At 60.9% G+C, this 52,169-nt stretch overlaps 3 protein-coding genes and 1 long non-coding RNA gene across 4 annotated transcripts; 2 read left to right on the top strand and 2 right to left on the bottom strand.

Annotated features, from left to right (window-relative positions):
• The first annotated feature begins 716 nt into the window (after window positions 1-716).
• On the top strand, window positions 717-1,814 carry SSTR5 (somatostatin receptor 5). The gene has a single exon (XM_033840619.2). The coding sequence runs from the start codon at window positions 717-719 to the stop codon at window positions 1,812-1,814; it is 1,098 nt and encodes a 365-aa protein (XP_033696510.1).
• Window positions 1,815-3,506: 1,692 nt separating this feature from the next.
• Window positions 3,507-11,341, bottom strand: C1QTNF8 (C1q and TNF related 8). Its single transcript, XM_033840231.1, is given in 6 exon segments — window positions 3,507-3,524; window positions 7,548-7,732; window positions 9,245-9,637; window positions 10,351-10,447; window positions 10,450-10,556; window positions 11,233-11,341. Coding segments are annotated over 6 exon segments (909 nt in total).
• Window positions 11,342-15,123: 3,782 nt separating this feature from the next.
• TEKT4 (tektin 4) lies at window positions 15,124-21,133 on the bottom strand. Its single transcript, XM_033840280.2, has 6 exons — window positions 20,600-21,133; window positions 18,490-18,560; window positions 18,021-18,164; window positions 17,175-17,397; window positions 16,257-16,411; window positions 15,124-15,385 (listed from the first exon to the last, which is right to left on the bottom strand). The coding sequence occupies exons 1-6, from the start codon at window positions 21,131-21,133 to the stop codon at window positions 15,169-15,171; spliced, it is 1,344 nt and encodes a 447-aa protein (XP_033696171.1). The 3' UTR covers window positions 15,124-15,168.
• LOC117308202 (uncharacterized) lies at window positions 17,393-31,346 on the top strand. The gene is made up of 6 exons (XR_004522132.2): window positions 17,393-17,963; window positions 18,108-18,199; window positions 18,528-18,585; window positions 19,988-20,083; window positions 20,625-26,131; window positions 27,279-31,346. It is a non-coding gene; the product is annotated as an uncharacterized lncRNA (long non-coding RNA).
• Window positions 31,347-52,169: the final 20,823 nt, after the last annotated feature.

Here is a 52,169-nt window from a genome sequence, read left to right as displayed (position 1 = left end):
GACACTGGCAGAGCCTCTGCAGCCTGAGTTCTGGTTTTTCAGCCACACGGAAGGCCCGGCACCCTCCGATGGTTCCAGGAGGCAACCCAGAGTCCAGCTTTGGGGTCACCCAGGAGAGTGGGCTTGGCCGGTGTCACTGCACTTCTGGCTGGCCTGGGCTTGCGGTGCCCAGCCGATGTTTCAGCCTCCTTATCCCTCCCCCCACCCCTCTCCACCTGTCCTGCGAGTCCCTGGGAGGTGACTCCCACCATCCTTAGTCCCTTATCTGCAAGTTGGGTGTATCAGTGCCACCCCCAGGACTCCACAAGGCCTCAGAGAGACGGTGCCAGCCACAGACTCGAGAGTGGCCATGGGTGAGCCAGGAAGGGGGGCATTGGGGTGGAGAGGGACGGTCAGGTCTCTGGAAGCCATCGTGGTATCGACAGACGGCGTCTGGGCTCACAGGGCCGTCTGCCCGTTGCCCCCACGGCAGCTGTCCTGCTGCTCCTTCCTCTCTGGGCTTGTTTTCCAAACAATTTGCTTAATGTGATTCCCAGCCCAGTTGAACATGAGTAATCATGTTTACCTGGCGCCACGGGGTAATCCTGCGCCTCCTGGGCCAGTGGGGCCGGGCGCAGGGGAGACACCCTCCTGGTCAGTCGCTCCGTGTGCTTCATTCTCTTGCAGTGGATGCGCCCGGCGCTCCCGCTCACCCTGCCCTGCCCGCGGCGGCCACGATGGAGCCTCTGTTCCCGGCCTCCCCACTGACCAGCTGGAATGCCTCCTCGGCAGCCACAGGCAGCGGCGGCGAGAATGGGACGCTGGCGGGGCTGGTGCCCTCACCGGGCGCCCGGGCGGTGGTGGTGCCTGTGCTCTACCTGCTGGTGTGCACAGTGGGGCTAGGCGGCAATGCGCTGGTCATCTACGTGGTACTGCGTCACGCCAAGATGAAGACGGTCACCAACATCTACATCCTCAACCTGGCCGTGGCCGACGTGCTCCTCATGCTGGGGCTGCCCTTCGTGGCCACGCAGAACGCCATCTCCTACTGGCCCTTCGGCCCCGTGCTCTGCCGCCTGGTCATGACGCTGGACGGCATCAACCAGTTCACCAGCATCTTCTGCCTGACCGTCATGAGCGTGGACCGCTACCTGGCCGTGGTCCACCCCATCCGCTCCGCCCGCTGGCGCCGCCCTCGGGTGGCCAAGCTGGCCAGCGCCACGGTCTGGGCCTTTTCTCTGGTCATGTCACTGCCGCTGGTGGTGTTTGCAGACATCCAGGAGGGGTGGAACACCTGCAACCTCAGCTGGCCAGAGCCTGTGGGCCTGTGGGGTGCTATCTTCATCATCTACACGTCCGTGCTAGGCTTCTTTGGGCCGCTGCTGGTCATCTGCCTGTGCTACCTGCTCATCGTGGTGAAGCTGAAGGCCTCGGGCATGCGCGTGGGCTCCACGCGGCGGCGCTCAGAGCGCAAGGTGACCCGCATGGTGGTGGTGGTGGTGCTGGTGTTCGTGGGCTGCTGGCTGCCCTTCTTCATCGTCAACATCGTCAACCTGGCCTTTGTGCTGCCCGAGGAGCCCGCCTCCGCCGGCGCCTACTTCTTTGTGGTCGTGCTGTCCTATGCCAACAGCTGTGCCAACCCCTTGCTCTACGGCTTCCTCTCCGACAACTTCCGCCAGAGCTTCCGGAAGGTTCTGTGCCTCCGCAAGAGCTACGGCACTGAGGACGCGGATGCCACGGAGCCACGGCCGGGCCAGAGCAGCCGGCTGCAGGAGGCCATGCTGCCCGCACGCAGCTGCGAGGCCAACGGGCTCATGCAGACCAGCAAGCTGTGAGCGTGGAGACCGCGGGAGGGGACCCCGGGAGAGGCCGTCCTGGGTGTGTGGAGCGGGGGCAGGTGAGGGTACAGGAACCCACTGCCACCTCTTCTGCTTTCCTTCCCGGAGAAGGAGGGGGACTGGAGCAGAAGAGGAGAAATAGCCAGACAGCAGTGGGGGGAGCAGCCTCCCAAGGCAAACAGCAGACTGGAGAGGCCAGGCCGAGTGAGGCGTACGCAGATGCCAGACCCTGGAGGAATTCGGCTTCCTGTCCTCTCCACCCCCGAGAAATGCGCTCCTCCCACCCCCCAGGCCCGAAAACGGGTCCCAGAGAAGATGCCCTGGCAGCCTCGCTGGGAAAGGCCTTGGGGTCCCTGGTGCTTGGGCCTCTTTGCGAGGCTGGAAGGAGAAGAGCCAGAATGTGGGGGTCACTCACCCGCAAGCCCCCATCTGAGACAGCCGTGCCCAGTGCCGCCCCCAACTCAGTTGTCCTCAGTTGTCCCAGAGCAGGATGCCGACACCAGGAGGGTGTGGGGAGCAGGCAGAGCCGTGCTGAGCAGGGGAAAGCCTGGGTCAGCGCTACCTGGGCCTCGGCACGGACCCCAGACAGAGGCCAAGCCCTGGAAACGAGATCACATAATAAGGGCGCTTGTGTTTGACAACCGCTCCCTGAATAAATTAGAGAATAAATGTTTGACTCTTTCCCAGAGCAAATATTGTCCCTGGAGCCGATTGAAGCCAGTGCAAATCAGAGCAAGTGGATCATACTCGGCTGGATGGGGGTAGGCAAACACCCAGCTGGAAGTGGGCAGCAGGACACTTAGATGATAAGGCAGGGGAAAGAGTACACAAGCCAGCTGAAAGGAACGACAGGGCTGGGGCTGTCCCGGCTCGCCTCCTGGGGGTGGCAGGGTTAGGATTTGGCCCCGGAGGATGCAGGGGATGCATCTGATTCTTCCATGGCTGGTGGGTGCGGGGAGTGGGTGGCTCATTTGGGGCCCCTGCCCCCATCCCTGATCAAGTGGGAACACGGCTGCCTCCTGAGCCCCAGGCTGTCTCTGCCACTCCTGGGCTCCGTCTTGGGGGTGGGGGTGACTAAAGCCACCCCCGCCCGGCCCTAGGGGGACCAGCATCCCAGGGAGGGATGGGTGCCTGGGAGAAACATGTTCGTTCAACCAACCACTTCCCACCACCCCTGGGTTCGGATGCAAAGTGCATCCACTCAGAATAATTTGGGGGAGCAAGCAGATGGCTCAGAAATATCTGCCCAGGTCAATTTCTCCCAATTGATTTGGCATCTTGATCTCCCTCCCCAGGGTAGCGCCAGCCAAGAGTGCCCGTGTGGGGACTGCAGACACCAGCAGCAACCTGACCAGTCCTGCCTGTGATGGGTGTGAGGGGCGTGAGTGTGTGTGCATGTGTGCCTGTGTGTGAGTGTGTGTGTGTATGTGCCTCTGTGCGTGCATGTGCCTGTGTGTATATATGTGTGAATGTGTGGGTGTGTATGCGTGTGCATGTGTCTGCTTGTGAGTGTGTGTGCCTGTGTGTGAGTGCATGTGTAGACATGTGTGTGCCTGTGTGTGTGCCCAGAGCCTGATGGACCCAGCGAGTGGAGGAGCTGATTCCAGGCAGCCCATGGACCCTGGGTCCGGGTGGGAGCTGGTGACCAGGACTGGCCATGGTGGGACACCGAATGGGAGGAAGTGAGGACTAGGCACTGCTGAGAGCCTGTAGGGAAGCGGGGACAGGAGTGTTCCAGGAGAAACGTAAGCCCAGGGAACCGTGGACATGGCACGGTGGGCCTGGGGATGCAGCCTGGACTGGCCACTGCCCTCCGCACCCAGCACAGGCTGGGCACAGCTGCGGGGACCACAGAGCCGCCACCACACTGCTTGCAGGTCCCGGGTCCACAGGCCCTGAGTGGGGCAGGGGGCGGGGAGAGCAAGTGCCCTCGGGGGGTGACCTGCTTTACTGTCTCTCTCTCCGCATCGATGGGTTTTATTGGCCACTGGGCTCCAGTGGCTCCCAGAGTGACCTTACTCAGGAAATCCGGCCCGCGGGGCAGGGTGAGGCTTCCTCTGGGATCGGGATGGGGGGGGCTGTTTGCCAGGCAGTGGGGGTGCAGGGTGGGAGGGGTGGGTGACGGAGGCGCAGCCCCCACAGGCAGAGCCGGTGTTGTAGCCCCACAGTGAGGGAGACCAAGGCTGGCCCACCCTGAGGGCTGAGTGAGGGGTGCCCTGGGTAGGGCCCCAAGGAAGGGTCAGGAAGGGCCCACCCTCTTGGGCATTTTGGGACAGGAGGAAGGCAGACCATGGGTAGACACCAGGAAGAACTTCCCACAGGAATCTGGGGGCTGAGAGCTGGGACACCCTTTGGGGGTGTCAGGGAGGTGATCGACGTTGAGAATAGGGTCTTGGCTGGTCACCTGTCAGGGCCCCAGCAGAACCCTGGACTTCAAGGACTGGGTGGGCTGAGGACCTGGAGAGACTACTGGGTCCATGACCCCGCTCCATCCTGGCTGATGGGGGATCCCAGCCCTAAAGTGCTGCCTCCCCTCCGCTGCTGTCCTGTGCAGACTGGCCCATGCTATCCTGGCTCCTGAGGGCTGGTCTGGCCACCATGAACCTGAAGTGTGTTTGCTGAATGAATAACTGAGTGATTGATGTGATGATTGATAATTGAGTGATGGCGGCTCTGTCCAGTTGGGGTCCTTACCTTGAAGGTCCAGTGACTGTCCAGGAGCCTGACTGGGGTCCCCGTCTCCGTCCTTCCCTCCCCGAGCTCTCACCCCTCTCCAGGGCCCTTGCTCCTCCCTGTCCCAGGCCCACCCCCTCCCCACTCCCTCAGGCTGCATATCTGGACATGGTGGTGACAGCTATGCATTTGTTGTATCTGCACTGATGGGGGTCTGGGGGCTCCACCTGCGTGGGTCCCCACACTGGGGGCAGCAGGGTCTCTGCCCGAGCAAACCTCCCTCCCCTGGCCCCTGCCTCTGGGGAGGGGGGGTGAGGCCCTTTCTCAGCCACTCTCTTCCGTGGCATCTGCACAGACAGCTGACCGTGGCTGCAGGGTATAGGGCGCTGGGCCTGTGGGTGTGGGCACCGGGGCACCCCAGGAGGGGGAGGGCATGGTCCTCCTGGTGCCATCCACAGGGGCCGGCGCTGGGCAGTGGGGACTGGCCATGATTCCCTTCTGCTCCCACCCCGAGTGGCTCCCCGTGCCCCCCACTTGTCCCACCCACCCCCCCCGCCCCCCAGGAAACAGGTATCCCCTCCGTTTGGGCAGTTTGAGGAGGGTTTAATTAAAGGATGTTTTGCAGAGTGGTGGGTGGGTAGTTTTACCACCTGGCGGGTGGGGGATGGGGCTCTCAGGACAAGGAGACCCACGGCCCTCCTGCAGCCGAAGGCAGCAGCCGTTCTGGGGACGGAGTGCCCACCCTCTCCCCTCCCCCTTCCCACACGCTGCCAGGCTCCCATTGCTGGGCACCTGAAAGGTGGCCTGGTCCGTAGGGGTCCGTGCCCTTGTGGTCATCAGGCCTGAGAGGGCGGCCCTAGGATGAGGGTCAGCTTCCAGGGTCCCCCGACCTCTCCCCACACTGGAGCCCGGCTCCCACCCTCCCTCCTAGCTGAGCCCCCAGGGGCCATGCTGAGGGGTGCCTGGGACCAGGCAGGATCTGGAAGCTGTTGATGCAAAGGGGAGGGGACCCAGGCTCCCCTGAGCTGTGCTGCTGGGTTTCCTTCTCCTGACCCATGGCTGCGGCCTTCTCGGCCCTCTGGACTGTGGACCTGTCTGCCCATGTGTCCTCTGGAGCCACCCTGCTGGGGCCCACGAGGCCTGGCCCACGGGTTCCCTGAGGGACACAGATGATGGTGGTGATCAGGCAGCTTGGAAACAATATCTGGACGCGATGCCCTTGGTGGTCGGTATAGAAGGAGCACTCCTTCCCTCACGGATGAATCTCCTGTCCTCTCAAGATTTCTCCGTCCATCTGGGGGCTCATTAGAAGGCAGGAACCCCACCCTTGCTCTCCCCAAGGCAGGAGCACTTCCTAGCGTCATGAGTTTTGGCTTCAGGACTGATGTAGAACAACATTTTCTATTTTTACAAAATCAAACCTATCCCTCTTCTGCTTGGGAAATTCCTCCTTTTTTTAAAAAAATATGTCTTTCCCATCCAGAAATTAGCTAAATATTCCCACGTATTTTTTAGTTGTGGTACAATACACACTCCATAAAATGTGTATGGAGGGACCAACAACACTTTATTGGTTCATCATCGATAGATAACCTGGATGTTCCCACTTTTTGGCTGTTGTGCGTTGTGTGTGTCCCACATATTTTTAATGGTTATATTGCTGACAACTCTTTACTTCACTGATACCTGCTTTAGTCCATGAGGTGACCCTTGAACGCAAATGCCCCCTCATCCCAACCCCGCTTGTACCTCGGGCTCTTGTCCCCCTGGGCGACTGGCCTCTGGGGGTTCCTGTTGTCTGCCTGGTGGTCACTGCACTCGTCACCATATCTTCCAAATCTGTTTCCATGTCCAAGAGAGCACACAGAACTGAGCTGGCTCCTGCCTACCCATTCCTCCAAGCGCCCTTCAACACTATTTTACAAAGTTAGAAAATGGGTGTTATACGCAGGTGTTCATCGTAGCACAAACAATAGCCAAACGGTGGGAACAGCCTGAATGTTTCTCAACAAGTGAACAGGCAAACCGTGGTCCGTCCGCACAGTGGGGCGCCCCTCAGCCGTGGCAAGGGGTGAGGGGCCAGCACACACTACAACACGGACGGACACGAGAGGCCACAGAGTTTGTGATTCCACTTACACAAAATGTCCAGAAGCAGCAAATCCATAGACAGAAAGCAGGGGCTGGGGGCGGGGGCGGGGGGGGGGGGAGTGCCAGCTCGCGGGTTCGGGATTTCTGTGGGGTGATGAAAACGTTCTGGAACCAGATAGAGATGTGGGTTGCACAACGTTGTGAATGTACTAAATGCCACTGTATTGTTCACTTTAAAATGGTAGATTTTATAGTATATGAATTTCACCCAAGTTTTAAAAATGGGTGTTTTGTTGGAATTCCACCAAATGGATAAACTGATATGGGAAACTGGCTCCCGCAGGATCCATCTCTCAGGCTGCCCTGTATTCTAGTCTTTTCCAGCTTTCTTCTCCTGCAGCAGGCCAGTCCTGATTGCACCGAGGCCCCGCAGAGGGTGCCTAGAGGCTGCTGCTCTGACTGGGGCCATTTCCCTTCTCGTCTCCTAAGCGGTCAGGGCGGCAGCCTGGGCCTGTGGATTTCTGAGTCTCGGGTCGCCCATCACTTTGCAGAGATAACAACTTCACCTCATCCTACCCTGTTCTCAGTCGCTGTTTTTAAATAAACCTGGGCTGGGGGGATGCAGGCACCGCCGCCTTGCCCTGGACCCACCCACAGTGTCCCCTGGCACATCCCTGTGCTCTGAGGCTCTGGCCGGCTGCCTCTGAGGGGTTCTCGGCCACACTAAGGGGAGCCCCCACCCTGCCCCTGGTTCTCTGAGCATGGGGGGTGGCCTTGGATTTGGAGTTGGTCAGACACCCTCTGGCCTGGCCTGCTCTGCTCTCTTGGGTCGCCAGCTGGGAGCAGGTCTGTCCCGGGAGGCTCAGCCGAGCTGCCCCAGCACCGCCCTTCCAGGCACCGTGGACAGAGTGAGTGGGAGGGAGGCCGAGCAGCCATGGGGTCTGAAGCCTTCACGGGACTGCCCACCCCGGCCTGCACCCTCAGGGCCCAGCGCAGCGTGGAGGGCTCTGTACCCTGATACCGGACAGGGGAGCTGAGGCCACACAAGGAGCCAGAAAGAGCCCAGGCTTTGTCTGAAGCTGCTGGACAGGGGCTGCTCTCCTGGCCCTGCCCGGCCAGGTTGGCCTGCAGCATGCAGTGGGTCTGGGTCCCTGTCAGGGTGGCAGGGGAGTCCAGGACCCGGGAGGAGAGAGGGACACTGGGGTCCTTCCAACCCCCCGCACTCCTGTTCGGGCACCTTTATCTCTACAGTGGAACCTTCCCAGCCACCACGGCCCCCATTAGCGCTCTGAAGTGGCTCCTGATGCCCTGATGGTTGCCAAGCACCTTGGGCGTGTCCAGCTATTCCAGCCATAAAAGGACACAGGCCAAAGGGCCAAAGTGCAGCCTGAGGCTTCTCAGCCCAACTCAGCATCCCGGGAGGGGCCAGGTCCCAGGATGTGGATGGGGGAGAGGGGTCCCGACCTTTCCTCTGGCTTCCCGAGGTCCCACCCAGCACCCTCTAGTCTCTAGTAGGGCCAGGGCCTCACCAGTCAGAATGTCCTACTCCAACCCCCGACCCCTTGGCTGTAACAAGCCCCCCAGAGTCTTGCTGCCATCTGCCATGTGCCACGGCTGGGCCTAGTCGGGCCTTGGGGCTCCTGGGGGCAGGAATCCCTTTGAGACCCTGATGCTATGCATCTTGTGGTACAGACCCCTGCCTGTGCTTGGGGTCTGGAGTCAAAGGCCTGCTCTGCCCAGGCCTGAGCTCAGGGACCCACGCCTCTGAGTCTCAGCTTCCTCATGGGGCTGTAGGGCCTGCACGGGGGATGCGAGGGTCTCATACATGGGACGCCAGGAGCCCCTATCCTGGTCCAGAGCTGGCCGAGATCCAGCCTCGGTGGGACTGTCACAGCCCTCAAGGGAGGCTGCAGGCCCAGGCCCTGGGGTGGGCGGCTGACAGAAAGCCCCCTCCCAACTTACCTCAACATAATAAAGGCTATATATGACAAACCCACAGCCAACATCGTTCTCAATGGTGAAAAACTGAAACCATTTCCTCTAAGATCAAGAACAAGACAAGGGTATCCACTCTCACCACTATTATTCAACATAGTTTCGGAAGTTTTAACCACAGCAATCTGAGAAGAAAAAGAAATAAAAGGAATCCAAGTCAGAAAAGAAGAAGTAAAGCTGTCACTGTTTGCAGATGACATGATACTATACATAGAGAATCCTAAAGATGCTACCAGAAAACTACTAGAGCTAATCAGTGAATTTGGTAAAGTAGCAGGATACAAAATTAATGCCCAGAAATCTCTTGCATTCCTATACACTAGTGATGAAAAATCTGAAAGAGAAATTAAGGAAACACTCCCATTTACCATTGCAACAAAAAGAATAAAATATCTAGGAATAAACCTACCTAAGGAGACAAAAGACCTGTATGCAGAAAACTATAAGACACTGATGAAAGAAACTAAAGATGACACAAATAGATGGAGAGATATACCATGTTCTTGGATTGGAAGAATCAACATTGTGAAAGTGACTCTACTACCCAAAGCAATCTACAGATTCAATGCAATCCCTATCAAACTACCAATGGCATTTTTCACAGAACCAGAACAAAAAATTTCACAATTTGTGTGGAAACCCAAAAGACCCCAAACAGCCAAAGCAACCTTGAGAAAGAAAGGGATGGGCATACAGCACGGCTGCGGCCCACCAGTTGCACGTGATGCGCAGGTACGTCTCCTTGTAATTCCAGGTGTGCACATTGAGGCTCAGGACGTAGACGCCGGGCACGGCAAAGAGGAAGGGGCCGGAGGCCAGGTCGAAGGCACCGTCCAGGTCCACCAGCTCCGTGTCGAAGGGCACGGCCTGGAGGGCATCGGTGCTGTGCAGCCCCTCTCGCCAGCCCACCGAGAAGGTCACGTAGGCACGCTGGCACAGGGTGCCCGGCGGCCCCACCTGCCCCTTCTGGCCCTTGTGGCCACGGAGGCTCCAGGAGCCAGGCGGGCCCTCCTTCCTGCTCCTGCTGGAGCGGCCTCTGACCCCCACTTTACCCTTCTCACCTGTGAGGGGGTGCGGGTAAGGGGAAGCCCCTGGTCAAGGTTTCAAGGGTCAGATTCTCTGGCCACACGGCCTTGCAAGTGACCTCACCTCTGTAAGCCTCAGTCTCATCTGTCAGGTGGGCGCTAACCCGCCCTCCACGGGGCAATGAGAAAGAAGCCACACCCTGAGGTCCTGGCAGTTCTGAGGCCTGTGCAGATGGTCACATGGGGATGGCTGGGACGGCGGGGACGATGGGGGGTCCAGTAGCTGCCAGAGGAAGTGTCTGAACTGGGTTTTGAAGGAGGAGAGGCCTGGGAAGTTGGTAACCAAATCCAACCTCAGTGTGGCCTCCGTCCAGCCTTCAGGGTGCCTTCCTCTTAGAGCTCAGCCTGTCTTGCCTCTCAAAGGGGGCGCTGCTCCCAGACCCCCTTCCCACCTCCCCTTGGGGTGAGGGAGCAGAATTGAAGGGAAACTCAGCCCCGCCTGCCACCCCCCCCACCCCCCCACCATCTCCCCCAATCCACAGCCCCTTCCCCAGGGCACCCTGTTCCCACAGGAGGAGGCGGCTATGGGGAGCAGGGAGCAGGCCCTTGTGTGCCCCCCTGGGGCCCAGCCTTCCCAGAGCTAGCCTTGGGCCGTCGCCCTGCTCTCCTGCCTCTCTTCCCATGCCCCTCATTGCGGAGTGTCCCTGCGGGGCTGGGGGCAGTGGGGCCACCTCTCCAGGAACACTCACCTTTGAGGATCGAGATGTCGATGGTGGGCCGCACGTGGGGCAGTCCCACCCACTCATCCCTGTTGCTCATGCGGGTGTGTGGGCATGCGGGCTGGGGGCAGCCGGGGGCCAGGGTGGGCAGCTGCAGTGCATACACAGCCAGCAGGGCGGCCCCAGGCCAGGCCAGGCCCCTGCGGGCAGCATCAGCAGGAGCAGGAGAGCAGAGGCTGGGTCGGGAGGGCAGGACGGGAGGAAGAGGATGGGGGAGGAAAACGGGGAGTGGAGAGGGGACACCCCTGCTGAGCCCCCACCCCCGCAGCAGCCCAACTGTGCCCCTTGTGTGGGGGAGACTGTGCTGGTGGGACCAGGGAGCTGCCTGGGTGAGGATGGACAGTTGGGACCCCTGGAGGGGCTGCAGTGGGCGTGGCCAGAGCCTCATCCTGCACCAGACAGGGCACCTGGCAGAGCCCTCCTGGACACTCAGACCCCTGCCCCAACAGACATCACTAATGGATCCCCACACACTTTCCCCTGGACCTGGATGTGGCCCCAGCATCCCCCCTAACACAGCACCTGGGGACCACCATCGATCGGAGGGGCCAGCACGGGGGACCATTCACACCTGCCCTTCCAGAGCCCCAGTGAGTGACCAAGGCAGCCCCACCCCATGGGAGCTGGTGCTTCCAGATTCCTTCTCCGGGGCTGCTCCCTCCTCCCCATAGCTGCCTCCCTCCTGGGGCCTTAGGGCCTTAGCTCTGGGCAGTGGCAGGCACCCTAACTGCCTATAGTTGGGGAGTCCCGGTTCCCAAACCCCCCATGGCTGGAGACCCCGCACCTGGTAGATGCAGGGAGAACTGTATGGAGGTGGGGGCTCTGAATCAGCCCTCTAAGTCCCCCACCGACCTGGGCTGGCCAGAGCCCTCCGGGAGGGACAGCTAGGCTGCTTCAGGGAACGGCAGCACCCCACCCACTGGTGGCTGGGCCCGGGGCCCAGGTGGTTGGGGTCAGACATGAGGCAGTTTCTGCCCGGCTGCCTAGCTTGGCAGAGGGCAGCAGCCTCATCCTGACCTCCCGTGGGCCAGGCCAGGCCCCTGCGGGTAACTTGGGGGGCTACCCCATGTGCCCCCCACCCGTCTGTGGGTAAGATGGTCTTTAAGCCCTATCAGTCCTAGGCCTCTCGCCTCCACCTCCTCTCCTTCGGGAGACCCTGCCTGACACCTGGTTCATCCACGCCAGGTGGAGGCTCCACTTTCCAGCTCAACCAGCAGCTGCTGGGGGGCCCTGGGTGAGCCCCACATCATTTGGGCCTCAGTTTCCCTGGCAAGTGGGTCCTGCCTGCCCTGGTTTCCCCATGTACATATGAGAGGCTCAGCCAGTGTTGGTCTCCTGCAAGGGCAGGCGTGTGAGGTCGGGATCCTCACTCTTCCCTGTACCCTAGCCATGCTGAGCAAAGACTCAGGCTCCCTCTTCCAGGAAGCCCTCGGGGACTGCAGCCCAGGGTGAGGTCCTTCTTCTTACATAGTAGGTCTGAGACCCACTCCCAGGCTGAGCTTCCCTGGCAGGTGGGAGCCCTCCTCTCCACCACCTCCCCCTCAGAGCCTAGCAGACCCTCACCCACCCCCCTAACCCCATTGGACTCTGCAAGACCCTCCTGAATTCCTTCTGTGGAGGAACCTTACAGGAGTGGGTATCTCCTGGGGAGCCCACTCCACAGACAGGCCTGTGTTGCTGGGGCCCTTACCTTGTTCCCCCAGAGGTCTGGGGTCCCAGGCATCCTGGCCACCTGGCCCTGCTCAGGATGGCTGTGAAGACCCCCACCCACCCCCACCCTCCCTGTTACCATTTCATGATCAGGTGCTGCTGCCTGCCTGGCGTCTCCGGCATCTCTACCCAGTGGCCCATGAAAGAGCTCTTTCATGCCCGCCCCAGGTGCCCATGGCTTCCCTCTGGGCCATCCAAGACCAACAGGCCTCAGGTCAGCTTCAGAGCTCCCGGGCAGGAGGCTCACGTGGCCCTGTCACCCACCGCCCAGTCTGCCACCTGCCGCAACGTCAGTGCAGCCCTGCCACAGGGGATCCAGTATCCTCCTGACAGCCCATGGGCCACAGCATGGCTCTGAGGGCCTGGGGTGTCTGGGACTGGGGAGTTGAGGGTGAAACCATGAGCTGGCAGCCATCCTCTGTCTGGGGTGCAGTGACTTAGAGAGGACTCAGGGAGGCTGGTGAGGAGGCTGGAGGCCAAAGTCAGGGGAGACAGACCACCATGTCTGTGCTGAGCCCACCTGGTGACGGTGACGCCCTCCTGTCTCTGGCTGGGACAGGAGGGCTGAGACTTTTGGGTGAAGCATGGGAGAGAAACGTCGGGCCAGGTCCACTGTGTCTGCCGCCACCTCCCGCTGCACCCTCCCAGGGTCACGGTGCCCAGCGGGGCAAGAGGCCTGCCGTGACACTGTGTTGGGGGCCCTCGGCATTAGCCCAGCCTTTCAGTGGATAAGGGTTGTGTCCCTGTGATGCCAACCCCCTGGCAGCAATGACTCACAGGGCCCCCCGGGCAGTGGCAGGCGTGGGCTACGCCCACACCAGGGCCTGGCCGCATGCTTGCTCTGGGCCTGAGCAGCTGGATGCTAGGTCCAGGGGCAGGGCCTGGCGCCTCAGCCTCTGAGCACGGGGACATGTGACTCCCTGGGAAGCGCCCCACCACCACCACCAAGCCAGGCTGCCTGGCAGAGGGAGGCACAGATGTGGCTTGGGGAGCTGTGGCCGCTGTGCCGGAAGACAGGCCGTGGGCAGCTGGGGCTGGCTCTCTCGCCTCTGCACATGCAGGCACAGCCCCGGGTCCGGCTCTCCCCTCAGGCTCCCCATGTTGGCACTCCTCACTGATGACCAGGGAGGGGGCAAGGATGAGGGTAGAGGGCAAAACTGAGGGGCTTCTCGTGCCAGGCTGAAGGGGAGCAGAGCTGGTGAGGGCTGTGGTCGGGAGATCATGCCAGCTGGAGCCGGTTCCCAGATATCCCCCGGCCTCCCTGAGATGCCAGTTCACACTCCAGTGGGGCTCGGTGGCCTCCCACGCCTTGTCAGCAACCACTGCTGGAATCTGGATGTGGGTGGCCTGGACGGAGGGCTTTCTGTAGGCATCACCCAGGGCTGGATTAGTCCAGGCTCCGGCGGGAGCTGCTGACTGGCCTCAGTCAACCTGCGGAAGCTCCTCTCTGCCTGCCCCACTCTTGTCTCTGGGGTTTCTGGGGCTCCCAGAGAAGGGCAGACGCCCAAGCTCTGCTGCTCCCTGCATCTGACCTCGGTTTCCCAACCTGTTAAATGGGCACCAGTGGACTCAGAGTGGCCAGAGTGTCCTCTGTGGTGGATGGAAATGCCGCAGGCTTCAGCCACCCTCAGGGCCCTGATGTCCCCCCGTGACTCCCCGCTCCCCACTCCTGCAGGGGCCGAATCCCTGTGGGTGGGTGTAGCCATCTGGCCACCCTCCAGACTCCCCAGGGAGGCTAATTCTCCAGTGAGACGCAGCCGCAGCCTCGGGAATTCGCCGTGTGGCCCAGAGCTACCCATCAGCTCCAGGGCCTGGTCATTCGTCTCTACAAGGGGACACAAGTGCCAGCTCACAGGTGGTCATGAGACAATTGCAGGCAACGACTGCCCGGCCCCCTGGGGCTGTACCCGAGCCCTCCCAGCTTTGGAGATAATGACCTTCGCACAGCACCTCCACTTAGCTCCCCATTAGCAGCCACCCGGCAGGGGTGGGGCGCAGGGACAAGGAGGCCCTCGTAGCTGCTGATGGGGACGCTGTGCTACACAGCCAGCCCGCCTCGGCCTCAGGCGGTAATGGGGCTCTGAGTGGCTGGCGTGCATGCGGCCGAGTTATTATCTCCCAGCCTCTTAATGGACACTTCCCGAGTCCTGTTGATGAGCTGCCATGGGCAAGGGGCCAGTGGCCTGGAGCTCGTCCCCAGGGGGCATAGTGAGAGGGCCTCATGGCCACCGTGAGAGCACCTGGCCCTGCTTGTGGGTAGTCCCTGATGCTGTGCCCAGTTCTGCCCAGAGCCATGGACACAGAGTGTGGGGCCAGGTGGGCAGCAGGGCTCTGTGGCCCTCACCCACCCGCCCACAGCCCGGCCTGACTCACTTGCTGGCTAAGGAGGGGGCTGGATGAGGAGCCTGGCCACAGAGGTGACCAAGGTGCTGGGGGTGGAGGCCCCTCCAGCCCTGACCCTCCACCCCCCAGCTCAGGGTCTGGTGCACACCCTGTGCCGGGTGGGGGTGGCAGGGAGAGGTCCCACAGTTCCCCCGGCGGTCACTGCCCCAGGCCCCGCCCCGCGTGGCCCCTCACAGCCTGGGGGCCAAGTCCCTCAGGGGAGAGCTGGGCCAGCAGCGTGTTCTGACACCACTGCTCCAGGCTCACCCCCCACTAATGAGGGGAGTGCCGGCTGGCCTCCGGTGACAGTGTCCAGGGCACATGGAGGAAAAGGAGCAGGGCTTCAGTTATCACTGCGGCCACCAGAGCCTGTGACAAGTGGTGACAGGAGGTGACACTCCCTCTGAAGCATCCAGCAGGTGGCCCAGGTGGGCAGAGAAACTGTCAATGCTTTGGCTGTGCCCCGTGTGGTCAGCAGTGAGCAATGAGGGGGGGCCTCGACAGTTCTTGGCTGACCCCTCTCCCCAGGTGGTGACTGGGGGCACCCCAAGCAGGAGACCCCTGGCCCACCATGGCTGAAACATGGGGTCAACAGGCAAAGCCCACCTGTCCAGGTACACTCTCTGAGTAGAAAGCTAACATGCTCTTTATTTGAGGGGGAGATGGGTCTCTGCGCCCGCCAGGGTGCCCGCCCGGTCACTGGTAGCCGGCCAGCTGGAGGACGGTGGGGTAGCGGGTGCGGTGGGCCATGCACTTCTGGCGGTCGATGAAGAGGCTGTTCGTCTTGACAGCGATGTCCTTCTCCAGGCTCATGCGTGTGTCCTCCAAGTTGTGCAGGCACTGCTCCGCTTCCAGAAGCTTCTCCCTCAGAGCCGCCAGGGACAGGTTCAGCTCCTCTACCTCGCTCACCAGCCTGCGGGGGTGGGAGGAAGGGGTGAGTTGGGGCTGCCCTGGGACGCCTGGTCTTCTGGGTGGGGAGAGCGAGGCCCAAGGTCAAAGCCTGGGGGCCCCTGTTGGGGGTCTTGGTCAAGACATTTGGCCATAGAAGCGCCCCCAAAAGGCCCAGAGGGAAACCCAGCAGCCACACTGGGAGAGCGCCGGGCCAGGACACCACATGAACTTCTATTCCTCTATTCCTGGCATCTGGAAGTGAGATGGGCGCCCCTGGACCCGAGTGAGGACCCAGTTTTCTGAAGGAGTTGAGGGACAGGGAAAGAGGGATGCCCAAGGCAGGGGTACTTCTGCTTAAAAGGCGACTGTGAGCTCAATAAGTTAGAAAACAGAAGACGTGACCCCACCTACGCCTCAAGCCGGGGATGTGTGTCCACCGTGACATTGGAGGTGTGGACGGCCACGAGCAGGATGGTCAGGGCGGCCGTGTGGCCTGGGGAGCTCTGCCTCCCAGACCCTGAGATTCCTCACCAGGGTGAAGCAGGGAGTGTGGCCGCCCCTGGCACTAGGAGCCTGGCACAGTGTCCCCCAAGGGACGCATAGTATCCAGTCGTGCTGGGGCAGGTTTGGGGACGTGGGAACCGTGTGTGTGGGGGTGTGTGTGTGTGTGTGTGTGTGTGTGTGTGTGTGTGTGTGTGTGTGTGTGTGTGTGTGTTGTGCTTGTGTAGGGCCCAATGTCTTTCCTCTTCACATCTGCAGAGCTGTGTGTGGGGGTGGGGGGAGGAGTTCAAGGGGGCCCCAGAGGCTGAGGAAAGCCCGGAGGTGGGTGGACGGCACCCTATGGTGGTTGGTGACCAGGCCCAGCCCCGGACGGCCCCAGCAGCGACAGGCACCTGAACTGGACAGCGTCTCGGCACAGCTCCATGTTGGGCCGGTGGGAACGCTGGTACAGGCGGGTCTGGGCCACTTTCAGAGGCACCTCCTTGTCCCTGATGGCCTGCTTCAGCGCTGCGACATTGTGCTCCTGGTCCACGATCTCCCGCAGTGTCTGCACACAGGACAGTCCCTGTGGGTCTCCCCCACCACACCCCAAGCCCTGTGCCACGTCGAGCAGGCAGCTCTGTCCGCTGGCTCTGGGGGAGGAGTGGAGGCAGGGAGGATGTGCACGGCCACCTCGTCCCTCCCATGGGCACCCAGAGGCCTGGGGGCGGTGAGGACAGCAAAGCCTGTGGCACAGCAGCTCTGGCCTGAGAGCCCCCAGTCCTGTGGTCACCAGCCCCCGACCCTGGTCGGGAGCTGGAGAGACAAAGGCAGCAAAAGTCACCCTGAGAGCTTAGGGTCAGAGCCCTGCCAGGCCAGGGGCCAGCACCAGGGACACCCCACTAGGCAGCCAGGCCCTACCTCCTTCCACCCTCCTTGCTCCTGCTTGCATCACCCGCTGGTCAGTCACTCCAGTGACAATGCCACCCCCCCCAAATGTCACTTGGTTTCTCATCAGCTTAATGAGGGCCCAGGGAGGAGTGGGGGCCCTGCTTCAGGGGTCCCTCAGGATGGGCAGGGCCAAGGAGGGGCAGGAGCCAGGCCAGGTCGTGACAAAGGCATAGTGGCCAGTGGGGGAGGAGTGGTCTGGGTTACCCAGTCTGGGCCTGGTCTTTCTCTGTGGTTACGTTACCAGGGGGTGTCCAGCCCTAGAGGCTGCCCTGGGCGAGGTCAGGTCGTGGGCTGGGCGTGGCCTGGCGGCGGGATGGGCGTGGCCTGGCAGCGGGATGGGCGTGGTCTGACGTGGGGTGGGCGTGGCCGGGCGGCCCCACCTTGCGCAGGTAGTGCTCCAGCTTGTGGCGCGCGTCCTCCAGCTCCTCACAGCGCCGCCCGAAGGCTAGGTTCACGGCGTCGCACTGCAGCCGCAAGTCCTCGGATGCGTCCTGCAGGATGCAGTCGACAAGCTTCCGCAGGTTGACTGAGGCCAGGCGTTCGCGCTCGGCGCGGTACAGGTTTTCCTGGGTGAACTTGGCCCAGGTCTCGGGCGTGGAGGCACTGCGGGCAGGGAGTGCGCGGGCACCGCGGTCGGTGGGGGCACCTGCCAATGGCTCCGGTTTGCACCAGGGCCTCCCCGCGCCCGCCGCGCCCAGTGTACCCTGCGTCGCAGCATAAACTACCACCCCCAGTCCTAGCGCCACTCCCCGTCCCGCCCCCCGCGCCACCCGGAGCGCCTCCCCGCGCGCTCCCCGGGCCTCCTGCTCCCCCAGCTCCGCCCCGCTAGCCCCGCGACCCCAGTTCCCCACTCCGTGTCTTCCGTGCCTCCTGCGCCCCCAAGTGGTTCCCGCGCCCCAGTGCCTCCTACGTCCCTGGGCCCTGCGCCACCCCGGGGCTGTGTTGCGATGGGTGGTGGCCCTGCGGCCCCTGCCGGCCTTATGCGGAGCTGCAGTCAGCCGCCCTGCCTCAGGCGGCCCCCCACCCTGGGTCCTGCCTCCCTCGCAAACCCCAGCCCCTGTGGTGAACCGTGTGTGCTGGGCACTTGGGCGGAGGTCCCGCTCGCCTGCCCATCCCCAGGAGCAGAAGAGCTGCACAAAGGACCCCCAGCGGAGGAACTAGGAGCCCAGGTGGGATCTCGCAGGTGGGGGCGGGGCGTTTGTGCACAGCCCCTGCGAAGATCCCACCTCTCCTCGAACTTGGTGGAGTGCGGGTAGAACTGCAAGTCGGAGCTCTGGTTGTGGTAGTGGCAGCAGGCTTCGTCGATGTTGCAGGCCTCCACTTTGTCGGACCAGTCCATCTCGCACGTTTCCTTGTGCTCGCGATTCATCCTGGGGAGAGCGGGCAGGGCCTGCTGTCTGTGCGGGTAGGGAGCTGGGCCCACCTGGGCGCAGGGCAGGGTAAGCCCCCCAAGTGGCAGGGTAGGCCCTGGGATGCTGGCCTGGGTTCTGGATGCCCAGGCCCGTTGGCCATGCAGCAATCTGCCACCCCTACCTGCCCAGTGCCTCCACCCAGCCCCTTGCTTCTGGCTATGACTGGGGACAATCCCTCACTTCTCTGAGCCTCAGGGCCGGGTCACCCCAACTTCCTGCCCATAGCTAGCCTGAGGGGTAGGGGGACATCCCGAGGGCAGCCCTAGAGGCCACTCAGACCCACCGAATCTGGTTCACGACCTGCATCATGGTCCTTTTCAGGAGCTCCTGAATGTTCCGGATGAGGTCTGCCTCCTGGGGAAGAATACCCCCGTCCCTGGTGAGAGTCTGAGGACAGCCAGGCTGGTGGGGCCCACAGGCAGCCTCTCAAACCTCTAGGAGGAGCTGAGATTTGGGGTGACCCCCAGTGGAACTGGGGGCTCTGCCAGCACCTGACCTCTGCTGGTGGCCTTGGGCCCCAGCTTCTTTCCTGGAAATGGGACATGAGCCTGGCTTTCTCGCCGGATTTATTCTGGGCTGTTTGGGGTGGTGCAGTGGGTCTTTTCTTCTGGGGGCTTCTATGGGCTGTGGGGAGGATCACCCAGAAGTGGTTCCCACTTGCTGGGCACTTAGCACCCCCTGGGCTCTGGGGCCACCCCTGCAGCCTGCCCAAGACACTGAGGGCACCAGCCTGCCCACTGGCCCCTGGACAGCCTGGTGACAGCCTTTGAGGACCCCGGCCACTGGGGACCAGGAGCCCCCCTGGGGCTGCCCCTTGGGGCCTTGGGCTCAGAGAGGCCTTACCCAGACAAAGGACACAAGGGGAAACCCTGTGTTTCCTCCTGCTACCCTGACAGTTTCACTTTCTGGGCAGGAAAAACTCTTACCCCCTGATTTGAATTTCTCCTCTGTTGGGCTCTAAACCCTGCGTGCCCAGTTCTGACCCGTGGGTCCATCTCCCTGTCCTGGCCCCTTTGTTGTCCATGTACTGCTGGGCAGGGGATCTGGCTCAGGGCAGAGGGTTCACTCCCAGAGCCTTGGGAGGTTCTTGAGTGAATGAGTGTGCGGGTGGGGTGTTGGGGGGACAGAGGAAGGGCCTGGGGCCAGGAGGAGGTAGGTACTCAAGGTTCTGTCCTGAGCTTGGGGTTTGCAGGGGGTCCCTGGGCACCTGGGCTGGCTGTCTGTCTCCCCCATATCTCATGAGTGCCTGTGGCCTACAGCCTGTTCGCAGGTGAGGCTCTTCCCTGCCAGCATCAGGGGCCTGGCCTGGGTGACTCCCTGATCCTTTGGGGGCTTCCCCAAGGACAGGTCCTGCCAGGTTCGGAGGGGAAAGGGCTCTTTGTGGGATGCATGTGGCCCCCACCCCCCTTTATCCCGTCCACGCTTGCACACTGGTCTGAGGCTGGATTTCCAACACGGGCATGGGGGGCAGGGCATGGGGGGCTCTGCCTCTGGGAACTCAGGGTCAGGCTTAATTTGCATGACCCAGGGTGACCAAAGGGGCTGTTCAGCAGGTGCCAGGACCCAGGGGTGACTGAGGGACCACACAGTGGGTGCAGGCACCACCATGACCCAACCACATCCCAACCTCAGCCACTCCTGGGGCTCAGCTCAGGCCCTTCCTGGTTTTCGGGGGTGTGTGGAGGGGCATCAGGGCTTATGGGGTACTGGCCAGGTCCCGCCCTGCCTCAGTGGCCTCTGACTGTCTCAGCCTCAGACAATCGTCCCAATATACATTCCAGGTATGAATGCTGCCACGGCCTGGGCCCTGCCTCACCCCCACGTGGGAGCCATAATGGGGCAGGGGGCAGAGCAGGAACCCTGGACCCGGAGCTAAGGTGAGTGGATAAGCACCAAAGCCCAGCCCCTGCCCCCAACCATGCTCAACCCCCATGCTGGGACCTGCCCCCAGGCCACAGTGCACCCAACCCAGCATGTCCTGGCTGGGCCCACCTTGCAGGGAGCAAGGCCTTGCCCAGCACCCACTATAAGGACCAGACTGTGGGAAGGCCAGACCCAGCACCCTCCTGGGGCCAGGGATGGCACCTCCCCCTGGGCAGTCTGAGCCCTGCCCCTGCCCCCAGCCGGGACGGCCCCAGTCGGTTCTGGTCCCCCACCTACAAGCAGAGCCACTTTCTCTGCACCTGGGCATGTGCTTGTGTGTCCCTGCATGTGCTGAGGGGAGCAGGCTCCCTGTGCCTGTGTGCAGCCACGTGGTACATGGGCACCAAGGCATCTGCCAGCCGTGTCGTGGGGGCACACGGGTGCCCACTCTCAGCCCAGGGAAGGTCATGCTCCCTGGGGAGAGGTGGGGCGGCCCGGTCTGCAATTCTGGGGGCTGGGAGGGGCCGAACCTTCAGCAGCTCCATCTCCACGCAGTCACGCACAAGGTCGGGGTGCTGGCGGCGCTCCCGGCACTGCAGGTTGTCGGTGGCTATGGAGAAGGGCACGGCCGTGGCATCCAGGGTGCGCTCCAGCCGCTGCTTCTGGGCCAGCAGCAGGTCAGTCTCTGCGACCAGCTCTTCCACCTGGCGCTGCAGCTCCGACTTCCAGCAGTGCATGTCCTTCAGGCGCTGGCCCACCTTCTTCGTGGAGTCCTGCTGCGTGCGCTGCGCCAGCGCCTCAGTCTCGGCCACCAGCTGCTGGCTCTCGTGGTGCTGCCGCTCCGACTGGTCGAGGTCGGCAAAGGCCTGGTGGTAGCGGGCATAGCAGTTCTGGAACCACTCATCCACCAGGTATTTGGCCGTGCGGAAGCCAGCGGTGGCCAGGCCCGAGGACATGTGGGCGCCTGTGTTTCGGGCCACATCGTACAGCTTGCGGGGCAGCTGGCATGCTGGCACCGTTTGCGGGGCGGGCTCCTTGGTCAGAAGTATATCTGTCTGCGCCATGGTGTGCCCGGGCACGGGGTGGGGGTGGGGGGAGAGGGAGGAGGGCCACTCAGCACGGTCAGCAGGGCAGCTCCAGCCACTCTGTCCCCAAGCAGGACATGGCTTCTGGTTTCGTAGACAGGTACCCACCAAGCCCTCCTGTTGCTAGGCAACAGGGATCGGGCCCCCCCCCCCCCCGCCCCCGCGGCCCTCTTAAAGGGCCAGGCAGGCCCCAGCCCCACCTGTCCTGGCCACGTCTGGCACCTGCCTGGAGGAACTGCATCTGGACCACACCCGAGGCCAGGCTCTTGTCTCCTATGTCTTACTGGTTCCAGTGGGGCTGTACCCCTGGGCACACAGGTGTCTCTGACGGGGAGTTGAATTCAGCCTCCAGTGGGTACCTTGAATCAGATGCCCAAATCTTCCCCACAATGTAGGTAGGTCCTGTCCTGGGAACAGTGTCCCCAAGGCCACCCAGAGCCTGGTGTGTGTCTCCTGTTCCGCGGGGAGGGGTGAACATCTCTAAGTTCCCCATCCTGGGCTGGGAGCCTAAGTGTCAGGGCGATGCCCAATATGGCCAGCAGAGGGAGCCATTGGCTGTGAAATACTGTGCAGCTGGCAGGGCAGCGGCTCCTGGGGTTCTCCTGAGTCAACCCAGCCGGCAACGCTGTGGCCTGGATGACCTCTGGCACCTCGCACTCTGACCCATCCCATGGACCCACCAGTCCTCGTAACAGGACATACACACCCCACCCCCAGCACAGTCCCGTGGTCCCTGCCCCTCCACCTCTCCCACTGCTGCCCCATCCCCCACTTGGGCCACACAAGCCCCCAGAGCACCTCAGATGCACCAGCCTGGGCTTGCCCTTGGCCTGGGCACCCATGCCCTCCTCCCAGGGCCCTGAGCCTTGGCACTGGCACCCCTTACTTTACAGATGACATTTGTACCACCTGGCACACAGTAGGTGTTTCAAAAATGTAGGCTTTGGAGACAGCAGCCCAAGACCTCCTCCAACTCAGCCCATCATCGGGGCTGATGGCCTGAGGAACCACCTTGAACTTCTCTGTGCTTAGTTTCCCAAGTGGCAGTGGATACACAGGGCCTGCTGGTGGGGGAGAACCACAGGAGGGACCACTGTCCACCTTAGACTTTGAACCTGCTCTTCACACACCATCTTTCCCCTGTGGCCAGAACAGGATGGACCTGCCCGGGGTCCAACCCAGGGAACCAGCCAGAACACATGGGACTGGAACCGAACTCCCTGACATTGCACGACCCTGGGGTGTGGCGGGTGGGCCAGCAGGGGGCCCTCTTCGCATGTGGGGGTCCCAGTCTAACTCTCCCTGTGATAGGACATGGTCCCCAAGGCGGGGCTCTGGGCCAACCTGGCCCTGACCCTGGACAGCAGTAGATCCCACGGCCTCCGGCCTTTAGTCCAGAGGCGAGTGGCGCTCATGGGATGAAGACTTCTGGGACGACTCAGGCCCTGCGCTTTACCACGTGGCTGGACAGGAGGCCCACCCCCCCTGCACCCTGAGCCTCAGTTTCCCCATTCGGGGAGTGAAGTTACACCGGCCTCTGCATGGAGCTGCTGTGGGCATGGCCTGAGTGGAGGCCAGGAAATGGCTGGCCTGGTACCCGGTGCTGGGAGTGACAAGCGCCCCCCTTGGCCCCTTCCCACCCCCACACAGCACCCCTCCCCGACCCAGCCTTGCAGAGTCTCTTGGGGTGAATCCCCCATTGCAGGAGCTGAGGTGAGCAAGGTCTGTGCAGGCAGGTGGGTACAGCCACGTGTCAAGACGCAGAGGCGGGTGCATTGATTTATTAAATTTATGTTTCCAAATTGCATTAGCGTCGGGAAAATTGAGTCTCAGGACATGCCGGGACTGCCCATCACCCTTCTGCCCAGCAGCATTCAGGCAGTGGCTCAGAGGCTGCGGTAGGGTCAACAAAGCCCTGAGGCCCCAACACTCCCCTCCTCCCAGGGCAGCTCTGGAGGGCACCCCCTAGCATGCTCCTCCCTTGGGGTCGGCCCCTTTAACAAACCCTTCCCAGGCCTGGGCCTGATCATTCTGGAAAAACTGAGATAGGAGGAGGCAGATGAGGAGGGAGAGGATGGCGGGGTAATGACACCCCTTCCTGAGAGCTCGCCGGCAGGCCTGCACCAGCATCCTCGGGGGCCCGGCAGCTACTCTCCCTCTGTGCAGAGGGGACACTGAGCCGTGGCCCCAGCAGCACAGCTGGGAGGCAGCAGGCCGACTTGGCACACAGGCCGCCAGCATTTGCCCCAGGACCCAGCAGGGGGAGCAGCTCAGAAAGGACGGGACTCGGCATCTTGGCGGAAGCCCCTCGCAGGGCGGGGGCATGCCCAGGGTCCCCGATTTGGGCCCTCTGCGCCCCGTGGCTGGACCTTCTGACCCCAGTGCCCCCTTCTATGGACTCAGAGTTGGATGGGTCAGCTGAGTCCCTAGCAGCTGGGGGTGGGTCTTCAGTCAGCTGGGGGCCATGGAGGGCACTCTGCCTCAACTGAGCCCCCGGGGTTGGGACCCGAACACGGGGAGGGCGGGGCCAAGTTCACCTGGGCCACAGATGGGCCTTCTGGCAGGGGATGGGGGACAGGGTTACAGCTCCATCAGGGCGTCCCTGTGACAAGGATGATTAGGAGGGAGAGGGCCCACCTGGAGGACGGTCCAGAGGCTGCCCTGGCCCGCACCCCGAGCTCCTAGCAGGCATCCTGCAGCACAGCCTGGAGGTGGCTGCAGAGCACCGACCCCAGCTGTGCAGGATAACCAGGACGCAGGGCAGCCCAGGAGACACACACCCCTGCCCCAGGCCTGGGGTCCTGTCCCCACACAGGGCCTACAGCAGGGTCACTCTGGAACGGCTCTGACCCATTCCATGTCACCGTCCCTGGGGACCCCTGTGGGCACCAGTAGTGGATGAGCCTGGTGAGAAGGGCTCCTCCTGCTGGGTCCAGCCCAGCTTGCCCCTGGCCCAAGGCCCCTGCTCACTCGCGGTCCAGCCTGGAATTTGCCAGATGGGGAGACAGGAGCCTGTCACTTCTGCTCAGCTTCACAGCCTGCAGCTCACCCTGAGAGGCCCAGGTAGCCATGATGGGCCCAAGGTCACTCAGATGCCAGGGGCAGAGATTCAGCCATCTGACCTCCTCAGACCACACACCCCCACCACGCCCTCCCCACTCTCCCACCTGAAATGACAGCTCAAGGAGCCTCTGGCCACCAGCAGACCACCTGCCAGGCACAGGCAGGAGGTGCATCCTCACCTGTCTCTCCTGGGGCCAGTGGAACATTTTAATAATGGGAGGATTTGCAACGGTTCAGACAGCCCTGAGCCCGGCCTTGGCCACGGTCACAGTGGATGCCGGGGAAGCCACGGAGCAGGGAGGGGCCCCACATGTAGGAGGGGAGGATGAGCAGGCCCACTCCTCCAGGTCCAGCAGCCCAGAGTGTGGACAGGAGGCCGAGGGGGAGGGGGAGGGGGCTCAGGAGGGCTTCCTGGAGGAAGAGTCCCCTTGGCTGAGGCTCGAAGGGCACACAGTCCAGATGGGGGCAGGCACCCCCAAGGCTGTGGGGGGGGCATGAGGGTGGTCTGACCCCCAAGGCGGCCATGGAGCCCCTTCCCTGGGGGCTGTGAGGCCCGGCAGAGGCACTGGTGCTGCAAGATCGGACAAGTAGACAGGACTTGAGTGTGGGCAGACAGGCAGGCGGGAGCGAGGCTGCAGCCAGAGGCCTGGCCCCCGGCCGAGGTGGGCTCCATGCCACATCCCTCAACCAGGCAGCCGGGTGGACAAGAGAGAGTCTGACAAGCTGAGGACTCACTTGGCTCGGCTCCCCGGCCTGGCCCTGGGTGGTGGGGGGAGGGGGGGCTGAGGGCCACGAGCACTGTCCTGCCCACGCCTCACCAGGGAGGACATCACACGCGGGACGCAGTTCATCCACCCGGAGGTGGGCGCTACATGTGGCAGCTGCAGGTGGCCGGGGCCTGGTCACCCAGAGGCTGTGTGGCTGGGAACCATCGTGGGATCATGCCTCTGTTTCCCCATCTGTGAAACGGGGATTCGGGTATTCTCTCCCTTGTGGTATGTGAGGATGGAGGGAGGCGTGTGTGCAGCTCCTGGCACGGCTGTCCCCTCGTTTGGGTGGCCTCACCCCCCTGGCCTTGTTCCCACCCTCAGGTCCTTCCTGTGTGAGGTCTGTGGCGTGGAGAGGTGGCCACAGGTGGAAGAGAAGGCTGAGAGGGTCCAGAAACAGGTGGTCCTGGGTACCCACCCGGGGCGGGGGGCGGCAAGGAGCTGATGGTTGTCGAGCAACAGGGGGCTGGGAGGTGGACACCATGCCCTCAACCTTCACCGCCGCTCAGGAACCCTGCTCTCCAGAACTAACTGCACACATGTCCAAGCTAAATGGGTTTTATTTTTATGTATGTGGAAGGTTAGTTATGCCTCTCGACCTTGGAGAACTGGCCCTCCGTAGGGGACGTCCTGTGTGCCCCCGCAGTGCATGCCCCCTCTCATCACCCAGGGGCCAGCGGGTCCCAGGGTAGGTTCTGGGCTGTGTTTGTGGATTTGCTCTGCAAGCTGCCGGATTCTAGCTTTCTGGCTTCTGGCTTCTGCCCCCAGGTGGGTGAGGCTGGTGTAGAGGCTTAGGCCGGCTTCCTGGGGGGTGGGCCCAGTGCCTGCCCACTGGTGGGAGGAGCTGGTGGGTAGGGCAGGTCAAGGGGCGTGTCTAGAGGTGGCTCTGGGCTCAGGAAGTCTTAGGCAGCCAGTCTGCTGATAGGTGGGGTTGTGTTCTCGACCTGTTGGTGTTTGGCCTGCGGTGTCGCAGCTCCGGAGCCGACAGGCTGTTGGGTGGGGCCAGGTCTTGGTGCTAATGACCCAAGCAAGAGATCTGCCTCCAGCGAGAGTTTAACGCTCCGGACATTTCCGTCACCAGTTTTTGTGACCCCAGAGAGAGCCACAGCTGCCCCCACCTCCCCAGGAGACCCTCCAAGACCAGCAGGTAGGTCCCTCCCAGGCTCCTGCGGAGTCACTGCCTGGGTCCTGGTGCAGGAGACCTTGTGTGTGCCCTCCAAGGGTGTGTGCGCCCTCCAGTCCTGTGGAGCTCCTGCGATCAAGCCCCGCTGGCCTTCAGAGTCAAATGCTCTGGGGGCTCCTTCTCCGGATGCCAGACCCCCAGGCTGGGGAGCCTGGGGGAGCTTAGAACTCTCACTCCTGTGGGAGAATTTCTGCTATATAATTATTCTCCAGTTTGTGGGTCACCCACCTGGCAGGTATGGGACTTGATTATATGGTGAGTGCCCTCTCCTACTGAAACCATACAACTCACGTGGGATTTGAACCCAGCCAAAACCCAGATTGGGACTTGAACCCACAGGCTGGGACTCAAACCACTGTCTTTTAATTGACACACACCTGGTCTCAGGACTTAATGAAGCTCAGGTTCTTTATGTCTCAGCACAGAAGGAATTCAGCGAGAGGCAAAGTGATAGGTAAGAAGTGGATTTATTTATAGAGATACACATTCCATAGACAGAATGCGGTCTGTCTGAAAAGGCGAGAGCAGCCCCAGAGCATGGGGTCCTCTTGGAAAGTGAGAGCAGCCGGCCCTGAGAGAAACACACTCTGCAGACAGAGTGTGGACCATCTCATAAGGCGAGAGGCCCAGAAGTACAATGCGGTTGGTTTTTACGGGCTGGGTAGTTTCATAGGCTAATGACTGGGAGGATTATTCCAACTGGGAAGGGGTGGGGATTTCCAGGAATTGGGCCACCACCCACTTTTTGGCCTTTGATGGTCAGCCTCAGAATTGTCCTGGCACCTGTGGGGCTGTCATTTAGCTAATGTATTACGATGAGCATATAATGAGGCTCAAGGTCTACTGGAGGTCGAATCTTCTGCCAACTTGGGCCTAATTGGTTCTAACCAGTTTATAGTCATAACCACAATGGCTACGTCATTCATAAAGGGTTGTGCCATCTCATCTCGTTGTGGTTTCTTCTTTGTCTTTGGATGTACAATATCTTTTTTTGTAGGTTCCAGCCTTTTTGATCGATGGTTGTTCAGCAGTTAGTTGTGATTTTGGTGTGATCATGAGAGGAGCTCAGGTCCTTCTACTCTGCCATCTTGTCTCCTGTTCTCCTAAACAGGTTTTAGAAGAAGCTTTAAAACTCCAGAACAGACGAGATAGCGTGTAGAACCCAACTGCAGGAGGCATGTGGATGTCTGGCTCTTGACGGAAGAGGAGGAATCACTGGGCGCAGGACAGACAGGTGAATACTTATTGAAATGGCTTTACAGAGAAACTTCTGCCCAAGGAAGAGGAGCGGGACGGAGCTGCAGGGACCTAAGGAACGAGGCGCGGATGGGTGCCCGCCAGTGAGGTGACCCGGGAGAGCCTGTCCGCATCTGTAAATCGCAGTAACGAGCCACCGCTGGAGGTAAGAACTGTGCCTGGCACAGAGCAAGCCCTGAAAGAGTGTTTGTTACTACTGTCACTGCTTCTTTATTGTGTATAACACACATAACAGAAAATTTACCATGTTTACCATTTTAAAGTGTACAAGTTGGCAGCATTGAACACATTCACAAGGCTGTGCAAGTACCACCTTCATCCAGTTCCAGAACTTTTTTGTCACCCCAGATGGAAGCCCTGTCCCCATGAGCACTCACTCCCCGCCCCCTTCCCCCAGCCCCCAGCAGCCCCCAGTCTCCGTCTGTCTCTGTGGAGTTCCCTGTTCTGGATGTTTCCGGTAAGTGGAATCATAGGTATTTGTCCTTTGGCATCTGGCTCCTTTTGCTGCACAAGCTGTTTTCGGAGTGCATCCAGGTTGTAGCCTGTGTCAGTGCTTCACTTCTTTTCACGGCTGAGTAATACTCCACCACCTGGCTCTAGCTCATTGTGTTTATCATCTTCAGCTGGTGGACCTTTGGGCTGTTTCCACCTTTCAGCTTTTGTTAACAGTGCTGCTGTGAACATGGGCATCAGGTTTTTATTTGAACACTGCTTTCCATCCTTTGGAGTGTGTTATTGTTTTTATTACCCAGACACCACTTGAAAATAATAGAAACCTGAAGGACTTCCCGCCACCAGCACACCCCCATCGAACCAGGGGAAACGACAGCAGTTTGAAACCCAGTGCGGGCCGGGCTGCGGAAACCCACCTTTGTCTGTCCTGTGGGCCCGGCCAGCTGGGCCAGCTTTTCTGGGAGCAGTTCGGCAGGTGATGTCGAGAGCCATTCCTGCACCCGACATGGCAATTCCAGCCCTTGAAATCCAGTCCTAGGAAAGAATTGCAAATAAGGGGGAATCTTTAAAAAAAGGAAAAAAGTCACTTGTACCAAGCTGCACAGCACTGAAATTTATAATCAGAACAAAGTGGAAAGAAGCAGTGTATCCAACAATTGGGCCGGTGGAGCCACAAGGAAGATTCAGTTCCAAGGACACGAGTGTCTGGGATCTGGACACAGATGAGCAATGCCTGAGATGTGTTCATGAAACAGAGGGCCCTGAGACGTGGGGTGACTTAATCATAGCATGGTGCTACAAGGTTGTGCTTCCCACAGAGCGTGAACTCCCCATCCGTGGAGGAGTTCAAGCAGCCATGTGTCAGGTTGCGAGGGAGAAGCCTGGAACCGGAATGGGTAGGCTGTCCGTGAGGCCTGGGAGAGTTCACACCGCCCACTGCAAGGATGCCAGCACACAGCAGGCAAGGGAGTGGGACCTGGAGTCAGCCCACAGGAGCTGGACAGAGGCCAGGCAGCTGGGAAAAGCCCTGGCCATCCCGAGGAGGAGGCGGCACAAAGGGAGGACTTGCCCTGGTCTCCATGGGCTCCCACGAGAGATGAGTTCCTGGGGTCCTCCATCCACTGTCTAGTGGGCCTGGACTCCATCCGCCCACCCCGCAGAATGACAGAGGGATCGGGGACAGCTGGGGGACGCCAAGCAGCTCACAGAGTCACCATCCCCACCAGGTGTCTCCTTCCAACGCCCCCGGCATGTGACACTCAGGCAGCTTGCACCCTGTCCTGTGCACATGTGCCTTGCCCCTGGGGAGAAGGGGACCAGCCTCGGATGCAGCACCTCGCTCCGTTGAGGGAGGCCTTCGGGCAGACGCTGCAGGAAGGACCTGCGCCGGGCCCACCGGCTCTGTGTCTCTCCTGGGGGCTCTGGATTGCCGGTGTCCCCAGTCCTTGGGCTCTGTCCCTGTCTGTCCACTCCACCTCGTCCTCTGCAGGAGTGTGTGGCCCACCGAGACCCGGGACTCCCACCCTCGGGCTCTGAGGAACGTCCCTCGAGCATGCCGGCTGGTGGAATTTTGGGGGAGCCATGGGGTCCAGAGCCGCACACCCCACTCTCACTTATGCCAGCCTGTTCCTGCTGACCCCCACTCCTGTGGCCTCCGGTGGCCCCGCCCCAGCATCTGCTGGACAGTCACCCTGAGTGCCGCTGGGTCCCGTTTACAGATGAGGAGACCAAGGCCCAGAGAGGAGCAGTCGCTCTGGCAAGGCCGCACAGCTGGCATCCATCTGGACTGGACAACTCTAGAACCTTCTCCCAGGGCAGCTGCTGGGGCATCTCTGGACAGCCGGCCCCTGCCCTTCTTTTAATTCCTCAGCCTTCTGGGAATGGGGGTCTGCAGCTGCTCAGGAGCAGAGGGTCCAGGGACAGCCCCTGGGCAGCAGACTTGCCGCTGTCCAGGCTCGGCTGCCATGGGTCACTTCACTTCCATCTCCAGAGGCAATGTTAGGAGAAAGGTCACGGCAGGAATTTCAAGGAAGATTTTAAATCATGACTCTTTCCAGAAAGGTTTCCTCCTGGGGCCGCCAGGCTTCTTGCACTCTCTGACTTCAGGGGCCAAAGGCTGTGTTCCACCCCAGATGTCTGTTCCTCCAGGGCATGCCCCCCCGGCACTGCTTCTCAGTGGGGGAACCTGCAGGCTCTGAGGTTAGGGGTGGGCCCAGTGCACCCACCTGGACAGCAGGGGTTTTCTTCTCCTGGCTGGAGCCAGACCCCGAGTGCCTGGCATCCTCTGTTCAGCAGCAGCCTGTGGCCCCACATCTGTGCACAGGGGCCCCCCAGCAGCCCCCTGAAGCTAGGTGAAGCCCTGGGCCCCACTCTGGTCAATGACAGGGGAGCAGAAGGGACCCGAGTCACTCATGGGCAGAGCATTAAAGAGCTGGCGCCGCTTCTCCACCTGCCCTGCCCCTGCTAGGTGGCTGGTGGTGTGTCCCTGAGTGAGGATGGCATGGGGCAGGCACCAGGGACCTGAAATACCTTTGCTGTGGGAAGCCACCAAGATGACCAGACCTCTGTCACTACTGCAAAACCTGGCCCAGCCAGGACCTGGGTCATCCCAGGCTTCAGCACACCCACCCTCCCCACATCCACACCCATCCTGGAATGCTCTCCAACACCCTTCCTTCTAATTCACCCCTCCCCCAGGAAGTCTGCCCTGATTGCCTCCTGCAGTCTCAGAACTGGCTTGGGCCTCCTCCTTCCTCTGCCTTCAGTAGTCCAGAGACAGGGACACATCCCAGCATTCACAAACCTTTGTTGGAGTAAAAGGAACTCAGACCCAGCTAAGGAAATGCAAGAAACCAGCTAGAGGTGTATGCAAGGGAGAGGTGAGAGGCAAAGGGAGGACAAGGGGGCCAAGTGGGCAGCTCACAACACAGAGCACACTCTTGGGTTCGAGCCATCACCTGCCCGCTTGCTGAACACCACTCCCATTAAAAAGACAAATCCAATAATAATGAGCAAACCAGACAAGAACTGCCCTACCCACCAGGATTTCTGAGGCCCCTGGTGGACATCAGCCAATAGGTTTCAAGGCTGACAAACCAAATGTCATTCAGGGTCACATTAAAAGAGGTATATATTCCCAAATGAGGGAGGTTATCATCCTACTACTCCACTCTGGCCACAACTTGTGTGGGAGGTTGGAAGAGACTATTCAGGGGTGGCAGTGTTGGCTAAGTGGGGCATGCCCAGGGCAGAGCAGCCAGCGAGGGCAGGGACTGACACCACACCCCCCAGGGAAAGGGTCTTTGGAAGCACAACTTTGAGAAGAGGGTTCAAGGGATGGCTGGGCATCAGCAACCCCCCTCCCCCACGTAATTCAGCCCCTCAAGCTCTTGAAGTGCGTGGACCCACCTTCTAACAGCGCCTTGGGGGTGCTCCTTGGGGTCTGACCCCCATGTGTGTCCTGCTCACCCTGGTGTCCTTCATGCCCATCACCCTGGGGAGACTGCTGACCCAGCTGTAGACTCTCTTCAGTCCTGTTGAGGGGGGCCCTGTGGGTGCTCCGAGGGGGGACTCCTAAGCCAGACCCGGCCGACTTAGGCATCCTGGGCCTGCCTCCCACCTCCCAGTCCAAGAGTTTTTGCAAGAACAGCCAAATCCCTGATTTATCAGCTCAGCTTTATCTCCAAAACCTCCTACAATTTCCCAGAGAACAAAATTAAATACAGGATTTAGGAGAGATTTTGCAGGGCCAGGAACAGGCTGACGTCTCGAGGCCGCTTACGCCTGGGCTGAGTGTGGGAGGGTGGGCAGAGGGTGCCCAGCCCAGCCCCCACCCAGCCCTGGAGCTCAGTGGCCACAAGGCACATGCAGGGGTCACAGGCCCCTTGCACCCGCGTTCCCCTTCACCACCCCTGCCCCATCATTACTGGTGAGCTTTTCAGAACTCGTAGAAGCTCCATCACCTGGGCCCCAACGCCCAGCTGGAGTGGACACACGTGTGGTCCTGCCATGGGCAGGGCAGGATTTAACCTACCTCCCAACCAGCCCTTTTAAGGGCGAGGAAACTGAGGCTTAGTGAGGTCAGGGCATCTCCTGACTCTCAGACCCCAGGCAGTATTGGGGTGCTGGGACGTGGCCTCAGATGCAGCACTCAAGCTGCACAGTCCTGGAGAGGCTCCCGCAGGGCTCTCCTGCCTGCCCACCCATGGGGCTCCCCCACCTCGCCACATCCCCAGTAAAATCCCTGGACACGGCTCGGGGAGCACCCCCAGCTGGCACTGCCTGTGTGCCCTCAGTCTGTGCCAGGGGGGAAGGTGTGCTGGCTCCGTGGGGGGGGGGCAACAAGGGCTATGGTGACTCTGCCCCGGGGACCCTTGGCAACGTCTAGAAGCATTTTTGGTTGTCACAACGCCAGGCGAAGGGGTGCTGCTGGCATCCAGTGGGTAGAAGCCAGCCCTGGGCCCCAGTGCACAGAGGCGGGGAGACCCTACCCTGGAAGGGGCATTGCTTTTCCTGTGGGAGATCCTGAGAGAAAGGGTTCTCTTCTCTCCAAGACAACACCTTTCCAGCAAGAAAGAGGAGACGGCGCCCACACACCCCCAGCCCCGTGTCCTTGGCCAAGGGCATCCCAAGTGCATCTGAAGGGATGTCAGGCCCGAGGCGGCACCAGGAGACCAGTGGCCCCAGAAAGGATGTAAACAGCCCCATTGTAGCCCCTCCAGGGCTGCGGCGGGAGGCTGGAGGCCCGGCTCCACCCAGCACTTAGCCCAAAGAGGACCTGAAAATAGACAGAGGACGTCGGCTGGACGGCACACCAAGCCCCAAAGGCCCTCGCGGGAGTGGTGGACGTGGCGTGGAGCCACTTAGCTGAGAACCAGGGCCACTCAGAGTCTCCAAGAAGGAGCAAGCGACCAGTTAAGTGCTTGGAGGAGAAGGGCAAGATCACCACAGGGCCTGGCCAAGGGGTCAGCTGTAACCCTTCCCATCCTGCCGACCTCTCACTCCCTGGCCTCCCCGCACCAGCACACCCATCCTTCCCACAAAGCCCCCCAGCCCTGCACCCGCTGCCCTGCTCCGGGCTCATGTGCACCCTCCACTGACGGCCCCCAGCCCTGCCTGGTTTTCCAAGCTCGGGGGCCAGGGTGGAAGGCACGGTCCCCAGGTAATGTGCGCCTCCCTGCTTCAGCTCCTCGATTCTTGATCTCTGTGGCTGTGGGAAGCAGCCTCAGGTGGAAATTTAGCTCCTGGGTGTTGTTCCTTCCCAGGCAGGCAAGCCGAGGCAAGCTGGGACACGGATCTCCGGCCTGGGCTGGCCAGCTGGGGCTCCAGAGGTCAGTGCAGACACAGTGTCCCAACAATGACAGGGACCCCAGGAGGCAGGGGCTCAGTTGCTGCCCTCTGAACTCTAGGTGCTCCCAGAGACGGGGGGGACCACCGTTCAGGCCTCCATCCTGGAGACCATCCTGGAGGGCCACAGCGCAGGGGCCATGGGGGTCACAGGGAGGCCCCCGTCCCAGGCCCTGAGCCTGTCGGAGGCCAAGGGGAGACCCTTAAGTGGGCCTGGCCAAGGCCGGAGCCCTCCGTCTCTCTCCCCACAGGCCCAAGTCTGCTCAGCCCGGGAACCTCTGGGAGGTAGGTGGGCAATGGAATCCAGGTGGGGCTCCCCCCTGCACTTGGTGACGCTCGCCCGCCAATGGCAGTGAGTCATGCTGGTTTTCTAAGACCCTGTGAGCACCCAGGGTGTGCCCGGAGCTCTGGGAGTTAGCGAGGGATTGGACGGGCCTGACCCCACCAGCCCATCAGAGACCCAGTCTCTGCCTGCCTTGCACCTGGGCGGCTCATGACCACGAACCCAGCTAACGTCCACCCTCTGGGTCCCCCAAGAAGGGCAAGGAGGTTCCTGGGACTTGGGGTGTTCTTTGTGGGTAAGGTAAGGTCAAATGTGGCCTCCGAGGAGGGGGGAAGACCTCTCCCCCAACCAGGCAGGCCCATGGAGGGAGGGCGCACTGGCACGGGGTGTGGGGGGCAGCCTCTGCCCGCTCCCAGCCCCCCGTTAGCGCCGCCCCTCCGTCACAACCCTGGGCAGCTCTAAATAGCCGTCAGCCAAGGCATCGACCGACCGCAGCCCCGCTGCCAGCACAAAGGCCAGTCAGGAAGCCCAGCCGCCAGTGGGTGGGACCAGACCCCCTCCCGCCCCCGCCGCACTAATGCACTTTGCATTATTGTAAATCTTGCTTTCCTGAGAAGAGCGGGAAGGGTGCTCTGGGGACCCTGCCTCTGTAAGGGAGCTGGCGCCTCGTCCTCACAAACACCATTTACTCCTGATTTACAGAAAGTTCCTTCCTGGTGGGTTTTGTGTGCCCTATCCCGCACCCCCGCCACAATGGCGCCTGCCAGCCCCCAGCCCCAGCCCCTCTGCTGGTCAGGCCGACCTCGTGGCTCCTCAGAGCTCAGGTCATTCTTTCCCCAGGCCTCCCCCAGGCTGCTCTTCGTCCCATCTCTCTCCATCCTCAGGACCGGCCTTGGGACCCCTCCTCCAGTAAGCTCTCAGGCAGCCCCAGCTCCTCCTGGGCATCCAGCTGGGCCTCCGCGTCTGCCCACACCTCTGCCTCCAGCAGCGAGTGGCCCCATGAGTATACAGGCTGACTAAGTGGAGGGACCCCACCAGGCTGAGCCAGTGTCCCTCCTCCAGGTGACATCGTGACCACCGCCAGAGGGGCCACCGCTGGCTGGACGGACAATGGCCAGCAAGAGCTCCGCCCCGGAGTGGGTTGGGCGAGCCACCAGCCCAGCCTGGCCCAGCTGGCCAAGCCCCGGCCACCCCGTGGCCAGCTGACGGGCCCGCACGACGTCACAGATAGAGGGAGACCCTGGCCGGAGGCACCCAAGCATCACTGCTTCCCGGAGAGCTGGCATTGCATTCCTGGGGGAACCGGGGGGGGCTGTCTTGAGTATACGGTTTCCTTTGTATATTACAAACCAAGAAGAGCACCAAAAGATGTAAAGATGCATTGTTCATATTCTACATGAGACAGTAACTGTCCATGTTGGAGAGTACCATGATAACCATTATTTAAGGTAGAATGTTAGCTTCCAAGGGCTCTCCTAAAAAAGGACCACAGCCTGGGGACTTAACCCAGAAATTCATTCTCTCGCAGTCTGGAGGCCAAAAGTTGTAAGGCAAGGTGTCTCGGAGACGTTCTCCCTCCGCAGGCTCCAGGGGAGGATCCTTCCCACTTCTCCCAGCTTCTGGGGGCTCCTGGTGTTCCTTGGCGTGTGGCTAATTTGGGTTCTGAGCCCAGGATGGGCTTGGGCTCAGCGTGTTGCTGGCCAGCTGGGGGCTGGCGCCAGCATGGCACATCAGGGGGACGGGGGAGTTGGGGTCGGGGGAGGATTGATTCCTGCATAATGGGAAGCTGGCACAGGGGGGCCGTGCGAGCGGAGACCTGACCCTATTTGTCTCATTAACAAATCCAGTGGGGAGAGGCCACCTGTCCCCACCCACTCCCAACCCTGGCCAGAGAGGGACGCAGATGGCGGTGGTTTACTCTGGGAACGTGGTCCGTTTCTATGGCGACGGGGCCTCCTGGTCTTGGTGGAGAATTGCTCACCAGGCCTTGGGAATGGGGTGAGGGGGTGGGGGCTGAGCCAGGGCCCCCATCTTTGAGCAGGGAGCACACCCTGCTTACTGGGCATCCAGGGCTCCCGGGACCCATGAGGTGGGGGTTGGGATTGGCTAGAGCAAAGCTTCTCGGGCCCTGAGTGGACTTGAGCTCCCAAGCAGAAGGTATGCCCCTCCCAACTACCCGGGGAGACAAGTTTCCCCCCCAGACGGGGGTGACCAGATTCACAACATCCCCTCCCCCACGTCCAGAGCGGCACCCTCACCGTTAGCCGCAGAGCATCCTGCCCTGAACTTTGGCCTCGGCATCAGTGATAAAGTGTTATTTTTAAATTGTTTAATGGTGCGTGAGGACCTAATGGGGTTTGCCATCCGGAAACTGTCCTGGATCAATAGGGAGAGTCAGGGTTTTGTGGCCCCACCTCAGCCCCGAGCTGTCTCCCGAGCTCAGCCTGGAACACTCCAGAAGGTTCCAGAGACTTGGTGGCTGAGAAATCGTTTCTGGAAGGACAGAGTTGTGGAGTTGGGAGTAGGGAGAGCTTGGCTGTGTCCCACGACCACCATGGCCTGCAGCCCCACCCACCTGTCTGCAAGCCACTCCCATTCTCCTGGAGGCATCAAAGGCCTCAGAGCCCCCACGAAAGGCGCCCTCCTCATGAGGTGCCAGTGACAGGCAGAGACTCCGGGGTCTGCGTGGAGCTGAGGAGAGGGGTTCCATGGCCTCTGCCTCGAGATTCTGCACTGCCAGGTCAATGAAACACTAAAACAAACTGCTTCAGAGTATGGCGTGCAAACACACACAGGCAGGTGGGTACCAGGAAGGCACTGATGGGGCAGAGTGACCATCTGAGAGAGGAAACAGGTTCCCAGGCTTGTGGGCAGCTCTTGCTGGACCAACAGGTGCGTGAAGTGGCCTGATGCTGGGGCTGGTTTACCCCGAACGTGGGGGTGTGCATCAGGTTAACCTCCTCCATCAGGTTAGAGGCTTGGGCTGCCCCATGTTTTCCAGGGTGGGCTCAGTGGAGTGTCTCAGCCTGGACGGAAACCCTGAATCCTCCGCCCCAGGGGCAAGGGCTGGCCCAGCTCTCAGGTGCAGGGGGTTCTGCAGGGGCTTCACAGAGGCCTGTGTGAGCAGAGCCACCAAATGGGGAGCAGACCTGGATGCAAGAGGGATGGGGACATGCAGCTTGGCCCTGTCGCCCTCCCAATGCCCCTCGGAGAGGCCCGGCTATCGGGGTGTCAGTCCCAGGGTTCCCCCCACCAGCTTTTCCAGGGCCCCACAGTGTCTGGTCTCTGGTGTACCCAGTCTGCTCCCAGGGCCTTGGACAAGCCCAGCGTTTGCCCAAGGAATAATAAACCCATGGCAGCCGGGCCTTACACAGAGGGACAGTAGGAGCTGTGAGCCTCCCCAATCCAGAGGCTGGAGGGAGGGCTGCACTTAGAAATCTCATGTATGCGTTTTATGCTCAACAAACAGAAGGTGTGTCTGACTCACGTGTGTAAATCTGCATGTTTGTGGCGGCCCCACCTCCTGAGCCCACATCCATCTGCCGGTTTGGACTGCGACTTCACGGGCTGGGGAGGGACCTTCCTCCCAGGAGATGCGAGTCCTTGGGCCTCGGGAAACCCAGGACCCCTCAGGGAGGCTCAGGTGAGGCTGCCAGCCTCTAGACAGACCAAGGCCTGGGGTGTCCAGGTGCCCTAATACCCGGCCGCCCTGAGCCAGTGTGAGGAGGGCTGTGCCTCCAGGACCCTTGGAGGGAGAGTTTGTCGACTCAGCTGTCTGGCCCCCACTGAGCGACACCCCATCGGTGCCTGGACAATCCTTAAGACCTGAGAGTCCCCGTGATGCAGAGACCCCCACATGGACCTCAGAGGCGGCCACCTGTTAACGAGGCCCGGCATAGGGGGGCATGGAGATCCCCTACCTCCCGGGGCACTGACCTAGAAGCCCCAGGGCAAAGGGGGTCATCACGTCACTTCCCCCTTCAAAGCCCCCCCACACACACACACACTACATCTGCTCCCTCTGGCACTTCCTGATTCCTGCCTCTCCTTGAAACTCCCAGACCTACAGGAGGGCCTCGGGCTTGCGTGGCCTGGACCAGACCCACTGCTGGGCTGGGCGGGATGCTGAATGCAAGCAGGGGAGAGCCTGCAGCCAGGCCCCAGTGGCCCTGCTTGCCTCGCTCCTTGGCTGGGATGCCTGAGCGCTCAGCGCCTGCTCAGGGGACACCCTCAGATCAGGGATGCCCTGATCTGTGTGAGGATGTGGACATGGAAGGAAGAGGTAATCCAGGTGTGCGGCCAAGCACAGACAGCCCAGGACCTGGGGAGCTTCCCAGGGGCACATATCAGAGCACCTCCAAACTGCTTAGAGGGAGTGGGGCCTGCGTGATGGGTGGGGAGACCAAGGCTCTGTGTTGCCTGCAGGGTGGGGGGTGGTCCTCCTCGGTGGTGCCCACGGATGGATAGGGTCACAGCCAGTGGAACTCTCCTACAAGGCTAGCCTCCTCCCTCATCCGGCCCCCAACGTTCCCCATGTGCCAGCAGGGACCACCCCCACCCTCAGCCCCACCCTGGGTTGGCAGGAGGCCCGGGTGCGGGATGGAACAGGACCACAGAAGGTGCTGGAAAACCCAGACACCCAGCAGGGTGGACTGTCCAGTTCACCTGGCCAGGTGCTGGGGTTTGGCCACAAGGAGTGGACTGGGGTGGATCAGGCTGGAACCTTGGCAGACAGTGTCCATGTCCTGCTGTCCCCAAGCCTGGATGGAGACTCCCACTGCCCTCAGCCCTCACTCCCCAGGAAGCCTGGCAAGTAGTCAGTGCCCCAGGGCAGTGCTGGGCCTCCAGGGAGGGGCTGTCTCTGGTCACCCCAAATCCTCAGGGTACAACCAGGCCACAAGGACACCTATTGCACTTATGGGAAAACCGGGGCTTCGGGAGCCTGGGGACCACTCCCTGGTCCCCCACCGGCTGTGGAGTCAAGCTCAGAGCACCACGCTGGGGAGGCTCTGCTGGTGTGACACTTGCCGCTGAGGGCCACCAGGAGTGGCTGGGCCCCGGGTTGGGACTGTCCCTCACTTCGGCCAGGCAGAGGGAACTGCAGCAAGGCCTCAGGCCTGAGTTCCACTGTCACAGCTTCCCAGCCTGCAGCTCTAAGCTGCTTGGAGAACTTCTGGGACCCTCTCCTGAGAGCAGGACTGGGGGCGTGGGGCGTTCTCTCCAGGGACCCAGGGCGTCTGGGACATGGTCCCATCCTGCCACCTTAGCAAGTGGCTAAGCACGGCTACTGGAACCTGGGCCTCCTCCACCCCACGGAGCCCAGACACAACCAGATGCATGTGGCAGTTGCGTGGCAACCCCACTGCCAGCACCGCGCCCCCACGCCCACACAGGCCGGTCCTGCCTCCTTCAGCACCTCCAGCTAGGCCAGTGTGAGGGAGGGGATGGTGGATGGAGGACATCCCGGCGTCTCAGCCGGGGTTGGCCTCTCTGCAGATGAGCCAGACAGCCTCACCCCTGTCACCTGGCAGGGTTCTGGGCTGCAGGCCCCGAGGGGAGGGGTCCTGGTTGATGGGGGTGTCTGCTGGTCCACCCTCTGTGCTCAACATCTGATGCCCAATCCCCGGAAAAGGAAGAGAAAATGGGGCCCCAACCACCAGGAGCACCTGGGACGTCCTTAAGCCTCCAAGTGGTCCCTGGCACTCAGGCATCTGGGGTGGCCTCAGACCAGGAGACGGAGGCCAAGCAGCGGTGCTGGGCCAAGGTCTCAAGCTGCTTGGCCCCAGTCGGAGGCCAGACTGGCTTTTTTGAGAAGTGGAAACACGATTTTAGGCCGGCAGGTGATGTGCCCCACCTCTCACATGTGAAGTGTGATCTGAGCTCACCTGGTACGGAATGATGCTCCCAATTAGAGCCAGTGACATCTTCAGAGTGAGAGGGTGAGGCCCCCCCCCAGCCCCATCACACCTGGAGATGGAGCCCTCGTGCCCTGCATCACCTGAAGTCACACGCTGGGCCAGAGCGGGGACTGGGACCCAGGCCCACCATGTCTCACACATCCTGGGCTCTGGGAACAAAGGAGCCCTCTCCCCACCCTTTATGCCATTTGCTCTCTGCAGGGCCTCCCCAGCCCTGGGTGCCCAGACAAGCCCTTGGGTGGCCCTCCAGCCACCCCCACCCCCAGGGCCTGGGGCTTCCCCTCCCTGCAGCCCCCACTCCGACAGAGGTCTGGGGGTTTTGCTGCTGTCTACCTGGAGGCAGGCTGACCACAGACACCAGCTCTTCCCTCGTGGTCCCAGGGCGTCCCTGCATCCTGGCCAAGACTGTGTCCCCTCAGCAAGGAGGGGCCCAGCCGGCCCTCTCCTCTGGGGCCACACAGGTTGTTCTGGGGGATGGAGGATCGGGGAGCAGGGCTGGGCCCAGGCTGCTCCTGCCTGAGCCCCACTGACGCACCGTGTCGGAGACACGCACCTCCCCATGTGTTGTTTATCTCTCCTCTGATGTCTGAGCTCTGGACGAGGTTGAGGGGCTCTTTAGGCTTAGCTGTGCAGGACACCTCAGGTCCTGGGGAGATTGCGGAGATTGCCTGAATGGGCCTGGCGTCCTCCCAGGGGTCCCCCGCTTTTTCCACTGGGCCGGGAGGGAGGCCAGCCTGGGCCCTCCTGCCCCATCCTCTCTGCGGCACCTGAGAAGGTGTTCCAGGCAGGGGCGGGGCCCATGCAGCCGCCCTGAGGGCTCCTGGCCTCAGCACAGGGAGCGGGGTGTGTGGAATTTCCAGGAGCCTCCCTCTCCTGACAGCCCAGGGAAGGGCCCTGCGGGTGGGGTCTGTGCCTCTGCCACTGCCCCCATCCACCCCTCAGGGGCTGCCAGCAGGGCTGGAGCTGAGGAGCCCAGGAGTTCCGCTTTTCTGAGATGAATCTCTTGGCAGGTCCTGAGTGGGAAGGAAGCAACCTTTCCTGCCTCATCTCACTCAGCAGGTACCCCCACCCCAACCCCACCCCCGCCCCGGGCCAGGACAACAAAAGTCCACACCTGCTTGCAGATTTCCACGCTTAAACTTGCCTCAGACTCCCCTGGTCTCCTCTGGAGAAAACAGCGTGGTTTTCGGTGCGGAACCTCTGTGTCGTCCCCCGAGTCCTCACCTGCAGAGCCCACATGCCTGAGGGTCTTCGGATTAATCCACACGCAGCCCCTCCCTGTGCTGCCCTGACCGTGTGGGGAGGGGCTGGAACGCACAACACAGCACAGCAGTGCGGGCTCAGGGTGGCTATGCTGGCAGAGATGGGATGTGAGGAGACAGAACGGAGGAGCTGGGGGGCCCCAGCAGGCTCGGGCCTCTGTGTCCCCAGACCCACTGCGCAGGGCTGACCTCTGCCCTCAGCAGGCTTCTGGCCAGCCGTGTTCAGGCAGTGTGCTGGCCTCTGGGTCCTAGAGGGGAAGGGTGGGGTGGGTGCTCATCCCGGCTCGCATCCATTCAGGCACGAAGGCAGTGCACAGCCCCAGCCCCACCCCCACCCCGGCAGCCTCTCTCCCTCCTTGTCTTGGCCCTGAAGTCCAGGCGGTACTGAGCTGCCGTCTGTGGTTCCCCACGCCTGCCCACTTGTGAACAGCCTCTGGCAGGGTCATCTGGCCAAGACAGACCAGTGTGACCAGTGGACTGGGCAGAAGCACCTGGGGACCGGCAGCCCCTTCCAGCGTGGGCCCCTCCTGAGAGCCTGGGGCTCCCAGCGAACCTCAAGGAGCCGAGGCTGGCCCCACCCAGAGCTGGGAGCTCTTCTGGCCCTTGGGGCCTGAGCCTCCGTTTCCTTACCCACAAAATCGGTGGTGGGGTCCTGCACCACTTCCAGGTTGTTGGATGGTAGAGGGGCCACCCCTGCCTGGCTCTTGGCAGGGCCAGCGGACACTGGTTATCTCAGCCAGGAGCCAGCTCAGGGCTCCAGGAGCCCAAATATGACTGTTTGTTGGAAACAGAGAAGCAATATTTGCATTTCAAGGCCGTCAACCCTGGAAACCAAATATTTCGTTTGGGGATCAGACCTCATGCACCATGATGAGCAGATGCCCAGTGCCAGTTTGGGGCGGAGGTAAGGACAGACTCTGAGGGTCCCTGGCATCTCCGAGTGCCCACCCCGAAGTGAAGTGGGGGCACCCACACCCCCATTGGCCAGTGGTGCCCTGTGACCTTTTACTGGTCCCCCCTGTCCCCTCACGGTGATCCTCTAGACATGGGGGGTTGCTACCCACACACTCGGGGGACAGCCCCTAAGAGCGCCTGACCGGGACACTGGGTGTAGCCCCAGCCATCCGCAGGGCTCCTGGAGTCCCCTCCGAGGCCTTTGCACCTGGCCTGTGCCCCCACGATTTTCCTGGAAGCCTCCACCTGAACCGTCTTCTCAGGGGCCCAGTGGCTCTAAGCCTCACTGAGTGTCCGTTTCTCCCACTCTGCTCCTCAGAGCCCCCCGGGCTCATCCTGTGCTAATACATTTACTAGGGTGTTATCTTACTTAACCTTCAGGATGAAGTCCTGAGACTCGGTTTAAGGAGCCTCCTGGCAGGGATTGCCGGTGGAAGCAGTAACCTCTAATCCTGAGGTCCGCCCAACCTGCACTTCCTGTTGGGGGCAGGGGGGCGTCCTGCCTTGCTCGATTCTGCTTTTCTGCCTTGTCCCCAGGACCCTGTCTGTCCTCATCACCATGCTGCCTGGCAGTCGGGCAGTGCCTGGCACACACGGGCGCTCACTGTGTGCTTGTGGAATAAAGGAGTGATTCAGGGCGCCGTAGCCGGGGGTCTCTGTTCAGCCCCTGAGAAGCACAAGTTCTCCTCTTGCCCCACTGTCCACCAGACTCTAGCTGAGCCAGTCTAGCCCTCTGCCTCAGAGGCCAGCTTTGCCCACTCCCTGGGGCACTGGACAGTCTACCCCCACAGACCGGAGGCACAGTTTGTTTATATGAACTGTGTGGGCAGAGGGTCTTCGGTCCCTGGGGCCTACAGCAGTCACAGCTGGCCATGTACCTTCCTTGGGAGAACCCAGGGTCGGGGCTGGGATCAGGTCACCGGGAGGCTCCACCTTGGGCTCCGAGATGCCAGACGAGACTTTGGCCTTTGTCAGCCTCAGTTGCCCCTCTGGGAGGAGGGGTGGAGCCCCCACATCTCATGGGGTCCATTTATCCAGGTGAGAGCTCCCCCTCCCCAGCACACTTCTGACTTCCAGGAGCCTCTAGAGCCATCTCCGCTCTCTGGACCCCCAACATTGGACAGCCCCGGGGCGAGCACACTCTTTCCCCTGGGCTTCCCAACCCCATCAGGCTGTCTGGGGGCGGCTGAGGAGTCAGAGGTGGGCTCTCCACCTCATCACTGGGTGATGGGCACTCAGGTGGGATGCATGGAGCGACACAGGGGGTCCACGGGGCTGGTGCTGCTCATCACTGGTGCTGTTGCCCCAGAGTGCGGGGCCGGGGCACAGGGATACCACGAAGGGAGGTGTGGGCCTCCCTAAACTCGTGCTGCTCTGTACGCAGCTTCAGAGTGCCTCTGCCTCTGCTGGCTCAGCCCTGGGCTGTGGAGGGAACTGATCTGGGCGTGGCCTGCTTGCTGCTTGCCAGGTGTTTGAACTCTGTGGTGTCTGGACATGCAGCCAGGTGGAGCACGTGATTGGGACACTCCCCAGGCCCAGCTGGCTGGCAACGGGCAGGGGCGGGGAGGGGGGGTGTCGGTGGTGGGAACGGAGCGGGGGCGCACGGAGCAGCCCGTTCCCAGGCTGGCCCCTCCTGCTGGGCTGTCACTGCTGCCCTCTGGAGCCACCTGGGCGGGGAGCACCTGGGCACTGCGGGACCACCAGGCTGATGTGGGGGCCAAGGGGCTGCATTAGGAGGGAGCCAAGCTCTGCCTGCCAGCTTCAGCCCCCAGCCCAGGCCTCCCCCACCTGCCCTGCAGCCTGCCAGCCGATGCCCCCAAACTCTGGCACCAGGTCCCCACGTGGCCTCTTTCTGGCCAACTTTCTGCCTCTGGATGGCGTCAGGAGGCCTTCCGCAGCCACCCACGACTGGTCGTCATGGATGTTTCCGTGGAGACCACCCCCCCGGCCACTCTCAGGATGGCCATGGAGGCAGAGATGGACACAGCGAGGCCTTGAGGGGAGAGGGGGCAGGAGCTGGCACTAAGGCCAGACCAGAGTCCCCACGGTCCCTCGGGACACAGGCAGAACTCAGGACTCGGCCCAGGACCCTGGCAGCAGCAGTCCAACAGGAAAGCAGGACCCCCTCCAGCTCCTCTTGGTGGGGACGCCTGTGGTGACAATAACGCCTCCCCCAGCCACCTCTCTCAGAGGGAGGAGTGGTGGCTCACGGTCAACCCAACAGGTTTCTTCCAGGGGCCCACACTGTCCACACCTTCCCACTCAACCTCGACTCCCAGAGAGGGAAACAGAAGGCACTTCCTACTTCACTAATTTTTCCGAGGTCTTTACCTCTATTGAGGAATAACTGCATGCAGTGAAAAGCTCAAAATTTAAGAGTACAGATCTCATGGGGTTTTGAAGACTGAATAGGAGTTTGTTCTGGTGGCCAGAATGAGGAAGGACATTCTTGCTAGAAAGACTGACCAGCAGCAGGTCAGTTTGTTTTTTTCAATTTTTTTGGCGGGGGATGAGCCTCGATGTGCGGGGCACGTGAGATTTTAGTTCCCCGACCAAGGATTGAGCCTGCTCCCCTTGCAGTGGAAGCCCAGAGTCTTAACCACTGGACCACCAGGGAAGTCCCAGCAGGTCAGTTTGCTGATGTGAACCATGAGGGAACAGTGATGCTATAGGCTGCTTCTACGGTCACCCATTTATCAGAGCTACAAAAGAGATTTGCTGAAACTAAGAAGAGGCTGCTAATTAACCCCCTTGCTTGGCCTCTTCCAGGTCTCAACATCTGTTACACTCCAGTCACCGCCAAGTAGACAAACAACTTTGCACGTGAAGCTTGAAGACCTTTCCTGGGAGAGCAAAGAGGCCCTTGTCCCCCACCCCCACCCCCCACCACTGTCCCCACGGCCTTCACACAGAGCTGGCCCAGGAGCGGCGTCACCGCCTGGTCTCCGCCTCCAGCCTGCTCCCTGCCACACAGCATCTCATGGGCTCTGGGGCCCCTGGGCATGGGGGGGCCCCCTTCACCCAGGGTGATGTGAGGCAGGCAGCGTCTCTTCTTCCCGTGCCCCCTCCACAACCTTCCCTGCAGCCCCAGTGCTCCCGCCCCACTTGACATCTGTGAGGGGGGTGGCTCCGTTCCCAGGTCCTTCTCAATGAACCCTGACCCCTGACCCCTGACTTGCCTGCCACCTCAACAGTGTTGCCCCCTTTGGACCACAGGGTCCAGGGCCCCACTGCCACCGCGGATGGGGAGCCCGCAGAGCAGGGCAGAGCCCAGAATGAGGGTCGAAAGCACGGAGTCAGGGTGCAGAGTGGCAGGGGGGCGGGAGGTGAGCAAACAGAGTATCCTGCCTGAGAGCTGCAGGGCGGGGGAATCTGGGTCGCAGCCTTCTCCCGGCCTGGCTGCCACCTCCCAACAGGCCTCCACTCCTCCTGGGCTCTGTCCTGCTTCCCTCTGTCTGTGTGTCTGTCTCCCTCTGGCAGGAAACCCTGACAGATAACCAGGGCCCAGCCTCAGTGCTTTGTTTGTTAATTTTACAGCCCTGTGACCACCCTGCGGCAAGCACGATTCTCCAACCCATTTTACAGATGAGGAAATGGAGGCTCAGGGGCAAGTCGCATAGCCATGAGGCAGAGTGCCCAGACAGCGTCCCTGCCAGGCCTCAGGCCTGAGCCCACACCCGCTCCCAGTGGCCAGAGGAGGGTTGAGCCAGGTTTGCACGTGTCTCCAGACCAGACGTGCGATGGGACTGCGTGCTCACGAGTGCCCCCTGCCCCCTGTGAGGATCCAGCCTCCTTCTGGGCCTCCCCCTCCCTGCTCTGTGTCTCCTTCAGCCCTGTTCATGCCCTCGGGTCCAGCCCCAGACCTGCATGGCCTCAGGAAGCTCTGGGTCCACTTGGAACACGGCCGTCATCCTGGCCTGCGGTGTGGGCTCTGTCTCTCCCGGTTCCCAGGGTCTGCAAGACATCACGAGGGGCTGGCCGCCCTGCTCACTTCCTCTGTGCGGCCTTGACATTCCGCAGACTCCGCTCAGCTGGCCACGTGGGGTGCTACATGTGGGAAGCTTCCCCCCAGGGCGGGAGCGAGCAGGCGGGGGCGGGGGCTGATCCAGACACCTGGCGCCCCTCCAACCTTGTTCCTCCTGCACACCGGCCGCAACGTCTGCAGCCGCCCACAGGCCCGCAGGTGCAGAGGGCCGCGAGGTCTTGCTGGCCCCCTTGGAGTCGCTGAGGCCTCGTGGGGTGAGGGCTTCTCTGAGAGCCCTGTGGGGACCCTGGGCCCTGCAACTGGACGGCTGCCTCCTGCCGACCATGCGGGGACAGTGGGGCCTGGAGACTGAAGGCCCAGGAGCTCCGCCCAAGCGCCATCCGCTGTCTAGTCCATCCCAGTGCTCAGCTCACTGATACCTTTTGGGGGAGTCAGGGGATGGGGTTCGGGGAGGACGGTGCCACCTGGAAGTTCCAGAACAACCGTTCCAGCAGCACCAGTGCTTTCTTGGGGGATAAAGACCAAACCTTCCAGTTCAGAAGGAAGATTGAATGGAGGGGGTAGTTCTCAGTGTCTGGGGGCGGGGTGGCGGGCACAGACCGACGTCTCTGGTCACTGAAGGTCCCGGCTCTCCCCAGCACAAGCCCATACCCTCCCTGGTCTCAGCCCCCTCTGTGGACTCCGAGTCAGGAATCTCTGCCCATGTCCTTGGCCATACTTGCCAATCCGCATCGAGGGACTAGGGCCACACACTGTTGGGCCCCCACCTCAGTGCAAGTGACCCTGGGTACTGGGTTGAATTGTGTCCCCCAAAAGATAAGTCCAGGTCCTAACCCCCAGTACCTGCAAATGGGACCTTATTTGGAAATAGGGTCTTTGCAGATGAGGTCATTGGGGGTACCCTAGTCCCACGGCTGGTGTCCTTACGAGAGAGGAGATTTAGACAGTCAGACACATGGGGAGGCCATGTGGTGACGGGGGCAGAGGCTGGAGTGACGCAGCTCCCAGCCAAGGAAGCTGGGAGGGGCAGGAAGAGCCCCTGGGGCCTCCTTGATCTAGGAAATGGCCTCCAGACTGTGGGAGGATGAGCTTCCATTATTTCAGGCCATCTGGAAGCCCCAGGAGAGTCACACGCCCTGTGTCCTCCTCACCCTGCGCCCTGCGATTGTCCCTCCAGCCGCCCACCCCCAGGCAGCCTCCCCAGCTGGACAGCGCTGGATGTGAACCAAGTCTGGTCCCACTGCACCCCCCCACCCCCACCCCCACCCCCTCCCCCCATGTCACAGACTCTGGTGGGTCACTGGGACCCCAGACGGGAAGCCCTAACTGGCACTGCCCCAAGAGAGCTGGCGGCGGTGGGGAGCTGGGCTGGGCCTCCCTCGCAGCCATGTCCTCCGGCTAGGTCCCCCGTGCCGCAGGCTGGGAGCTGCTCAGTCAAGGACGGAACTGAGCACCCACTGCGCGCAGGGCGCTAGAGGTACTGCTGACCCTGCAGCATTTGGGGTCCTTACAAATGGCAGGGTGCAGGGGCCCGTGCAGGAGGTGACAGTGTGTGGGAATTGGCCCAGTCCAGGCGGGCTTCCTGGAGGAGGCAGTGCCTTACTGTCACAGGAGCGCTTGCAAGGCAGTCCCAACCCCCAGCCCTGCTTGTCACAGTTGGCACTCAATAAACAGGGCTCCACAGAGGGGGCTGGAGACGTCCTCTGCTCACCCAGCCAGTGGCCAGCACGAACCTCCTCTGGTCAGCCCTGAGAGCTGGGACCAAATCATCCCCTCTGAAGGGAACCTCCTGAGCTCCTGCTGTTTACCTGGAAGGCGGGCCTGGGTGTCTGAGGCCTGCCCCCATCTTCAGGACCTATCCCGCCGTCTCCCGGGGCTACAGCGCTCCCTGTCAACTCATCCTTTTTAAATATTTAATCCTGTTAAATATTAAACCTCTTCCAAGCCCCAGTTATAATCACATCGATTCTAGGCTATGGCTGTGCTGCCCCCTGGCGCTCTGCCTCCTGGTGCCCGGGTTGGCCTGGGGTGTTGGGGGGTGAGGGCCTCATGGCGAGGGCGGCCCTTGGCCCCACAGGTGCTGTCTCGGCCCAGCAGTGCCACCCAGTACCCACCAGGGACAGGAGCTGGTGCTCCTCCCTGGCTCCCTCAGCTCCCAAGGAGCCTGGGACACCAGAGAAGGTTTCTCTATAGCCCGAAGCAAGCATCAGCCCTGAGCTCCAGGAGCAGGGATCATCAAACCCGTGTGACTCTCTTGCTTTCCTGGTCACAGCTGGAAGTGGATGGAAACATTCCCAGGAGGTGGGGCGTGGGGGAATCCCATCTGGAAGGGAGACCCTGGGAGCCAAAACCAACCTCTGTTTAAAAACAGTTTCAAATTGTGAGATATTGAGACTTCCCTGGCAGTCCAGTTGTTAGGACTCCGTGCGTCCACTGCAGGGGGCAAGGGTTTGATCCCTGGTCAGGGAACTAAGATCCCACATGCCACGTGGAGTGGCCAAAAAACAAAACAAAAACAAATTGTGAGATATTTCCAAACTGCTAGAAAGTTCAGAAAATAACAGTGCTAACCCTGGACACTCCTTGGAGATTAAACACACACATGCATCACGTGGCTTCAGGTGTTGGGTTATTGATGGAAGTTACCTTGAGTTTATAGGTTAATTTTGGGAGAATTACCATCTCTGCCATATTGAGTATTCCCACCCATGGACCTCATAGTTCTCCAGTTTTTTAGATCTTCTTCTATATCTTTGAATAACATTTCTTATTGTTTTCTTCGTAATTGTCATGAGCATCTTCCCTCTCCCTCAGCAGTCCCTCCAGCAGGAGTCAGGGAGTAGAAACCCTTTCGGTCCAGGTTTGTCTGAAGTGTCTTCACGTCTTCACTGACTGGTGGCCACACGCAGAGTCTCGCCAGCCCCTCCTCCCTCCAAACCTTGGGGATGCTGTCCCATTGTCTCCAGGGTCTGCTGTCCGTCTTCTGGCCGTTCCATGAATCACCAAACCCCCCTCTCAACTTTCACCAGGACCCTGTCTTCACCTGGGTCCTGCAGCCCCACCTGGCCCAGCCTCGGTGGGAATTTGCTCCTGTTCATCATATTTACCCATGTTTGTGTCTCTGGAATCCGAGGCTTCTTAGCTTTCATCATTTTTAGGAGAAGTCTCACCTGTATCCTTTCAACGCTTGCATCTCCTTCCTTTCTTTTCTCTCTCCTCTGGAGCTCCTTCTAGGGCAGGAATCAGAAGTATTTTAGGCTTCATGGGCCCAAGTGTCTTTGTCAACTATTTGACTCACAACATGTGTACTCCTGGGTGACGTTGGTTCCAGTAAAAAGACGGCGGGGAGTGGGGGCGAGAAGGCAGACGCAGTCCCGGTCACCACCCCTGGTCTCCTGGCCTCTCTTTCATTTATTCTGTCTTTCGGCCCCTCTGCGGGGCACTCAGGGTTGTCCCCAAACCTTTCTCTTCCAATTCACTAATTCTCTCCGCAGCTTCGCCCAGTTTGCCATCCACCCTGCCGTGCACTTTGTACTGTCAAAGGTCGTCTTCACATCTCCGAGTTCCACTCCCCTTTCCCATGATGTCTCATTTTTCCCTTGGGTATTGGCTCCTTCTTTTGTGTTTTTCACACTCTTTGACACCCTCTTGCTGGTGCTTGTCTCTGACGTTGTGTAAGCTCATGTTTTGTTTTAATTAATTAATTTAATTTTTGGCCGCACTGCAAGGCATGTGGGATCTTAGTTCCCTGACCAGGGACTGAACCCATGCCCCCTGCAGTGGAAGCACGGAGTCCTAACCACTGGACCTCCAGGGGATTCCCCAGCTCATGTTTTTGAGCTCACGGTGCTGGTTTCCTTGTGAACTGAGCCCCAGCAGGACCTGGTGGAGGGTTATCCCTTCAGAGGAGTTGACAGCATGTGGTCCAAGGGCCTGGGGTGTCGCTGGCCGGCTTTTATGTCATGCCTTGGCTGGAGGATTTCTAGACCAGCAGGGCCTGTGTCAAGCCAGCCTGTGGTTTCAAGTTCCAGGACACACCTCTCTCTCCCGCCCAGGGGCCAGGCGGACACAGACAATGCCTGTGCCTGGATCTTTCCAGCCTCCTGGGACCCCAATTCCAATCCTGCCTCGCCTGGACGCAAAGCCTTGTCTCCTCATAGCAGTCAGCACCAAATACCCTGGTTAGGAGACAGGAACTCATGCTGCTTCAGCCCCTAATCCAGACCGTGGATGCAGATTCCAGGCTTATCACCTGGTTCTTCGTACCCTCAGCTGTGGTCTGAGTGTCTGTGTCCCCCTAGATCCATGTGTGGCAACCTGACCCCCAGGTGATGGTGTCAGGAGATGGGGCCTTCGGGAGGTGACCAGGTTGTGAGGGTGGAGCCTCACGGTGGGATTAGTGTCCTTACAAACAAGACCCCACAGAGCCCCTCCTCCCCATAAGGACACAGAGGGAGGTTGGCTGTCGGCAATCCGACCACGTTGGCACATGGTCCTGGCTGTTCAGGCTCCAGAACTATGAGACGTAAATTTCTCCTGCTTATAAGCCTCCCAGTATGGCATTCTGTTACAGCTGCCCAAGCCACCATGACACCCCCTTCATTTATTATCCCCTTTCTTTCCTGGTGAGCCCAGCTAAGCCCTTAAAGTAGCCCTTCAAGTCTGTGGTGGTTTCTGCAGCATTTCTCGGTGTCATTGGTCGGGATTTTCAGGTTACACTTTTCTCATCACAGACTGTCCACGTTCCAGATGAGGAGAAAGAAAAGAGAGCGAGGAGGCCAGGTCTGGCACCACCGGGAGGTGACTGGCTAGGCGGCTGCAGCCGCTGCTTGATAAAGCTGCCAAAAAGCTGCAACAAAGGAGACCCACGTGACAGTGGAGGGCATTTCCCGGGGATGCCTGGGACAGCCCAGGCCTCCCCCAAGGCCACAACGAGGCTTGTGCACGAGTCAGAATGCGGCCAGGTCTCCAAGGGTGACCGGGCAAAGGTGGGCTGAACGCAGAGGGGAGTCGGTGGTGGACGCTGGGGGTTCTTTCAGTGGTCAGGCGATGGGCTGTCATGTGGGTAGGGACCTCGGAGAGAGCCCCATGACCTGCTCCCCACCTGGCTGTGTCGTGGGACAAATGCTGCCCCCAAAGACACGGCCCCATCCTAATCCCTTAACCTGTGAGCGGGACCTCATTTGGAAGAAGAGTCTTTGCAGATGTAATTAAGGATCTTGAAATGAGATGATCCTGGGTTATCCAGGTAAGCCCTAAATCCAGTTCTCTATACGGTAAGAGAGGGAGAGATAAGACACAGACACATGTGGGGAGTCGGCTGGGTGACAAAGAGCCAGAGATGGGGGTGATGAAGCCACAAGCCAAGGGACACCAAGGATGCTGGCACCTCCAGGAGCTGCAGGCAGCAGGACAGGGCCTCCCCCCACATCTTCGAGGGAGCGTGGCCCTGCAACACCTCGATGTTGGATCTTCGGTCCAGACCGTTAGAATAGATGCCCGTTGTTTTAAGCCCCCTGGTTTGTTACCATGGCCCCCAGACACTCACACTGGGCTGTTCTAGAACAGAGACCCCTTGGTGAGCACGAACACCGCTGTTTTGGGCACTCACCCAGCATTTCCCGTGTAGAGACCGTGCACGGTCACAGGGCCCTGTGGGGGAGTGACCACTATTCCCACTTTCAGAGGGAAAACCGAGGCTCCCAGAGGTCAGCCCCTCAGCCCTGGTGATGTGGGCCCCAGGGACAGAGTTGGGTCTTGAACCCAGCCCTGCACGGAGTGGGGCGTCAGGTTCATCTGACCTCAGGTTGGAGGGGTGTCTGCCCCTGAAGGTAAGGTCAGCCTGCTGAGATGGACACATGGGACTCTGCTAGAGGGGGCCTTCAAGAGGTGGGGGCTGAGAAGGGGCCTCCCGCCTGCCCCTCACGACAGCCCTTCCCTCGGACCTTCCCCAGCTGCCGTTGGAGGAGGAAACCCACTGCCCAAGGTCCCTGGGCACCTTCGCCCACCACCCCCGTCCTCCAGGAGGGCCGCACCCAACCCTCCCCTGGCCACGGAAGGAAGCACATGCTAGAGGCTGCAGGGCCCCAGGGCAGAGGATCTCAAGTCCCTGAGCCCTTTGCTGCCTTCCTCAGGGCTGAGATGTTGCTTCCTCTGCCTCAGGTGCAGAGTCAGAGGGGAAGGAAAAGATAAGAGCATGAGTGAGAGAGGATGTGTGTGGCCTGAAATCAAAATCTCTCCGGGAACCCTGTTCGGTGGGAACCTCTGCCCCATCAGGACATGCGGCCTGGTGCTCAGGCCCGTAATGGGGCTGCCTTCCCCCTCTGTCCGCCAGCACGTGTGATTCTCTCTGGGAGCCTCTTCATGCATGAGAACAATGAGACCTAGAGGAAATGCACTGATACAAAGTGTTCAATTCACTGAAGGTGGGGGGCCATTATCTCTGAGCACAGATGGTTTTTTTTGTTTGTTTGTTTGTTTGTGTATTTTTTTGCGGTAGGCGGGCCTCTCACTGTTGTGGCCTCTCCCGTTGTGGAGCACAGGC

Source organism: Tursiops truncatus, chromosome 15, assembly GCF_011762595.2.
Source record: "Tursiops truncatus isolate mTurTru1 chromosome 15, mTurTru1.mat.Y, whole genome shotgun sequence".
Classification (NCBI taxonomy): domain Eukaryota; kingdom Metazoa; phylum Chordata; class Mammalia; order Artiodactyla; family Delphinidae; genus Tursiops; species Tursiops truncatus.
This window is presented reverse-complemented; position numbering and strand designations above follow the sequence as displayed.

Bases quoted from the DNA above. Each gene is read 5' to 3' on its own strand.
- TEKT4 (XM_033840280.2), bottom strand. From the start codon at position 21,133: ATGGCGCAGACAGATATACTTCTGACCAAGGAGCCCGCCCCGCAAACG. The intron at 18,165-18,489 runs GTGGGTCTGAGT...CGCTCTCCCCAG, and splicing joins CAGGTCGTGAACCAGATTCG to GATGAATCGCGAGCACAAGG. The intron at 17,398-18,020 runs GTGGGATCTTCG...CCCTGCCCGCAG, and splicing joins TCCACCAAGTTCGAGGAGAG to TGCCTCCACGCCCGAGACCT.
- SSTR5 (XM_033840619.2), top strand. From the start codon at position 717: ATGGAGCCTCTGTTCCCGGCCTCCCCACTGACCAGCTGGAATGCCTCC.